Here is a 72,089-nt window from a genome sequence, read left to right as displayed (position 1 = left end):
TCCTAGGTGCACCTTTACACCTTTCGCCATGCACCATGTGAGGTAGAGGTCGGTAGTTGTGAGAGCTGAATTCGTGGTACCCATCAAGTAGTAACTGACAAACGTCTGAGCAAAACGGAGAATCTGGTCTTCAATGTAGGAGGCCTTGGAGTAGCTGGACTTAAACGTACCCGCCTTGGGGTGCGTAATCAGTTCCCATGCCGTCTGCACCTTGAAACCGGGTGTGTTCTTTGGCACTCCAGCCATCCTATCATTCCACGCCCCCTCTTCATCCTCGGCTTGGGTAAACAACCCCATCCGCAAAGACCACTCCCGAATGCTCATCTCATACTCTTCATTAAAAAGCCTGAACGTTATAGAATCCGCGTCGAGATCAGTGGTATTCTTCAAACGAAAGGTGGAGAAAAACTCCCTTGCTAGATCCACTGGCACCCTCTCCTGACTGTGCTGTAATAACCATTCAAATCCTATCGATTGGATACAAGCGCGGAATTCCTTATCACATGCAATCATTTTCAGCTCCCTCGAGCTGTACTGCTTCCCTGACCTGGCCATCTTCCCGGCGCTACATCTTTCCTTATACACTATGATCCTCTTTTGGTCGTCGAACTGCCTCATCTCTTCTAACAACTCTTTAGTCAGCCAGACTTCCAGACGTCCTGGAATTGGCTCTTCTTCAGCTTCTTCAGAGTCATAGATGGGTTCAGGGATGGGCTCATCTTGTTCCTCGACAGAGGGTTCCTCGGTTATAGGGGAAAGGGTCTCCTCGACCTCCTGGACGGAGGGAGCTTTCCTAGACCGGGTAGATGAGGTCGCAGCCGCCTTTCCTTTCCTCGCCCTTTCCTTGGCCAAGCGCTGCTCCTCTGCCTCTGCTACGTCAGGAACTAAGTCATCGACTTCATCGAGGAGGCTCCACCTGGTGCGCCTCCTTTCTGCCCTCTCATCAATCTTCGGTTCATCTTCATCCTGGTCGCCTACCAGGTCCACAATCAATTTCAGCCCTCCCTCGGGCTCCGGTACTCCAGTCGTGAGTAGATCTGCTTCTTCCAATAGCTTTTCCGGGGTTTCCCCCTCGCCAACCAACATCGGGGTTGCCCCCTTAATATAAATGGGGTTCTCCCCCCTGACATCTCCTGGGGTTGCCCTCTCTTCCATAGGTTCAGGGGTTGCGCCCCTGAAATCGGTTGGGGTCTCGTCCCCAGTTTCCAAAGGGGTTTCCCCCTCAGCAACATTCTCTAACACAGGGGTTTCCCCCTCAATCACACTATCCACAATAGGGGTTACCCCCTCCACCACTTCATCGAAAACAGGGGTTTCCCCCTCACAAACTTCCCTACCTTCAAGATTAGGGTTCTCAGGTTCTTGCCTTTCTGTCTCCACCATGGTTTCGTCGTTAGTCGGTCCGTCACCCTCCGGTCGTTCGTGTACTGCCTCCTCTTCCTCCGCCTTCTGTGAAGCGGTTTCTGCATGTTGAGATGTAGAATCTTGCGGTCCTTCTTCATGAAGATTTGCCGGTTGTGCAGTCGAGTCTGCCGGAATCGTCAGTGGTGGTACGACCGGCGCAGACTGCATCAGGCTAGCGGCGAACATGGCATACACTTCTTTTGCTTTCTCGACGCTCCCCAATTTCTGCGTCAATTCCGCCAACAGGGCTGGGTCGTATACCGTGCTTTGTGAACTTCCAGTGCGTTGGGTAAAATCCATCGGTGCAGATCTGAAAAATGAGAGAAAAAACTAGTCGAATTTGGTTAGGGTTTAGTTTCTAGAGAGAGAGAGCGAAAGTAGAGAGAATGGAGAGTAAATCAGATTTCGTCAATTTGGGATTATTGGAGAGAGAAAGACGACGGTTGCTTTTCTGATGAAAAGATGGTGCAGTTGCAGGCATGATGCAAGCAACCGTACAACTTCCATAAATATCGGCCAGATTTTGAATTTCAAAATATCTTTTTCCCTCCTTGACCCCTTCCTCCAGGCTTCCCTTGACTTCTCCCTTCAGATTCTTCTCTAGCTGATTCCCTTGACCATGTCCTACATAAAAAAGAAATGAAGGTTCCAGACTCCTAGGTCAAGGTTAGAGTATAAAATATCGGTTCCCTTCGGAGTCTGGTGCTTCGAAAATATTTTTGGATTTTCTAAGTTTGAAAAGCAATTAAACTATTTACACACTTTTTTTTTTAAAAAGTATTCCCGAGATTCCCTGGTTCAGTTTGTATTTTCAAAATTGTTAACTTATTCCTTGACCCAGGAATTCATCGGGAATTACCCCCCCCCCCCCCGTCCGTTTAGGCGATAGTAGCGAGTGTATGTAGTGGAACTTCGTCCATAATACACAACTCGCAATTATCCCTATAGACTTTCACTCTATGACCATTGACAAGGAAAGAAACAGAGTTCGGAGCACTTCCCTGGATCTCCACTGCTCCGTTTGCTCGGATGCCGATGATGGTATATGGGCCGATCCATTTAGACTTCAGTTTTCCTGGCATTAGCTTGAGCCAGGACTGAAAAAGGAGCACCTTCTGTCCCACATGAAGTTCCTTGACCCGGAGATTCTTATCATGCCATAACTTCTTTCTTTCTTTGTACCACATGGCAGACTCAAATGACTCGAGCCGAAGTTCCTCCAATTCTTGCAATTGTAACTTCCTCTCTTCTTCGCAAGCTATCGGCTTCATATTCAGTTCTTTCACTGCCCTGTACGCCTTGTGCTCAATACCAACAGGTAAGTGGCACATCTTGCCAAACACAAGTCTGTAAGGCGACATTCCAATAGGCGTTTTAAAAGCAGTTCTGTAAGCCCACAATGCGTCTCCGAGCCTCTTGCTCTAGTCCTTCCTTGACGGATTAACTGTTTTCTCCAATATCTCCTTGATCTCGCGATTAGAAATCTCTGCCTGGCCATTAGACTGAGGATGGTATGGAGTCGATACTCTATGGTGAACACCATATTTCTTCATCAAAACCTCGATGGTGCGATTATAGAAATGAGTCCCTTGATCCGAGACGATGGCCCGAGGAACTCCATATCTGTTGAAAATATTGGCCTTCAAAATTTTTGCCACCTCCTTCGATTCGCATGTTATGGTGGCCTTAGCTTCTATCCACTTAGACACATAGTCCACTGCAACCAATATATATATATATTCCCACAAGACGATGAGAACGGTCCCATGAAGTCCATTCCCCACACATCAAAAATTTCGCACACTATCACCGGGACCTGAGGCATCTCGTCTCTCCTTGAAATCCCCCCCGTCTGCTGGCACCTCTCGCAACATTGGCAGAAATCAAAAGCATCCCTATTTAGCGTCGGCCAATAAAAACCGCTGTCCAAGACTTTCCTCGCTGTCTTCCTTGGTCCAAAGTGGCCTCCACATGCTAACGTGTGGCAATGAATTAACACATCTCTTTGTTCCCATTCGGGATTGCAGCGTCTAATCACTTGATCTGAGCACATTTTCCACAGGTAAGGATCGTCTTAAAAGTAATATTTAGCTTCACTTCTAATCTTCATCCTCTGGGTCCGGGAAACTTCGTCTGAACTTGGCATCTCTCCCGTGACCAAGTAGTTGGCTAAATCAGCAAACCATGGTTCTGCATTTAGTGTGCGCTTCCCCTTATCCGATTCCCCTAGACTGGTCAGAGCCAAAACTGCTTCCCAGTTAGGTGGTCTAGGAAATTTCTCCAGAAGGTACAAATTCTCCTCGGGGAAGGTATCGGGTATGGCCTCTTCTGTTTCCCCCTGATGTATTCTGCTCAAGTGGTCAGCTACTCTATTTTCCGTTCCTTTCTTGTCTCTTACTTCCCAATCAAACTCCTGCAAGAGTAACACCCAACGGATTAATCTCGGCTTAGACTCTTTCTTAGCCAGCAAGTACTTAATCGCCGCGTTGTCCGTGAAGACTATAACCCTTGACCCAAGGAGATAGGGTCGGAATTTTTCAAACGAGTATACGACAGCCAACATTTCCTTCTCCGTGGTGTCATAATTTTTCTGAGCCTGATTCAGCGTCTTGGAAGCATAGAAAATCACATAGCTTTTTCCATCAATTTTCTGTCCTAGGACAGCTCCCACAGCAAAATCGCTCGCATCACACATTATCTCGAAAGGATGGCTCCAGTCTGGTGCCCTGATAATTGGTGCTGATACTAACCTGTCCTTAAGCAACTGGAACGCCCTTTCGCATCCTTCGTCAAAGAAGAATTCCACATCATTATGTAACAACCGAGTGAGTGGTTGCGCGATTTTTGCAAAATCCTTGATAAACCTCCTATAGAACCCTGCATGGCCTAGGAAGCCTCTCAACTCTTTTTGGTTCGTAGGGTATGGTAATTTTGATATCACATCCACCTTTGCTTTGTCTACTTGAATACCCCTCTCAGAAACCACGTGACCCAGGACAATGCCTTCAGTCACCATGAAGTGGCATTTCTCGAAATTCAACACTAAATGCTTCTCTTGGCATCTCTGTAACACTAGATCAAGGCTGGCTAAACAAGTATCAAATGAGTTTCCATATACAGTGAAATCGTCCATGAATATCTCAATGCATACTTCCAACAGATCCGAGAAAATGCTCATCATACACCGTTGGAAAGTTCCCGGTGCATTACACAATCCAAACGGCATTCTTCGGTATGCATATGTACCAAAGGGGCACGTGAATGTAGTTTTCCCTTGGTCCTCTGGATTAACGTAGATTTGGAAATAGCCGCTGTATCCATCAAGGAAACAAAAGTACTGTTTGCAAGCTAGTCTTTCCAGCATCTGATCAATGAAAGGTAAGGGAAAATGATCCTTCTTTGTGGCTTCGTTCAACTTCCTGTAGTCGATGCACATCCTCCATCCTGTCACTAGTCTGGTGGGTACCAACTCATTCTTTTCATTCTTAACAACCTGTATTCCAGATTTTTTTGGTACCATATGGACAGGACTGACCCACTCGCTGTCAGGAATGGAGTAGATAATCCTTAGAGCAAGCAACTTTAACACCTCCTTTAGGACCTCCTCTCGCATGTTCGGGTTCAGTTTCCGTTGTGCATCTCGATGAGCCTTCGCACCTTCTTCTAAACGAATGTGGTGCATACAAAGGTCCAGACTTATTCCCACCAAATCTGAGAGAGTCCATCCTATTGCTTTCTTGTTTCTTTTGATGACTTCCAATAACTCCTTCTCTTGCTCCTTGGTCAGGTTGCTGTTGACTATTACCGGAAATGTCTCATCCTCCTCCAAGTAAGCGTACTTGAGGCCCGGTGGAAGTGTCTTCAGCTCCTTTTTTGTTCCATTCGTCTCCTGGGGCAAGGGATTTTTGTCCGTAATTTCTGGTAACGTCTCCTTCCCAGACCCAGGAGAATTTTCCAGACTAGCCACATGAGCCGATCCCTTAGATCTAGCTAACTCAGGGCTTTTGCAGAATTCCATAATGGCCTCCGTGAGTTCTTCATCTGTCAATTCTGCTGTGTTCATTGCTGCACACCATCCTACAACTTCTCTGTCAATCGAATGACTCAACTCCGAGTTGTCGATTTGTTCCTGTATCAATTCCGTCTCAAGATACTCTTGGACTAAAGGGTTAATAACATCAATGGCATAGAGATTCTCAACATCTAAAGGCCTTTTCATCCCCTCATCTATGCTAAAGGTATACTTTTCCCCGTTATAGTCCAAACAAATTGTTCCATCAAAAACATCGATAATGGTCTTAGCTGTACGCAAAAATGGTCTCCCTAAAAGTACCCCACTGGACTCAGCAGACTTATTATCAATCATCTTGATCACATAAAAATCAGCAGGATATAGAAAATCATGCACCTTGACTATAACATTTTCCAACACTCCTTCAGGGCAGATGCAAGTTCTATCTGCTAACTGGATCACTACCTTGGTAGCAACCATTCTCACCCCAGTCAACTTCTTATAGATCGAAAGTGGTAAAACATTTATTGAAGCCCCTAGATCACACATAGCATGCTCGACCTTGATATCCCCTAGAGAGATGGGTAATGTGAACATACCTGGGTCGGTGCATTTTGAGGGCATCCTTCTCTTTTGTATCACAGCAGACACAGTCTCCCCGATCACAATCTTCCCATCTGGCTTGGTCTTCCCTGCAATAAACTCCTTGATAAACTTACTGAAGGCAGACCTTTTTAAGGCTTGCAAGAATGGCAGGTTGATTTCCAACTTGCTAAAAATCTCCATGAGATCCTCTGTATCATCCTTTTTCTTCTTCGCCTCCCCGCGATATGGAAATGGTTTTGCTCGCTTTACTGCATTTGTGGAAGTCCCAGCCTGGGTTTCATCAACTCCCTTATTTCCTTCCTTACTCACTTCTTCAGGTTCGGGGTCTAGGAAGAACGGGTCCCTTGGTCGAGGTAGGGATCCCCCTAAATCTCCCTTCTGGAGGTCTTCCTGAACAAGGATTTCCCTGGGTCTAGCGCCTTCCTCTTGATGTAGCTGACTCTCTTTCCCTTCGCTAGCCTGCATAGGTACTTTCTCATCAATTTCCAACGTCGGCCCTTCATAACCCCGCCCAGATCTCAAGGTGATTTGACTAATGTTTGCTCGGTCTGGCGGTTTGACGGTGGCAGGAAGTTTCCCTTCATTCCCTCGCATCTCATTCAAGGAAACTGCGATCTGAGAAAGTTGCTTTGCCATCATGTCCATGGCAGCTTTATGTTCAGACTGAGCATCTTGTAACTTGTGCACCATGTCATTGTTGGAGTGTAGGTTACCCTGCATGAACTGCTGTGAATTCACTAGATCATGGACCATGTCATCCAAACTCCTCTGTGGCTGGAGTTGAATTGACCAGAATTTGGTCCTTGACCTTGGTTCTACGATAGTTTCCATGATGATTGTTGTATTGGTTGTTAGACCCTTGATTTCCCTGATGGTTATTGTACTGGCTACCAGACCCTTGATTCCCTTGATGATTTGGTTGGGAATTCTGGTAGTTTCCTTGGTTATTTCTCTGATGAGGTGGCACATAGGAACTCCCTGGATTGTTCTGATTTCTGTTTCCCCAATTAATTTGATCTTGATTCCTGTACCCCAGCTGCAATTGCCCCTCTTGACCTTTCCCTGACCAGTTGGACTGCCTCTCCGGAGGTTGTGCATAATTCGTGAGCTGAAGTGGGGGTGGCTAGCCTTGATCATGGTCAGTCCATCTGAAGTTTGGGTGAGTCATCCATGGAGCGTCCCTCTGTCTTCCTTGGTTCCAACTTCCGTCGGGATTCCAACTTCCCATCGAGTTTACCTGAGCTTGACACTCCCCTTCGCAGGGCTGACTGTAGTATGGTTGAAGTTGCCTTTCCTCCTGACCAGGGGGTTTCTCAATTTCCACTGGAGCATGCGGATTGTATTTCTCAATTGCATTTAGCAAGGCCTTTTCCAGTTTATCGATCCTATCTTCCACCTTCTTGTCTTCTTGTTCCATCACTGCATTAGCTGATCCTCTCCTCAATATGCTTCGCGGGTTATCATAGGCCTTCTTCGCCTTGATCAGCCTTCCCAAGGTTTCCCGAGATTCACTTGCCTTATTCTTGGTAAAATTTCCCCCGCTCGAGGAGTTCATCAAGTCCTTTGATTCAGGGTTTGCACCTTCGTAGAACAGATAGTAAGTCTCCGCTTCTATCATCCTGTGGTTCGGACAAGCGTCCAGCAGCCCCTTGAAACGGGACCAATAAGAACTCAGAGACTCATCGTATTCTTGTTTGCACTCCTGAATCTCCTTCTTCAAGGCATTCGTCTTGTTGGATGGAAAAAAGTAATCCAGAAATTCTAGTTTAAAATCCTTCCACGTGTTGATCGAGTCCGGTGGGAGCCTTAGCAGCCAAGTGTTCACCTCCCCTTTGAGAGCAAACGGAATTGCTCGAAGACGGTAGTCCTCCTCTGTTGCCTCGCTGGGTCGCTTTTGAATGCTGCATAGTTTACTGAACTCGTTCAAAAATTCATAGGGGCATTCGTTCCTACGCCCAGAGAAAGTGGGTAGAACTCCAAGTACATTCGTCTTGATATCGATCGACCTTCATCGTGGGTTCGAGACTATAGCATGAGCGGGTTCATCGACAAGATGTGCGGTGAGCGACCCTATTTCCGGATCGGGATCTAGCAGATGAGCCATATTCGGGTCCTCCTCCTCCTCCTCGGTCTCGGAATGCACTGGTTCTGTTGACAACCCCGGGTTCTCCTCCGTCGACGAATTCCACTCCTTTTCACTTTCTGACTCGAAAGGGAATGGATCCTCTGTCCTCAATCCTGATCTGGTGGTGATGGTAGATGTAGATTCCTTGACTCGCCACTTGTATTGGCCACTCCCTGATCCAAATGAGCTTGCCCAACTTCCAGAATGGAAGCCTGCTTTCATAAACTGTCAAGGAGAAAGAAAATAACAGAAATTAAAATATTTACACAAAATCCTTAAACGAAATAACAATAAACGCCATCCACCATCCCCGGCAACGGCGCCATTTGAAAGTAGGTTTTTTCTTAGTGCGTTCAGAAGGAAATAAACAGGTTCCCTCGGTCCAGCAAATCCACTAGATCACGCGGTCTAGGAACTCGTTGGTCGCAGGAAATCCTGGTCGTCGGACACACAGAGCACTTCTTTCAAAAACCCTCAACCACTTTACTAAACCTAGTATAGGGAAGTAGGGATCGATCCCACAGAGAAGGATGCGTAATACTCATGTTCAAGGATTTGGACTTGTTTTTGGTGTTGGCTGCTGCCACGCATTTTTTCTGGACTTGTGAATCTTAAAACTCCTATGCTAATCGCTAGACCTAGGCGAAATAACAAGAGAGCGTTGTGAGAAAGTTAACTGCTCAATCACCAGATCTAAGAAAACTACTCCAATTACCTAGACCTAGGAAATAAACTGACTGTGGGGACCATGACTGAAAAAGCAGAGTACGGACGAAAAGCTGGCAGAATAACTAACTCGAGTACTAACTAGCAGCGACATCATCTTCTACAACCAAATTGCGTAAAAACTCATAAGAAAATCAACATGAACGAAATCAGAGCAGAGCAAACTAAATCTAAGTCAAATTTATGCATAACAACGAAGAACTAAACAGATCTGCAGACGTTAGACGAAGTAAAGCATAAAACAAGAAGAAAACTCAAATCCATCTAACAATTTCCTTTTCTCGCTTCGGATCCAACCTCAGACGCTAAATCCACTCCGGATCCAAGCGTCCGACACAAACTCCAATCAACAAAAACACTTCATCACTTCAGATTCGAACAACAACCTCCAATCAGTCAATAAACCAGAGATTTATCACCGAATTCCCATATCAAATACCACAACATCAAAATAAAATAGAGATCGACATAATACTTGTTAAAATAAACTCTCAGCAGCGAGATCTACGTAAATCAACTCAAAATATCACAACTAAACGCAAATCAACAAAAGCGAAAAGATAACAAGTATCATCAACAGCCAAGTCGACTCCCAAAAGTGAAGTTCGACCGCAAAATGCGAAACAACTGAAATTAAAAGAGATTGTATCTTCGTCCACACGCGGACGGTGTTGCAACTGAGAAACTTCTAAAGAAAGGAACCCTCCGTAACCCGAACTACCCCAGATCTCCCATTCCCAAGTGTGTGTTATGTGTGTGAGCTAAAAGAGAGTGAAAAAGTGATCTGATGTGCGTTGCATGCTCTTCTATATATAGGCATTGGAGTGGGGCCCAGCGAGGTATAGATAGACCTTGTTGCCCTCAGCTATTGACTCCCTCCGTCACGCCTTCTTTTCTTTTGAATTCTGCTCACTTTACTGCATTCCTTTGCTAGACCATCTCCTTCAGCATTTCCTCGCTCTAGCGATTTTTCTCACACACCTGGATTAGGAAACGTGTTAGACCCAGCAAATTATAACGCTTTTCACCACATAACCGATGCATGAAATTAGCCTTATCACCAGGGTTTCATTTAAAGAGTGTTGACCAAAAGATTAGAAAGAACTATTAGAGTATTTAAAACAACAACTTCACCTAGGAACTGGAATAAGAAAAAGGAAGGTATAATAAATGACGTTCAAGAATCTCAAGAGTATGACATAGTTTCCAAGATAAAAACCACAAGATCTCCTAAGGCCTCTAAACCGAAAGGAGAGTGCAAAATATTCAAAATAAACATAAGTGTATCAAAAACTCAGCGGAAAGCGACCAAGAGAAAAAGTAGCTATGTATGAAGACACAACTACGCTTGAAGTTCAAAACAACCATCTTAATTAATTATCATGCTCAACACCTGCCACCGCTCGCCATCGTTCAACCTGCACATAAGAAAAACACATGCAGGGCTGAGTATTTTGAAATACTCAGTGAGCTCGTCGCCAAAACATTTTATAAGTTATGCCACCCTTACCAAGTGAACTCGAGTTTTAAGCAGTTATAAGAGAATATCACGAGTATCACAAAATATATTTTCCATAGACTGGCCAGTCAAAATAATTCCTCACTTTTCTCATCAAATTCCACAATCACAATCCTTCCATGGTGCGAAGAAAGTGTGGCCACACTTTTCGCCCACGAGACCGGCCGACTAGCAAGGACGGCTCCCGATCCCCTCGTGTACACAGCCTGGTAGGGTTTGCGGCCCATACTCAGATCCGAATTCGTTAAACATATCCATAGCCATATAGCCCAATGGAGCGAACTCTCAAACTGGGCATCAGGCGCACAATATCACAACAAAACAGACATAGGCATGGCATAACAGTTAAACCACCCTTATTTCTCCACATTCATATATTTGCACATTAAAGAGTTTAAGAGTAAAGCCCACCTCGACTGCTTAGGTTTCACGTATGTTCTTTCCTTTGTTATCCGGCTTCGCAACTGAGGTTTCACCTTTTTAATCACATAGGCACATATCACAAATCAGATTCAATACAACTCCTAATTCATGCATGTCCCAACTCTTTTTCCCTTTTCCCATCGATTCATCTTATTATCACTAATCAAGCTTAAGTCATGATCATCATATAAATTCCATTCGCATCTCAACTCTAGATCTAACACCAACATAAGTTACACAAGAGTATTTAGCCATCAAGCACACACCACACAACACAACACACACACACGACACGCACACACACGCACACACACACCACGCACACGCCACACACACACCACATGCATACATATTTACATATCCCTTTTATCCCACTTTCACTCAAACATGATGCATGAGGGTTCAAGAATACCGATTAATCGGTTAGAAAGAAGAGGAATCGTGTAGAAAGAAGAAGATTAACATAAGAATACCTTTTGGAGAAAAACGAACGGTAGAAACGAAGTAAAGACTTGGTTCTTCAAGATTCTTGAGGTTCAAACTCTATTTCTTCACAAAGGAGGGAGGATTATTGGAGAAAAGTAGAAGAAAATTGAGAGAGAGTGGAGAGATGAGAGGGGGCGAAAATTTGGGTAGGGGCGAAAATTATGTGATGGCTAGGGTTAGGTTTTTGGCTCCCCTTATTTATAGAGTTCAATAAAATCTTTAGGTAAATAAATAGAATATTTCGTAAGATCTTATTCTCCACAATTAAATAAATAAATATTGTGAAGTAGGGAAGAAGAATTAACAAAAATAGACTCTAGGGCAAAATCCCATGATTTTCGAAAACTAGGCTCTTAATTAGCCAATATTTCGTTTTGAATATTTTACGGAGTAGAATAAAATATCACAGAGCAAAATAAAATAAAATCCTCCAAGTATATTGGGTAGTAGGCGTGTATTTTGGGGTTCTCCCATAAGGAACATATTTTGAATATTAACTAAAATAAGATAAGGCAAAATCTCTTGGGGTATGAAAAGATTTGGTAGAATATTTAAATTCTAGGTATGGAAGGAAATCAAATAAGGGATTAACTAAAATAAAATAATTCTTTCCTTCCCACAATAGGTGATTTTCGAAAATCACCCAGACACAAGGGGGCTCAATTTTTCTCCATAAAAATAAGGAATAATTGGGTTTTGGATTTAATTTGGATAAATATCACAAGAATTAAATTAAATTCGGAAAAAATAGAATTCCTCCCTCAAAGGGTTAAGGGTTCGAAAATCACAAGACTTGGGTGGCAAGTATTTATGGAAATTTTCTCTAATATTCTCACTCAGCCTTAAACAAATAATTCATCTCATAAATTAATAAATCACATGCCACATCATATAATCAACAAGTTTGACTTTTCAAACTTCCAATGCAAACCCTAGACTCGACTCGGCCATAGCATCTCATGCAATAAATGCATTCATAAATATTTCACGTCTCCACGTCATCAAAATAAATTCTAGGGCTCCAAAATTAGGGTTTGGGAAATCGAGATGTTACATCCTACCACACTTAAAAGAAATTTCATCCCGAAATTTGGTACCTTTAGGGAAAGAGTTCCGGGTATAGTTCCATCATCTTATCCTCAAGCTCCCACGTGGCTTCTTCGGGCCCGTGGTTTCTCCATTGTATTTTCACGAAGGCAGTGGATTTATTTCTCGAGGTTTGGACCTTTCGATCCAAGATCATCTGGGGTTGCTCCTCGTAGCTCAGATCCGGGTTTACGGTAACTTCCTCGTAGCGAATCACGTGCTTTGGATTGAATACGTATTTTCGCAACTGCGACACATGAAAGACGTTGTGCACATTCCCAAGGCTGGGCGGCAGCGCTAAACGATAAGCTACGAGTCCTACTCGTACGGCCCGATGAAACGCGGTTTCAGTTTCCCTTTAACCCCAAAACGTGTTATCCCTTTTGACGGGGATACCTTGAGGAAAACTTTATCGCCAGCGTGGAACTGTAAGTTCGTCCATCGGTCGTCGGCATACGACTTCTGTCTGTCCTGGGCTTCCTTCATTCGTGCACGGATTTGTCGAACGATTTCGACCATCTCCTCGACTGCATCGAGTCCAAGTGCCCTTTGTTCGCCAACTTCATCCCAATAGAGCGGAGATCTACACTTTCTTCCATAAAGTGCTTCATTTGGCGCCATGCCGATCGTTACTTGGAAGCTGTTGTTGTAAGCGAACTCGATCAGAGGGAGTGCGGTCTCCCAACTTTCGCCTCGGTCTAGCACCACAACTCTTAGCATATCCTCGAGAGTTTGTATCATTCTTTTGGATTGTCCGTCGGACTGTGGGTGAAAAGTCGTGCTAAAGTTTATTCGGATTCCAAGCTCACGCTGTAGGCTAATCCAAAATTTCGAGGTGAACTTCGGGTTACGATCAGACGTAATCATCACTGGGACTCCATGAAATCGTACGATCTCTCGAATGTAGATCCGAGCTAGCCTATCCGATCCATGGGTCACGGGGATCGATATGAAGTGTGTACTCTTGGTAAGTCGATCTACGATCACCCAGATCGCGGTGTTCCCTTTTAGGGTCCTCGGCAGCGCCGTCACGAAGTCCATGGCGATGTGCTCCCATTTCCACTCGGGTATCTCAAGCGGTTGTAGCTTCCCGTACGGTCGTTGATGTAAGGCTTTCACTTGTTGGCAGGCTAAGCAGCGCTCCACAAAAGCTGCGACGTCCCTCTTCATACCGTTCCACCAAAAGGACTTCTTCAGATCCTGGTACATCTTTGTGCTCCCGGGGTGAGCAGTGTATGGGGTTTCATGGGCTTCGCTCATGATCTCGTTCTTGAGTCCCTCGTCGTTCGGCACGCACAATCTCCCTTCAAAGGTGAGAGCGTTGTCGGAAGCCTCGCTAAAATTTCCGGATTCACCGGTTCTTACATCGACTAGAATCTCCTCAAATTTCGCATCCATCCGTTGTGCTGCAACGATCCTCGTCCTTAGATCAGGTTCTACTACTAAGGCGGCGATTCGGCCCTCCACGATTTCAGGTGTCTTTACTACTTCTATTCGCAACTTACTCAACTCCCGTACTAAACTTTCCTCTTCTGTCAGAAAAGTAGCGAGTTGCGAATGGTCTCTACGGCTTAAAGCATCTGCCACTACGTTTGCCTTGCCAGGGTGGTAGTTGATGCCACAATCGTAGTCCTTCACCAGCTCGAGCCATCTCCTTTGTCGCATGTTCAGGTCCTTCTCCTCGAAAAAGTACTTCAAACTCTTGTGATCCGTAAAGATTTCACACCTAACTCCATAGAGATGGTGCCTCCAAATCTTTAGGGCATGCACTACTGCGGCTAGTTCTAAATCGTGGGTGGGGTAGTTCAACTCGTGCGGTTTCAATTGTCGTGACGCGTAGGCGATCACCTTGTTGTTCTGCATCAACACGCATTCTAATCCGACTTTCGAAGCGTCGGTGTAAACTACGTAGTTTGCTCCAAGCTCTGGCATAGCTAACACTGGTGCGGTGGTCAATTTCTCCTTCAAAAGTTGAAAGCTTGCCTCACACTCCGGCGTCCAGTTCACCTTGATCCCTTTCTTGAGCTGCTGGGTCATCGGTCTCGCTATCTTGGACAACCCTTCTATGAACCTTTGGTAGTATCCTGCCAAACCTAGGAAACTCCGAATATCGTTCGGTGTGGATGGCGACTTCCATTGTTGTACCGCCTCAACCTTGGTGGGGTCCACTCGAATTCCCTCTGCTGACACGATGTGTCCTAAAAAGTTGACTTCCTTCAGCCAGAATTCGCACTTGCTAAATTTGGCGTACAACTTTTCCGTCCTCAGCGTCTCCAGCGCGATTCGTAGGTGCCCCGCGTGCTCCTTATCGTCCTTCGAGTAGACTAAGATATCATCTATGAACACTAAGACGAACGTATCTAGGTACGGGTGGAAAACTCGGTTCATCAAGTCCATAAACACTGCTGGGGTATTCGTCAGACCGAACGACATCACAACGAACTCATAGTGACCATATCTGGTACGGAATGCGGTCTTAGGTATATCCTCTTTTCGCACTTTCAGCTGGTGGTATCCGGACTTCAGATCCATCTTAGAGAACACGCCGGCTCCTCGGAGTTGGTCGAACAGGTCGCCTATCCTTGGCAATGGGTACTTGTTCTTGAGTGTCAATTTGTTCAACTCTCTGTAGTCGATACACATTCTCATTGACCCGTCTTTCTTCTTAACGAAGAGCACCGGTGCGCCCCATGGCGAAACACTGGGCCTAACGAAACCTAAGTCCATGAGCTCTTGTAGCTGTATCTTTAGTTCCTCCAATTCCTTAGGCGTCATTCGGTACGGTGCCTTTGATACGGGTGCGGCTCCAGGTTCAAGGTCGATCGTAAATTCTAACTGCCTATCTGGCGGCGGTCCAGGTAATTCCTCGGGAAAAACGTCGGGAAAATCTCGTACGACGGTGACGTCTTCGAGCCTCCTTTCCTCCTTCTCTTCTCCGTGGAGATAGACAAGGTAGGCTAGGCGTCCTTTCTTTATCATGGCGGTGGCTTGTAACGCGGAGATTATGGCTGTTCGCCGGTTCATCGAGATTCTGTGGTACACGATGGGTTCCATACCCGGAGCTTGTGGGGATATCTGTCGCTCCTTACAACTAATCGTCGCAAAGTTCGCGGTTAACCAGTCCATTCCTAAGATTACGTCGACATCTCTCATCGCCATAACTCACAGGTCGTAAGCAACTATCTTAAGTTCTCCTAGTACGATTTTTACGTTCAAGCAAAATCGGGAAATCTCTACTATCCCTCCTACTGGTGAGGACACCATCATCCTATGTTCAGATTTTCTATCAGGCAAGCTCAAGGTATGCACACACAACTCAGATATGAACGAATGCGATGCGCCCGCGTCAAACAAAACAACAATAGGGGTATCGAGGATTTCGCCCATACCTGCCAAATTTCCCCTTTCGTGGTTTCCTTGCTCAATCCGAGGCTGCTTCTGGCTAATGGAGTACGCTCTAGCCTGGGCGGGAAGTCTTGGGCGGACAGGCTGCTGCAGCCGCGGTGGTTGATCCCGGTTCACTCCCGAGCCCGTCGGTGGTGCCCTCGGCTGCTGACGGAAACCCGGATGATTCTGCCTCGACCCGGTTCCCATATTCTTGCTCGGACACTCCCTTGAGAAATGACCGTTCCCTCAGTTGAAGCACCTTGTCGGGTTCGGTCCCCTACACTCCCCAAAATGGTACTTGGCGCAAACGTTACATTGGGGTGGCCTGGCCCGGGGGTCGCTCCTTAGGTTGAACGAAGTCTGCCCTCCTCCGTACGGCGGTCGGTTCTGGGTGGGGCGGTATCGCTTGCTATCGTAGTGGGTCCTACTTTTGTCCCATCTCCTCTTATCGTGGTTAGGGCGTGGCGGGGGTAGGGCTAGCGTAGTGTTTCCCGCGCTCCTCTCTTTGGGCATTGCTGCCTCAACATCTAGTGCGAGGGCTAGCGCCTCGGCGTACGTAAGGGTCCCACGGACTGCCAGTGCCATCCTAATCCCGTGCCTTAGGCCCTCACGAAACTTATCAGCCAACTTCTCATCGGTATCCGTCTGTTCCGGCGCATAACGGGTCATGTCACAAAGCGCGCGGTCGTATTCGGTCACGGACAGACGTCCCTGAGTGAGGTTGTGGAACTCGACTGCCTTTGCCTTGCGGTAGCTCTTAGGTATGTACTTGTCGTACACCTCGGTCTTGAAGTCTTCCCACGTCATCTCGTCCACACGATCCTGGGGCATGGTCTTCAGCTTGGTGTCCCACCAAAAGTCGGCGGACCCGGTCAGTTGATGCTTCACGCAGATCATCTTCTCCGCATCGTTGCACACTAAGGTTCTGAAAATGCGTTCCAGCGCGCGTACCCAAGTTTCGGCCTTTGCGGGTTCACCCATCCCGTCGAAGGTAGGAGGCTTTTGGTCTAGGAATAGCTTTACGACTTCCCTATCTACTCGTGGAGGTGGTGGTGGCGGCCTTGGTTGCGTCACGCTTTCTTCTTCTGAAGCCTGGGAAGAAGGCTCCTCGTTCGCACGTCTTACGTTGCGTCTAGGCGGCATTCTAATTCATTTTTACTCGAGTCGTTAGCGTACTTATTCAAATCCAATAATAGTGATGTGGTATATTTGAAAGAAAAGTTTGATTCTTTCTACAAGCAGGGTCCAAGGAATGACCACTCAATCGCATTGTAGGAAAACAGTTGCGCAAGAAAAGAGACAATAAGGTTGCACCACAAGATGAAAGATGATTGGGAGAAAAAAAAATAGAACGGACAAGTATATTCACGCAATAAGGATGGAAAAGAGTGAAGACGACTCATTGCAAGATGATAAAATAAAAGGTGCGAATTCCCCATTATATCTCAAAAGTGGTCTCAAAAGGTCTTGGTACAATGAATGAAAATGAGCAAAACAATTGCGAAAGAAAATGACAACGTGAAAAGAGGTTCTAGAATTCAAAAGACACGGGGAAAGGAAAAACAAAAAAAATCACTATTCGAGCACTAGACATCTCCGCCCTCGTCCTCTTTCGGTTCTTCCGACTCTCCAACATTTTCCTCGTTTGAGCTCTCTCCCTTCTCTGCGGGTCCCATCTCCCCGTCTCCCTTCCCGTCGCTTAGGGGCGATGAGATCGAGGTAAGCATCTCTTCGGCCTCTCTTATGATCCTTCGAGGGGCCGAAACGCGCATCCTAAGGGTCCTTCTACGGGGACGCGGGCAACGTGTGGCTCCTCATCATCGCGATACTTCATTCGACGTGCTGCTCCTGGCGAGTACCTTTGCGTTGGCGGATGGAGTGGAGGTCCGTCAACGGTGGCAGACATGGCCGGAAGTAAGACTCCTATTAGGCCGAAGAAGTCTCCTCGAGGCGTATATTTGGGCAGGCTAAATCAGGTGTAGGATACTGAGGCTTGAGCGGTCCACTCGCTCCAAGGGGAAGGTAGTATATGGATAAGTCGCATGATTCCCTCGTGATGGGTAATTCCATATGCGTAGGCGTCCAGCCAATGACCGTAGAAATCGGTGACGAAGTTTAAGAGGAACTGTTTTCCGTCCCATTCCAGCTCTCTATAGCGTTCCACCGGAAAGTTCCTATTCTTGGCATAGCGGTGACGCATAAGGGCGTGATAGGGTTGAACCATCTACATAAAGGGGAAAGGAATAAGTCAGCACCGCTACAAAGGGTAAAAAGAAATAACAAGTTTGTATGGTTCCAAGTGGTGCTGCGAAAATGGATAGATATGCGTAGAGCAAAAGACGGCGGTACGAAGATAATATCGTCGGACGTTCGCGTTCCTAAGGCAGCTATTCGCGCGTTTCCTCTCATGATTCATCGAGTTCCATGTACACTAACGGCCCTATACTAGTCATTCCACGTTTCTATTGTTGGTACAAGCGCTGTGATCGTATAGCTAAAGCATGCTAGGTTCAAAAGTCCAGGTCTAAGCATCGCAACATTTCAACATAATCTCACGTAATCACATTCGCATTTCACAATTTTTCACAAGTTCCCATTGATGGGGTTTGGTGCCCCTTGCACAGCGGAAGACTTGTACAAAACAAATAAATCAGATACGGATCTATTTGACCGATTATGCGATTAATCAATTCACATGTTAAACAGGTAATTGCATGCTAGAACGCAAATAATTCATGCTCAAGGAAAGTAAATCCTAAAACATGAATTCTACGGTTTAGGGTTACCGATTTTGATTCTCCAGAGAATCGTCGATTGCTCGCGCCTTCTCCACGTGATGATCTTCAATACTAGACCACGGATCTTCTCTCTGGTTCCCGAACTGTATCTCGATATCAGGGTGGACTGATCTTATCAAAATACTAGGACTCGAATAAAGAAGACAGAAGAAATCCTTTTGGGAAAAGGAGTAGAAATCGAAATCTCCTTCAGCTGGGGGGGGAGCCAAAAATTTCGAAAATTTCAAGTATGAAAATTGTGATTCTTCTGTCTCCTTTATTCTCCTATTTATATTAAGTTCCTTATGGGCCCAGACAGGGATCTATGGAAGGTTTTGGATATGGGCTTGCCCAATTAGCTTTTTACTAATTAAATTGAACCCACAATTTAATACAAGCTTATATTGGAATATTACGAGCAGCCACTACAGAAGTAATATTGAACTCTCCCCATCCAAATCCGAAATTACAAGTAATCCGGGTTTCCGTTATTTATTATTTATTTCCTGTGCTTAAGATATAAATGTCCATTAATTAATGTCTGCTATGGACTTAATTAATTAATATCTTATTAATTCCAAGAGTGGACTTAGCAAGAAACACTTATTTATTATTCATAGAGTAATAAAACTCCAACTGACCAGTTTTCCGAATAATAAAACCTTGTTCGAGCTCCTCTTGAAGACATTATCAAACGAGACTCACCTCGTGCACGTTTCAACATAATAGCAATCCTAGCACCGCTAGATATTAATCACCACTACCCAATATATCAGGATTATTGGGTTGCGAAAAACCCGCACCATTTGATAAGTCAAAGTAGTGCATAATCAATACCGTATGCTCAATGCTAACATATGTAGATTAAGAAATAGTGTTTTATCAAGACCTAGTCTTTTAGTAGATAGCATAAATGCACGTCTTGCTGTTAGATCCGTTCAGTGCTATACCACACCAATGTCATCTTATTTCAGTAAGGCTTAGAAATATGCGGACTGACATTGCAACCTTTCACGATAGGTAGCCAAAGCCTGTCTAGGTTGTGAAATTCTTCTTTTTCTTTTGCAAAGCATTGCATAGATCTGACCGTGTTACCTTAAAGTGGACGACGCCCACAACCGGTCTACTAAGCAAAAGACTTAGACTTTGTTTGCTTCTTATACATTTAAATGTTTATAAAACATCTTATAAATGGACAAGCAAACACAATGTAATAATAATAGTGATTCTATTCGTGCGAGACTGCTCGAATAATACTGAATCGGGTTAAAAGTGGATTGTAGAGTTTTACGTATACAAGCAAGATTCTATTCGCGCGAAACGTGCTCGAAACATGCTTTTCAGTATACCAAACCTAACAGTCTCCCACTTATACTCAAAACATGACTTTAAATGGGCATTTATATCATTATTTTGGATGTTTTTGAGACAATTTTTTTTATGTTTAGACAATTTTTGCTTCAATTTTTAAGTACCTTTTGGTTTTGGTTTAATTTTGTGCTTTGAAAAATTTTTCGCAGGTTTTGACCTCTACGTGGCGACCGCCGCACGTGCTGCGGCAGTCCGCCACCTGCTCGCTGGAAGAATCTGTTGACGTGCGGCGACCAACAAACGGCCGCGGCGGACCGCCACCTGAGCACAGTCTCCAGCGCGAATTTTTCGAAATTCTTTTTCGAATTTTCGCCCCGTCAAGCCTCTACGAAAATTTTTTCAAGGTATGTTTTCTTTTTAGTAATTTTCTCACATACCAACCGACTCTATAAACTTATTTTACACTTTGTTGTAAATAAGTTTGAGGGGATGAAGTGGTGGACTGTGAGTTTAGGTTTTTGTTTTAGGGTTTTCATTTTTGTTTTAAGTTTTTACTTTTGTTTTTCAAAACCCTGTAAGAGAATTTTGTTTTCTAAAAATGTTTTCTTGAATCCATGTCGTGAACTTAACATGAAGAACTTAGAAACATGCATGCTTAGGGACACACTTTAGACTGAGTTGTCGATGATATTACATTCCATCTATGTTTAAGTATGACTTGACGTTTTGATTTGATGGTTTGGTGAAAAGGTGCATAATTAGTGAATTGCTTGTTCGCCTTGATTCATGCTTATACCTTGTGAGATTTGAGCCATAATTTCTTTCTTGTGTGATTTATCTGTATTCATGTATATGTTTCTAGAACTTGCTCTTAGTCTTGCCTTTAGGTTTACATAGTGTTTAAGTTGATTTAGGAGGATGATTGGCCATCTTTTCTAGCCTACTTTTATCCAAAATTTTCGACCCTCTCAAAATTTCAAATTTTTTCTCTTTGGAGCCAATTTTGAGCCTTTAAACCTATTCTTTGGAAGCCAAAATAATGAGGAAAATTCCTTGGGTTAGTATAGTTTTTGTTATCTTTTGTAAAAGAATTGGAGAGATAAGGAGGAAAGTATAAAAAGTAGTGTGCTTAATGTAAAAAAAAAATAGAAAAATTAAAAACATGTGCTTGATTCTAGAAAGGATGCTTATGAAAAAGAAAGAAAAGAAAAAGAAAAAGTATGAAAGGTTGTGAAAAGAAAAGAAAAATATCGAAGGATTGAAAAGTGAGTTGAAGGAGAAAAATAAAGTGTAAAAAGTGTCTTGGGGTTTAAAAAGTGGAGTCAATTTAACTCTACTTGGGATTTTTATTCTTAGTCACTTTTTATCCAAGTATTCCTTACCTACCAAAGAGCCTACGTTACAACAAAAAAAAAGACCTTTCGGACTTTTGATGCTTAATCACATCTAGTAGAGGAGGGATTTGACTTTGAGCAAACATATGGTAAACTTTGCATGATGCATGATTTGAGTGCTATACACTTAACCTTTATACACTTTGAGAGTGAGAGAAAGAACACTTACCATCTTTGGAAGTTTGCCACATGTGAGTGCTTGAATTCAAGGTGTTCCACAAGTTAGTAATGAAAGTGCACTAATAAGCCTTGCTTGATTTGATTGTGTTAATTCATGCTTAATCTGCTCTTTGATCTTTTGAGGCAATTATGACGTCTAGTCTTTGTACATTCCGTGCGTATATTCTTGTGTCTTTATTGTTTTGTTTGAGGACAAACAAAAATGTAATTTTGGGGGAGTTGATACGCTCGGATTTTGCACAGTTTTAAGACCATTATTTGGTCCGTTTTTTTATGTCAAAATCAGTATACATGTCCAATAATTTTATATTTTATACATTTTGGTATTTTGACGTGTTTTGTGAGAATTGTGCATATTTGAGCCGAAAAAGGGAGTCAAAATGCAAAGTTTGGAAAGCTGGAGTTCAGACGGCGACCGGCGACCGCCGGCGCCCGATGGTCAGTGTTATGTAGCGGCCCGCCTCGGAAATTTACGCTTGTAAACGATTCACGCTCGGAGACCACCGGAGGTCATGCGGCGGCCCGCTGCCGAAGGTACCGGGACTCCGGCCAAGGTGCGGTGGCCCGCCGGAGAAAGGCGGCGAATCCGAATTTCTCTAGATCTGCTCCAAGATTTACCATATTTTGAAGATTTTTTCCTTCTACAATGAGGATTGACTTTCCCCTATAAATAGGATCTCAAGCTTCATCAAATTAGAGCTTCTTTTTGCAACATAAATTCCCAGAGATCAAAAGATAGAGTACGTCATGGTGCAAGGAGTTGAAGAATGATTTCAAGAACATCAAGAACGACAAAGATTGTGAAAATTTCGAAAATTTCAAGTATGAAGATTGTGATTCTTCTGTCTCCTTTATTCTCCTATTTATATTAAGTTCCTTATGGGCCCAGACAGGGATCTATGGAAGGTTTTGGATATGGGCTCGCCCAATTAGCTTTTTACTAATTAAATTGAACTCACAATTTAATACAAGCTTATATTGGAATATTACGAGCAGCCACTACAGAAGTAATATTGAACTCTCCCCATCCAAATCCGAAATTACAAGTAATCCGGGTTTCCGTTATTTATTATTTATTTCCTGTGCTTAAGATATAAATATCCATTAATTAATTAATGTCTGCTATGGACTTAATTAATTAATATCTTATTAATTCCAAGAGTGGACTTAGCAAGAAACACTTATTTATTATTTATAGAGTAATAAAACTCCAACTGGCCAGTTTTCCGAATAATAAAACCTTGTTCGAGCTCCTCTTGAGGACATTATCAAACGAGACTCACCTCGTGCACGTTTCAACATAATAGCAATCCTAGCACCGCTAGATATTAATCACCACTACCCAATATATAAGGATTATTGGGTTGCGAAAAACCCGCACCATTTGATAAGTCAAAGTAGTGCATAATCAATACCGTATGCTCAATGCTAACATATGTAGATTAAGAAATAACATTTTATCAAGACCTAGTCTTTCAGTAGATAGCATAAAGACACGTCTTGCTGTTAGATCCGTTCAGTGCTATACCACACCAATGTCAAATTATTTCAGTAAGGCTTAGAAATATGCGGACTGACATTGCAACCTTTCACGATAGGTAGCCAAAGCCTATCTAGGTTGTGAAATTCTTCTTTTTCTTTTGCAAAGCATTGCATAGATCTGACCGTGTTACCTTAAAATGAACGACGCCCACAACCGGTCTATTAAGCACAAGACTTAGACTTTGTTTACTTCTTATGCATTTAAATGTTTGTAAAACATCTTATAAATGCACAAGCAAACACAATGTAATAATAATAGTGATTCTGTTCGTGCGAGACTGCTCGAATAATACTGAATCGGGTTAAAAGTGGATTGTAGAGTTTTACGTATACAAGCAAGATTCTATTCGCGCGAAACTTGCTCGAAACATACTTTTCAGTATACCAAACCTAACAATCTCCCACTTATACTCAAAACATGATTTTGAGTATACCCACTGCCAAAAACTCTCCCACTTATACTCAAAGTAGGTCTTTGTACTAGATATATCGAACTACCATTCATTTCACTAAGTGAAAGAAAAATCTGCTTGGTTGTTCTCTGATAATATCTTTTTCACCATAATGTCTTTGCTACGTACTTGATCTTTAATTAATTTCATCCCCATATGTGATTGCTTAGCTTAATAAACTCGTGTGTCCCTTGAGTTAGCCTTTACTAGAGTAATCCAAAAATAATACTCGTAGGCGTACTCAAACTTACGATTAAAGCTATTAGGAAGATATTCCTAAGGAAAACACATATACAGAGGATGACTTACTCGATCACTGATTAGTCATAAAACTAAGACAGTGTAACCCCAAGGACATTACATGAATGACTGGTAAACTAGAATATAGTTACTAGTCTTTCTCAAGCACTAGGGTATATTCATTACCTCAATCAAAATCCTTTGCCATGGTTAATATGATATATACTTGCAATGCATAAGCACAACTAATATCAAACTTAATACACATTATAGCATACATGAGACATCTATCTCCAACACTAGTCTCATTATTCTTAATCTCACTAAGCATCAAACGACACTTGACTAGAGACAAGACAATTCCATCTTGAGAGGTATAAACCTTTTCATGGAATTTCTAATGCTTAAATGTTCCAAGCAATGTGTAGATATAGGATTCCTAAGAGAATCTCAATATTCTTTCTAGCATCTTAAAAGGACTTAGATGCTAAGAATGTAATTAGTTTCTCTTAAATCATTTATCTTAAACTGGGTAGACAACCAGTTTCCTACGCTAGATGCCAATCTTAGTTGTTTGCAACTTTTGTAGATTTCATCATCGTAGAGTACCAATAATACCACATTTAATGCACTTTCAACTTCCTAGTGCTTACAGCACTGCAATGGGCAAAAGTCAAATTCTAGACATTTGACAATTTTGATAAAACACATATACTCTGATTTAGATGCTTGCCTAAGACCACGAAGGTCTTTATAAGCTTCCAATCATGCGTTTCTTGCCCTTAATTACATATCCATTAGAATGTTCTAGTAGATGATTTCCTCAAGACTTCTATTTATAGAAGGCTGTCTTGACAATCATAATACATACATTCTAATTTATGTAAGTTCTAATAGACAATAGGATCAAATAAATCCTGGCACGATGATAGCGAGAAGATAGTTCTCTTTGGGCATAACCCATTGTCATTGTCTAGCCTTTTGAGATCCATATTTACACTTGCAAATATACTAGCTTCCACTGACTGACACAGCCTATAGGTAGTTTTGCAAGTCTTGTAAAACATGTTGTCTATCTTAGATTGTAGTTTGAAATCTATCACCTTTTCAAGGATGAATATCCAAATGAACCAATACTACATTGTAGTTAAATGGATTATGTTCAAGTTAATCTAACACTGAGTCTTACGACACTCTTAGACCCATGAACTTGTTGTGTTCCAGTGGAACGCTCCCACTACCATATGGTTCTTACAATCTTAGGTACTGAAGTTGATTTTATTAGTGCAATAGTTTCTAATGGTATGACTTCTTGGTAATGTGGAAAATTCGATATCTCTCTCTTTATTTTGACAGTTATCATGTTGTTAGGCTTGTAGTTCATCTCTTGATCTTCATACAAGAATTATATCTTTGAAGATTACAGAACTTATAACCTTATATCATTTGGGACAAACCTTAAAACATGCCTCAGTACTCAACTCCAATTTCTTGGACACTTTTCCAACACGTGTTGGAAAAACATTACACCTTGAGATGTGCTAGACTAGAGACGCTCTAGTCCACAACTCGTGTTTTGTAGAAGGTACTGATGTTGGTAGTTTCTTTAATGTTTATCCCATCAATGATAAGATTTTAATGAGTACAACTCATCACATAATCAAACTTGTCTTAGAAAGATTTCGATTCCTTCTTACATAACTATCTCATTCATTAGATGAATGTTTGGATTCGTTAATGGAGATTAGACTCCCACTACTGATCATAACCCTTTGCTCGTCTTCTTATGGTATAAACCATTAAGACTAGCTAGTCTTTCTATATTGCACTTTGAAGTACGGGGAAGAAGCAAGTGTGTGCAGTGCGTGTTGCGATATTCAGATAAGGAAATAACAGGTTCCCTAGATCCAGCAAGTCCACTAGATCACTCGGTCTAGGAACTCGTGGGTCGTACAGAATCCCGGTCGTCGGACACACAAGCACTTTCCCTTTTCAAAAACCCTCAACCACTTTACTAAACCTAGTATAGGGAAGTAGGGATCGATCCCACAAAGAAGGATGCGTAAGACTCATAATCAAGGACTTGGGAGTATTTTTGGTGTTGGCTGCTGCCACGCATTTCCTAGGGTTGAGGAAAATTAAAATTAACTTGACTTGGGAACCTTAGAAAGAAACTTAACCTAACAGCTAGACCTAGGAGATAATTCTATGGTGGGACCACATCTAGAAAGCAGAGTACGACTGAAAGGTGGCAGACTAACTAACTCTCGTACTAACTGACAGTGACATCGTCTTCTACAACCAAATTCGCATAAAACTTCTTAAGAAAAACACATAAGCAAATAAAAAACAGAGCTACTAACTTGAAGTCTAATCTATGCGTAATAAACGAAGAACTTAACAGATCTGCATACCCTAGACGAAGTAAAATAGAAACCAAGAGGAAATAAAGCAAATCTATCAACTACTGTCTTTCCACACGCCAAATCGACTTCAGACGCTAAATCCACACCGGATCCAAGCGTCCGACATGAACTCAAAACAGAAGAAATTCTCCATCACGTCAGATTTTACAAATAAGAGCTCTGAATACTCAAACAACCATAGATCTGTCACCAAATTCCACATCAAACACCTCAATAACGAAATAAACAGAGATCAGCATAGCAATTGAAGAATTACGCTAACAGCAGAAAGATCTATTTAAAATAACTTGAAATTAAACAGCTAAACGCAGATCCATGAACGGTAAAGCATTTAAACATCATCAACATCAAAGTCGACTCCCAAAAGTGAAGTTCGACGGTGGAAATTAGCAAAAACAGCTGAAATTAAAAGTAATTGTATCTTCGCCCTTACTAGGACGGTGTTGCCAAGCATGAAATCTTTAGAAAATACCCCCCCTATCACAATTACCCCAGAACCATTCCCAAGTGTGTGTAAAAAAAAGTATGAGCTAAGAAGAGTGGAAGACTATTCCTTTTGCGCTGCATGCTCTTCTCTATTTATAGGCGTTTTAGTGGGCCCAGCGAGGTATAGATAATGACTTTGTTGCCCTCAGCTGTAGACTTCCTTTATCACGCCAATTTCCTCGTAATTCCTGCTCATTTCGTTCCATTCTCCCGCTAGACCATCTCCTTCATAACTTCCTTGATCTAGCAATTTTCTTCACACACCTGGCTTAGGAAACGTGTTAGACCCAGCAAATAATAACATTTTTTCGCACATTACCGATGCATGAAATTAGCCTTATCAAACTGCTCAGACTTAAACCATACTTGTCCTCAAGTATAAAGACAAGAAAAGAAAAAGAATAAGGCGAATTTCAAGCGATGTTATCTCTTGACCGACTCCTAGACCTAGACTCAAGAAAAACTAAGAAAATATAAGAAAATCATACAATCATGCAAAACACACATACATGAGCTAGTTTCAATTTTAGGCATCTGTCCCCACAAGATTAAGGTCATTCCAATAGATTGCACTCCTCCAAATAGGCCCTTTCCCTTCCTTTACCTAGCCAATCTGTCAGCTTGTCAAGATAGCTTTCTACTTACCCAATTGTTAGATTCACTCGATCACTCATTCTTCACCAGGGATGTTAGGATCAATTCTCTCTTAAGTTAATGCTGCACCACTGAAGCGTTGGGTTATGAGAGTTTCTCCTTCCTGGGTCAGGCTATTATTATTCCTGTTTTGGACCATTCCCCTCTCTGGACTTCGTCCAGCTTATTCCTCCTCTCTCTTTTTTTTTTTTTTTTTCATTATCAACATCTGGACTTTGTTCAGCTTATTCCTCCATTTTCCTTTCTTCTGGACTTCGTCCAGCTTATAACGCCCTTCCCTGGACTTCGTCCAGCTTATACCTTCATAACCCAATTCCCAATTTTTTTTCCTTCATAGCTCTTCTTCCCTAAGCATTCAGTGGTGGCCCTTAAACATGTGTTAGCTCAAAGTTATCTGAGGTTTATAACTCACTATATAGTAGGGCTTCACAACTAAGTAGGTAGAGGCATTCTCCGTCATTCTTGCTTCATTCAAATTAACAAGGCTCATTTAAGGAAAAAGCTTCTAAGTTGAAATGCCTCCTATCTTCAATTACTTTCACTAAGAGAATCATGCCGTATTAAATCCACTGGCTCATGTGACAATACTTAAAACTAACAGACTCTTAATATGCAACACGGGTAATGCATTGACTCCTCTCCCCCTCCCACTTCACTCAAGCTTGTCCCTAAGCCATCGTCGTGAAGGGGGGAACAGAGAGATCAATGCAAAACCAAAATCATAAAACTTCTCACACTTAGACCAAGCAATGGGCTAAGTGGGAGAAGGACATAGAAAAACATAGGAAAACAAATAAAACAACAGAAAACACAAACTTCTCACACTTAGGCCACGCAGTGGGCTAAGTGTGAGAAGATATAACAAATGTTAAACACATATATAACAGGTAGACAATAAAAAAAACGAAAAGAATGACAAATAAAAGTTACTTGGTCAAGAGATGATTGATGATTTCTGGGGCTGGCTCCCTCGAGAGCCAGACTGGGGTGGGATTCCGGGGCGGGTCACTTTCACCTTCTTCTTAGCTAGCTGCTCCAGCTCTTCCTCCTTCTGCTTTGGGATTTCCGGTACTGACTTTCTCACGATAGACTTTGATTTTGGTGGGGCTGGAACTTGCACGGGAATGGTCGGGGAGATCAACTGCAGCGACTGCTGTGGTCGCTTGACGGAGGGACTGCTCTGAGTGGGCTGCCTGACTTCACTGCTGGACCCAGGAGTTGTCCTCGACTAGGTCAAGGGGAGCGTCTGCTGCATCCACTTCAACATCTTCAATGAAAGCTCCACCGCTTCCGTCATCCTGTCATTCTGTTTGGCACATTTCACTGCCAAATCAGCAATATTTCCCCTCAGGGTCTGTACTTCCTCCCGATTTCCCATCAATTCCTTCCTTATCCCACCGAGTTCTTTTATCATGTCCTTCCTCATCATCTGCATCTCCTTTTTCACGTCCTGGACTTCCTTGCGCAGCTCCTCCACCTCTTCACTCGGCATGGCTTCCTTGGCTTCCTTCGGCTCTGCTTTCACCTTGTCTCCTAATGAATAGAAGAGAGTTTTGGTGTCTTGAGTCTGCAGCAACCCCTTGTTGAAGAAATAATCAACACTAAACACCTGTGGGGGGTCGCACATGACTACTAGTGGAGCGGCCTTGGCAATTCTCATTTCTATATTCCTCTGGAGGTAAGCGCCGATGAGGTGGCAGGTGTACATATGACGCCCTGGGTTGCTCGTCATCTGGTGGCACGCCTGCGCCATCCAATATCCGAGGTGCACCTTAACACCCTCCGCCATGCACCATGTGAAGTAGAGATCGGTAGTAGTGAGAGCTGAATTCGCACTGCCCATCAAATTGTAACTGATAAATGTTTGAGCAAAACGGAGGATCCGGTCTTCAATGTGGGAAGCCTTGGAGTAGCTGGATTTAAACGCCCCTGATTTAGAGTGCGTGACCAGTTCCCATGCTGTCTGGACTTTGAAACCAGGCGTGTTATTTGGCATCCCCACCATCCTATCGTTCCATGCCCCTTCTTCATCTTCTTCCTTGGTGAACAACCCATTTCCATATCTAGTCTTTTGTTCAAATGAACCGAGACTCAAGAAAAATGCAGCCTTTATGAATTTGTCATCTATCATGTTACTTTCCTCTAATAGTAACACAACGACTATTATTCTGAAGATTTTCTACTTTTCAGTTAAACCTTCTTATAGTCATTTCTTGTTACTTTAGGCGATGACTTGTGTCAGAAACTATTTGAGTGATCAAAAGATCCTCAAAACATTCTGTCACTCTAGGATATTCCAATCGAATCATCTTGACAGATTCTATTGATATCCATCTTTCATCGTCATTAACCAAGACTTGTCGAACCACTTAAAGGAAAATAGCTTGACCTTATTCCTCAAAGAGCTTGTCAAGTACATGCATAATGCATTCTCGAACATTCTTCGTGGAATTATGTCGAGGAAATGGAGGACATGAATCATTGAGTATAAACTCCAAGCTTTCAGCGATGAGAATTTTATCCATTTTCGTTTCCGGTCTACATAATTTAGGCATTCGAGTTTTCTTTCTTTAAGGATCGCAGACAAATATTAAATGACATAATGAAGATTTGACAAAGAAACTTATTATCACATACTCATGCTCAATACATAATCACAAATAACCACAAAACAATTATGTATCTTACAACTGCAAAATTAATAAATTGTATCCTCCTCTGGAGGTTAATACGCATTAAAATTTTGACAATTTTACTGGTCACAACACCGACGCATCAATTGTTTCCTCCTCTGGAGGTTGATACGCCTAATGTTGCCTAAGCACGACCATCAGATTTAGCATTGCAGAATTTTATTTCTACAACACACTCCCATAACAATGTTCATGTGCTGACAACAAAACCAAGCTATCTCATAAATTCTGATTGAACTCTGAAACTCGCAGTTCCTTAGGATTATTGTCCCCACTCTGCAGGTGGCAATAATATTGGGAACCACTTTCTAGTTCATTCTATTTATTATGTAAGAAGTTCGCCCTTATGAAGTTGTTGTTTTCGTAGGATTATTGTCCCTACTCTGTAGGTGGCGATAATATTAGAAAATCAGCTTCACAAAATTTGGCAGACCAACCGATGGAGACCGTATACAACACACTTGTTGTAATCATCACTTAAACATTTTGTATGGTTTTTGCATAATTATCACATAAGCAGATAAATCAGATAATCCACTTAAAATAGATAAACACCAAATAAACAGATAAATCTATTTAATGCATGGCATTTTAAACACTCAGGATAATTAACGACAATTATTTAATCTAGTCAAGGGAGAATCAATTAAATAATTAAGTTTTATATTGGATAAAAATTATCCAAATTTATTTAGGATTTATCAAGATAGAGTAGACTATCTAAATCCATTTAGGATTATTCAAGATTTTATTTCGATAAAATCAAATCCTACAATTCAAGATAACGTTGATCTAGGATTATCATTATTTAAATCGTACTAGGATATTACTAGCTAGAAACATTTCCATCATAATCCATAAGATAAAAATAAAATCCTATCAACCAAGATTTATACAAATCTTAATTCTATTTAGAATAGACATCCAGAATATATCAAACATTTCTTAGGATTTCTTAGATAAATAAATTTATCTAAATCCAATTAAATAAGGATTTCTTATATATCATCTTTATCCTAATCTATCTAGGATATAAATTCATAAGATAAGGATAAATTGGATTAATACTTATTTTAATCCATCTAAGATTTGTCTTAATAGAATTAAATCTATTCAAATCTATAGGAATAAATAAATTAATATAAATGTTTATCCTAATTCATCTAGGATTTATCTTTGAATAAATCCATATAAATCCATAGAATTAGATAATATTATATTATCATTATTCAATTCTATCCAAGATTTATCTAGGAATAAATCCATATAAATATATAAGATGAGAATAAGATATTATATTATCACTATCCAAATCCATCTAGAATTTATCTATGAATAAATTCATATAAACTAATAGGATAAGAATAAAATAATATTATCATTATTTAAATCCAACTAGGATTTGTCAAGGGATATATCCACATTAATCCATAAGATATAAATAAAAATTAAATTCTCATTATCCAAATTTAACAAGGATTCATCTAGGAATTAAATCCCTACAAATCCATAAAATAAGGATAAAATCTATAATTAATCCATGATTTAATACAAAATCAAATCTTATATAATATATAAAATCCACAAGATATATTCAAATCTTTTTTTTTTTCAAATTAATCTCGAATACTTTCCAAAATTAATGCAAGGGTTAGGAAACCCTAATCAAATTTGGAAAGCGAAGTCACGGAACGAGGTAATGCGACGTCAAACTCGAGTCCGGGAAACTGCCCGTGAAGAGCTCCCACTCGAATCACAGCCACTGCGCTACGTAGCCGCTTAACCTGATGCCTCTGACGCTTCTGACGCTGCTGCGTCAGACGTCGCTCTGCCTGCGCTGCTGCGACGTCGCCTTCGCAGCGGCTACAACAACAACTTCCTCCGAGCCCGGAAACTGCCCAAGAAGGGCTCCCACTCGAAAAGCCGTCGCCACCGGCATTCTGCTGTCTTAATAGCTGCTCCTGCCTTCCCGTGAACATCACCGGCAGCCCGCTGAATCATCTCCGGCGTCGCTCTTCTAGCCTCCAAACTTGGGCAGACGACGCCTAGATTTCAGTCCGCATGCTTGGACTGCCGACAAAGTGATCAATTCGCATGGAGTAAAATCCCACGTTGCAAGCGATTTTACTCCAAATTGAAAACAAAAACAATCAATTTGATTCTTGATGGAATAACTAAGAATTGAGAATTCTCTTCCACCGATAGTAGAAGTCAAAAATTGCGGCCCAAGAAATTGACTCCACCAATAAAATTAGATTGTAAGAATTGAGTCTGGAGAATTAGTTCTCCCAATTCGTCTTCTTCGCACACACGTTATGATCATATATACAAAAATAATGACAACCACGTATTCGAAGAAAATCATGCATTCAATCAATTCACGTAACATGAAATTAATCCACATAATCAGAGCCAAAAATTGGCTCTGATACCAATTGATGGGGTTTGGCGCCCCTTGCATAGTGGAAGACTTATACAAAACAAATAAATCAGATACGGATCTATTTGACCGATTATGCGATTAATCAATTCACATGTTAAACAGGTAATTGCATGCTAGAACGCAAATAATTCATGCTCAAGGAAAGTAAATCCTAAAACATGAATTCTACGGTTTAGGGTTACCGATTTTGATTCTCCAGAGAATCGTCGATTGCTCGCGCCTTCTCCACGTGATGATCTTCAATACTAGACCACGGATCTTCTCTCTGGTTCTCGAACTGTATCTCGATATCAGGGTGGGCTGATCTTATCAAAATACTAGGACTCGAATAAAGAAGACAGAAGAAATCCTTTTGGGAAAAGAAGTAGAAATCGAAATCTCCTTCAGCTGGGGGGCCGAAAATTTCGAAAATTTCAAGTATGAAAATTGTGATTCTTCTGTCTCATTTATTCTCCTATTTATATTAAGTTCCTTATGGGCCCAGACAGGGATCTATGGAAGGTTTTGGATATGGGCTCGCCCAATTAGCTTTTTACTAATTAAATTGAACCCACAATTTAATACAAGCTTATATTGGAATATTACGAGCAGCCACTACAGAAGTAATATTGAACTCTCCCCATCCAAATCCGAAATTACAAGTAATCCGGGTTTCCGTTATTTATTATTTATTTCATGTGCTTAAGATATAAATGTCCATTAATTAATTAATGTCTGCTATGGACTTAATTAATTAATATCTTATTAATTCCAAGAGTGGACTTAGCAAGAAACACTTATTTATTATTCATAGAGTAATAAAACTTCAACTGACCAGTTTTCCGAATAATAAAACTTTGTTCGAGCTCCTCTTGAGGACATTATCAAACGAGACTCACCTCGTGCACGTTTCAACATAATAGCAATCCTAGCACCGCTAAATATTAATCACCACTACCCAATATATCAGGATTATTGGGTTGCGAAAAACCGCACCATTTGATAAGTCAAAGTAGTGCATAATCAATACCGTATGCTCAATGCTAACATATGTAGATTAAGAAATAACATTTTATCAAGACCTAGTCTTTCAGTAGATAGCATAAAGACACGTCTTGCTGTTAGATCCGTTCAGTGCTATACCACACCAATGTCAAATTATTTCAGTAAGGCTTAGAAATATGCGGACTGACATTGCAACCTTTCACGATAGGTAGCCAAAGCCTATCTAGGTTGTGAAATTCTTCTTTTTCTTTTGCAAAGCATTGCATAGATCTGACCATGTTACCTTAAAATGAACGACGCCCACAACCGGTCTACTAAGCAAAAGACTTAGACTTTGTTTACTTCTTATGCATTTAAATGTTTGTAAAACATCTTATAAATGCACAAGCAAACACAATGTAATAATAATAGTGATTCTGTTCGTGCGAGACTGCTCGAATAATACTGAATCGGGTTAAAAGTGGATTGTAGAGTTTTACGTATACAAGCAAGATTCTATTCGCGTGAAACTTTCTCGAAACATGCTTTTCAGTATACCAAACCTAACACCCATATACATTCGACAAGTCATTATTCGAGAAGCATCGCTTCACAGTCACAATATTTCCAATACTTAAGGCATGCTTTTCACAAAAAGACATTTTCCACCAAAACTTCCAAGAGCATAAAGTTTCAATCATAGAAATATTCCGTACCTCTTTTTTCGTGGTTGAACGAGACGAGTTGCGGTGTTGAGCCTTCCATATTCAGTTTATTATAAAATGATTACAAGGACAACTTAAATTTTTGAAAAGACTCTTGGGTCCAGAGCGGAAAGAAACTGAGGCTCTGATACCAACTGTAACAGCCCGCCCTCCTAGGGTACAATAAATGCGGCAACTGCTACCAAACGGACTCGAAGAAATGAACAAAGGCTAGGGTTTCATTTAAAGAGTGTTGACCAAAAGATTAGAAAGAACTATCAGAGTATTTAAAACAACAACTTCACCTAGGAACTGGAATAAGAAAAAGGAAGGTATAATAAATGACGTTCAAGAATCTCAAGAGTATGACATAGTTTCCAAGATAAAAACCACAAGATCGTCTAAGGCCTCTAAACCGAAAGGAGAGTGCAAAATATTCAAAATAAACATAAGTGTATCAAAAATTCAGCGGAAAGCGACCAAGAGAAAGAGTAGCTATGTATGAAGACACAACTACGCTTGAAGTTCAAAACAACCATCTTAATTAATTATCATGCTCAACACCCGCCACCGCTCGTCATCGTTCAACCTGCACATAAGAAAAACACATGCAGGGCTGAGTATTTTGAAATACTCAGTGAGCTCGTCGCCAAAACATTTTATAAGTTATGCCACCCTTACCAAGTGAACTCGAGTTTTAAGCAGTTATAAGAGAATATCACGAGTATCACAAAATATATTTTCCATACACTGGCCAGTCAAAATAATTCCCCACTTTTCTCATCAAATTCCACAATCACAATCCTTCCATGGTGCGATGAAAGTGTGGCCACACTTTTTACCCACGAGACCGGCCGACTAGCAAGGACGGCTCCCGATCCCCTCGTGTACACAGCTTGGTAGGGTTTGCGGCCCATACTCAGACCCGAATTCGTTAAACATATCCATAGCCCTATAGCCCAATGGAGCGAACTCTCAAACTGGGCATCAGGCGCACAATATCACAACAAAACAGACATAGGCATGGCATAACAGTTAAACCACCCTTATTTCTCCACATTCATATATTTGCACATTAAAGAGTTTAAGAGTAAAGCCCACCTCGACTGCTTAGGTTTCAAGTATGTTCTTTCCTTTGTTATCCGGCTTCGCAACTGAGGTTTCACCTTTTTAATCACATAGGCACATATCACAAATCAGATTCAATACAACTCCTAATTCATGCATGTCCCAACGCTTTTTCCCTTTTCCCATCGATTCATCTTATTATCACTAATCAAGCTTAAGTCATGATCATCATATAAATTCCATTCGCATCTCAACTCTAGATCTAACACCAACATAAGTTACACAAGAGTATTTAGCCATCAAGCACACACCACACAACACAACACACACACACACGACACGCGCACACACACGCATACACTCACTACGCACACGCCACACACACACCACATGCATACATATTTACATATTCCTTTTATCCCACTTTCACTCAAACAAGATGCATGAGGGTTCAAGAATACCGATTAATCGGTTAGAAAGAAGAGGAATCGTGTAGAAAGAAGAAGATTAACATAAGAATACCTTTTGGAGAAAAACGAACGGTAGAAACGAAGTAAAGACTTGGTTCTTCAAGATTCTTGAGGTTCAAACTCTATTTCTTCACAAAGGAGGGAGGATTATTGGAGAAAAGTAGAAGAAAATTGAGAGAGAGTGGAGAGATGAGAGGGGGCGAAAATTTGGGTAGGGGCGAAAATTATGTGATGGCTATGGTTAGGTTTTTGGCTCCTTATTTATAGAGTTCAATAAAATCTTTAGGTAAATAAATAGAATATTTCGTACGATCTTATTCTCCACAATTAAATAAATAAATATTGTGAAGTAGGGAAGAAGAATTAACAAAAATAGACTCTAGGGCAAATCCCATGATTTTTGAAAATTAGGCTCTTAATTAGCCAAGATTTTGTTTTGAATATTTTACATAGTAGAATAAAATATCACGGAGCAAAATAAAATAAAATCCTCCAAGTATATTGGGTAGTAGGCGTGTATTTTGGGGTTCTCCCATAAGGAACATATTTTGAATATTAACTAAAATAAGATAAGGCAAAATCTCTTGAGGTAAGGAAAGATTTGGTAGAATATTTAAATTCTAGGTATGGAAGGAATCACGTCTCCACATCATCAAAATAAATTCTAGGGCTCTAAAATTAGGGTTTGGGAAATCTCGATGTTACAACTTATTTGCTCTCAAGTTAAATTTTCCTTATACAAGGCCATATACATGAAATATGGCAGCAATTTGGGGTCCAATTTTTGATAAAACGGTTCCAATAACTCCAATGTTGAACCAAAATCAATAGACTCAAGAAGTTGTTCCCATTCACTTCCAGTAGAGGCTTTCCTTTGAGCTAGCTGATTTGCCACCTCTTTAATAGCTAATGGCAGACCACCATATTTTCTCAACATTAGTTTTACTTGATACTCCAACTCCTTTGGGAATTTCTGCTCACTCCTCAATTTATTCCCACTGTTTATTGTTGTATAAAACGATTGCTAACTCATAATAGGATCCCACGGTTCCATCTTATGAACATCATGGGAATTTGTCTTTAAATCCTTATGCGTCATGTGACTTGTGACCACCAATTTACTCTTGCCATAACCTTCATGAGATAAGAACAAACACAAAAGGAAATTTCAGAAGGGAAATTTTATCTGTTGCATTAAAATTTTTAAAGATATAAAAAGTCCTACTAATTAATGTTTGTAGTTTATTAAAAGTCTGATTAGTTTCTCAACCTATTTAGAGACTTTGAAAAAATTGCCAAACAAAGTTTAACATAATTAAATAAACTAGCGAAATATTCATTGAAATCTAAGTTGGCGTAACAAGATTAATAACAAAAATAAGACACATAACTCTCATAAGCATTAAGCATTAATAAATAATAATATATATATGCATACCTTGTGCTTTAAGTGCTAACAAGAAAGATCTCAACTGAATGTGTTTGGGCAGGTCGTCAAGAACTATGAAATAGCGCAGTTCTTCCAGATGATCGCCAAGGAAACCTTGGAGGAGTTGGTTGTTCACTCTCTCAAAATATGAAGATGATTGCATACTCTTACCATTAACTGATGATAGTCGATCCAATAGTTTGATAACTATCTCTTTCATTGTTAAGACATTAGAAACACACACCCAAGCACGATACTCGAATCGCTTAACGACGTTTGGGTGGTTGTATATCTCTCTAGCCAGAGTCGTCTTTCCAATACCAAACATGCCTTTGATAACAACCACTGAAGGTTGTTCGTCCGAATAAAAAATCATCGTGCGGATCACCATTTCTATGTCTTTATCCAAGCCGACCACAACATGATCTTGATCAACATTTTATGAGTTGGGCTGTGTCTCCGGCCCATCAACTTCCAGTTTAACTATCCGCATTTTGATCTCTCCAATCCAACTTAGGATGGACCGCATCTCACTAGATTGGCGCTCTTCGTAGATGTCGAGGGCCTCGTCAGCCATATGGGCCAGATCAGATACCAAAAAGTTGAGTCTTCTTCCCTCTCTAAATTCCTTATCTCTTACTATATCCACAATCTCTTTATCTCTTTAATTATCCTTTCCATTTCTTCATTCTTATATGGTTTTCCCTCTCGATATTTTTCCAACTTCTGTATCAGCGATAAAATATCTGCCTCCGCCATGCCTTAATTGGCAAACTGCATAAGAAAAAATTATTTTGAATTTAACATCATAATCACGTGAATTTAAAAACCTTTCAATCTTGCCTGCGTGTGTGATTTGATCAGACAACTATGATATCAAACTCAAAGCAGATGTAATTAAAAAACCTTCAATATAAGACAATAAACTTGCCAAAATTTAGATGAGGAAGTTGGCGTTTATATCATGATTCCCATAAGAATATTAAAACCTTTTGTAGCTACTAGCTAGTAAAACCAATACACTTTGTGTAGCTGTCAATAATATGCTCGTATTGATTTGGCCTCCCCTGTCTATAAAATACTCCCTCCGTTTTCAATTAAGAGTCACACTTTGACCGGACATGGGTTTTTAAGAAAGTATTTGAATGTGTAAAATAAATGGAATTAAATAGTGGAATGTGGGACCTCTTTGACTTTTTGTGTGTAACAAATATACTCCACCCGTCCCGCTTAAGATGACACGTTTTCCTTTTTAGTTTGTCCCAACTAAGATGACACGTTTCCTTTTATGGTAACTTTCTCTCTCCAATTAATACACTCAACCACTTTTTCTCACTCTTATTAAAATATCCATATTTCTTTATCTCTCTACTTTAATGCTTATACCCATCTTTTCTCTCTCCAATTAAACACTTTAACCAATAACTCCTAAAATCTCGTGCCGGCTAAGCAATGTGTCATCTTAGCCGGAACGGAGGGAGTAGTAAGTAGGAAGTGTGACTTTTAATGGGGGACGGATCGAAATGGAAAAGTGTGACTCTTAATGGGGGACGGACCGAAATAGAAAAGTGTGACTCTTAATCGGAGACGGATGGAGTATAAATCAATTCGTAAACAGTACGTGTTTTAATGCGCAACTAATAAAATAAGAATAAGATGGAAAAGAAGTGGTAGAATTAGTAGTGTTACAGAATTATGAGGTCTATATTATTTGGAATGTTTAGCTGTGTTTGTTTTTATTTAAATTACATAAGTTATAAATAAAATGATGTGTAGAAATAATATGTTGTCTAAAATTTTTTATATTTAAAATTGGTCTAATTTTGGTGGACGGCTCAAAACCCTAAAACTAGTCTATTTTCTGTGCATGAAATTGTTGAAAGTAGACTAGAAAAGTTAGTGTAAGATATGTGAAGATTTAGCAAGGGCGTATAGTAGGGGCATTTGCCTCAAAATATCAATATACAAAGAAGCCAAAAATGGTAAATATGGTAAACCCCAGATATCTAATACTTTCTCCGTCTCCTAAAAATAGAAACTTTTGAAATGACAAAGGTTTTAATGTAAAATTGGTAAAGTAAGAGAGATAGAAAGAAAAGTGTGTTAGTGGAAAATGAGTCTCATCTCAATAGAGGGAAATAAATTTCCTAAAATAGAAAGTTTCTATTCCCTTTGTTCCTAAAGAGTATGCACTATTTCCTTTTTCATCCGTCCCCAAAGAGTATAAACTTTCAATTTTGGAAACTCTCTTCTATCTAATGAGGTGAGACTCATTCTCCACTAACAATACTTAAAAAACTTTACCAATAATGCATTAAAACCCGTGCCGAACCCAAAGTTTATACTCTTTGGGGACGGAGAGAGTATTTTTTAGGGGACGAATAAAAATAAAAAATAGTCCCTCCGTCCCCCAAATTTTGTCACAGTTTGACTGGCACGAGTTTTAAAAAATGTAATTGAAAGTGAGTTGAAAAAGTTGGTAGGATGTTAGTCCTACTTTTAAAATATTAGTTTTATAATAAAATGTGAGTAAGAATAAGTGGAATGAGGGGACCACTACGAAATATAGTAAAAAGTTAAATGTGACAAATTTTGTGGTGCGGACGGTAGGGAAAAAATGTGACAAAATTTCAGGGACGGAGAGAGTATTTAATTTTTAGGGGACGGTGGGAGTAGAATATTATCGTAAGGAGGCTCGAAATCTCGAATCATAAACATATACTCTCTCCGTCCACAAAAAATAGAGTACATTTACCATTTTTAACCGTCTACAAAAAATAGATCACATTTATTTATGGAATGTTTTCAACAAATAATAACCTCACACATCATTCAACTAATACTTTTTCTCACTTACCTTTTCTCCTTCTGTCTTACTTTTTTCCCTTCTTTCTTACTTTACCAATTTTATATTAAAACTCGTGCCATAGACCAATTGCTCTATTTTTTTTTGACGGAGGGCGTATATTTGTGAAAATAATCGATCAAAATAAACATTTATTACAAAGTTAGACGTTAAAGAAATTAACTATCATAATATGTCCACTCCAATAATTTATACTGGTAATTAGTATTATTAAAGTTCAAATTAAAATTTTTGACTAGTAATTTATTTAGTCTCTGAAATGATTTTAGACTTGCAAAGTTATGAAGGCAAAAAGATACAAAAAAATTTGAATTTTCGATTTAAAAAACAAACATATAACCATGCGAGTTTTCACAGTATTATTGAAAATGAAATCTAAGGAAAAGAAAAGATACATTTAGTTTTATGAATTTTCTTCCTATCTTTCTTTTGGTTGACTTTCCACCAGTTCAATTCCCCTATGCTGCTATGCATGCTACACTTATAGTGAAATTCAAAAAGAGGAAAATTCGAAAACAAAAGATAAACATATATTCATGGATCAACGGATCTTGAAAATCAACTTTCTGATAATAACCTGACAGTAGCATGAATTAAATTTATTTAACATGAAAATACCTTTTTTTGCTGTTTTGCTGTTTGTCTTGGGCGATCTGATGATTTAATTCAATTCTCGGCAGGCTCAAACATGAAACATCAGTATACAAAGAAAGAAGCCAAAAATGGTGATGAAGTTGGCCTTCATTAAATTAGTTTTTCATTGTTCAGATCTTGCAATCCTTTCTCTACCACTATGTTTTATTTAATATTCTAAATCTGTTGACTTATTTCTATTCTATGTGGTTGGATCCTCTGCAACCCACATAGCATAGGCTGCCGCGTCGCTTTACTTCATATTCCATACTCTTAAGTTCTTAATTAATTATTTTACTTAGTTAGTTTATCTCTCATTTCTTTGATGTATAGTAAATATGATATGGATAGTCTAGCCAAGTGAGTGCCAGCAGGATAGCTCCACAAATCTAGCTGATTGGTTACTTTGTTCAAGCTAACTGATGGAGAAGATACGAGGAGAAGAAATAGGCAATCTTGTTAAGCTTGTTATTTTTGATTTGTTTAGCTGCATTAATCTTCTATAAATATTCAGATTCTTAGGAGATAGAAATTATCTTGGGAAGAAGATCAGTTTAGCCGTAGGCCTCTGCGGAGGATTTATATTTCAGTACTTGTTCTCTTTCTCTTCAATAAAAGTGCCGAGAGTTATTTCCCATTTTAAATTGACAGTTCATTTGAGTAAGTTATTTTCTCCAAGCACCTCTCGTGCTTATATATTTTCGAGGGCTAGCCTTTTACTCCTATCAAAATATTATTCTTTTTTTCTCTCTTTTGCTTTCCTCCTCAATTTTATTTCTTGTTCTCGTCAGTCGTCGCACATCATTTAATCAATTTGGCGCAACAAATTAAATTTATTACCCTCTTTTCTTACATAGATGCAACGTACAAACTCACACTCAACAATTTTTAAAACGCATACTAGTGTATTACGAATCTTGTAACATGTGATCAAATCATTTTATATACTCCATAATTAATAATTCACTTGCATGTAAATCATATAAATTCACCAGAAAAATCAATTTGTTTTGATTTATAATTTATAGTACCATTGTTTTTTTATTGTCATGGAGTATGAAAGTCTTTATGCATCTGAATGTCAAAAGTTTAATGTGATGTTTAAAACTCTATATTATAAATCACAATGTAAAATAATTTTCCATCAAATTACAGTTACATACTAGTAAATTATTAAATATATAAAAAAAATAGAGATTCCGGCTTGAACGTGTTAATTCGGAGGGGAAGAATTACCAAGACAATCTTGTCTAATAAAAATAGTACTCCCTCCGTCTCACAAAAGATGTTACACTTCTCTTTTTAGTTTGTCCCACCACATTTTCCTGTTCGGAAAAAGTTCTCTCTCACATGAATATAAAAATTATATTTTCTCTCTCCATTTAACGCACAAAACAAAACCTCCTAAAATCCTATGCCGTCCCACAAATGTGACATCTTTTGTGGCACGGAGGAAGTACTATTTTTTTATTTTGATTGAGACAAATTTATCTATGTGGCTGTGTTTCTGACTTTATGTATGATTGTTGTATTTGCTTTATCGCTTTACAATGTTCTGTCACTGATATATCGATTTATACATGATTTTTCGCCATGATTGTATTCAGATATTCATCTAGCTATTAGCATATTACTACTGCATGGAGAATCCGATGACTATATAACCGTGATGGTCTCATGAAAGAAATTTTAGGAGATTATATATATAGAATTCTAAACTAATTAACTGTCTTAATAACAAATACTAGCATATAGCAAGTTACGAAATTAAACAAGCTAATAAACCTAGCACCACAACATTTTATGCTCGGAAAATGTTTAATTAGTTATTCTGTTTCACCTAGCAAATTCTCCAAAATTTTTGTTAATCGGCGTTTTTTAGTGTTTTACATAAAAATATGTCCCATGTTGTACTTTATAAACAATCTTAATTATCGTGACGTGATTAAAGAATAATCTTGAATTATTTATCAATTATCCTTCTAACATTATTATGGTAGCTGGGTAATGTGACACTAATCCGCTTGCTTTCATAATCAATTTACCTTGTGGACTGGATAAAGGGAGTTCATGACAAATTAATGCCCAAAGCAGGTAAAACTAGCAAGCATGGAGGAGGGAGAATAAGTTGGCTGGTTTGAATATGATGAAAATGCAATTCAAGATAAACACCATTTGCAGCTACAAAATTACGTGATACTACACAACAAGAATAGAGCCAACTATTATGGATTGATATTCACAAAGCTTATAACCGGAGATGGAGTATGAATTCCTGATGTTGGTTGAAATGGCTTTGGTTGTCACCATCTTTAACTCCTTCAGAAAATACTTTGAACAGAGATTTTCTGGGAGGGTGTCCAGATATGGACAATTGCGAATTTCTAATTTCCTAAGAAATTGTAGTGCACCTTTTCTAATTTGTAGATTCCTCAGATTCAATAAATTTTCGATGCACAAGACTTTAAGACCTTTAAAACCGAATTTACAAATACCCATTTGTTGACCTGTGTAGGCATTCTGCAATATGAGCTTATGTAGCTGAGTTAGCTTCCCTAGTAGTGGCATGGGATCTTCATTAAGACAGCTGTTAGCCAACATCAAGGAAGTAAGCCAGAAAGGGAAACTATTTGGCAACCTATCTAGGCATCCATCCAATTTGAGTGTTTTGACATATTCTAGAGTACCAAGCTCATCCAAACAAGGCATGCTTCTATAACGGTACCCTCTTAAGACTAGGTGGTGAAAATATTTTAAGTTGGACAATAACCCAAAGAGCTTGCTTAAATGTGTTTTTCCATCCAAATATTGTACAACCAATTTCTCCAGCGAAGTCAACTTTTTCAATCCTAAGAGCTCATCATATATCAGATCATCAAATGAGACCGAGGTTAAGGTCTTCAGCCATGGTAGCTGAAAGGAAGGGTTTTTTGCACGCGTGTCGTAGGCGCGTGGTCCTTCCTATTCAACAAGATTTATAAGTTCCCACTTTCCAAAATACTAGTATTAATTAACATATGGTAAGTTAGGTGTCGAACCCACGAGGAACGGTAGCATCCGTTATGCATTTCCACACTTAGAAAGGTTTTGGCGATGCAGCCACGCTCTTAATTGGGGGTGAGAACTGAACTACAAAATATAAACAAGAATTAAACTAATGTGGGAACTAGAATGCAAATAAAACAAAAGTAAGCAAGCAATTAAACTGGAACGCAGACTGGGCAAGTTGATAAAGTGGGTAATTTAGCGGGAAAATAAAAGCAGTAGCGAGAAATTTTTGCACTTGGCGAAAATAATAAATTGTCGAAAATAAAAACAAAGCAACAACTTGCATGTACATTCCTAAGATTAAGGAAGATAAACTAAGTGTTAACTACTAAAGAAATCTAGAAACTAGGATAGTGACATGCTAAAGGTTTTCTAAAGCTAGCTAAACTAAACTAGATGTAAATGGAAGGTGGAGTGCAGAACTTAACTAAGCTAAAAGGGCTGCCAAAAGTGAAAAGGAATCATGTACTTGTTGTCTCCTAAACCTTATTACTCAAGGTGTAAAACTATTGGATAAAAGATTACAACTAATGGTTATTTCACTTACTTCTAAAAGCTGATTTTAACTACTAATCCTACACTAAAGGCACATAAATTAAGGAGGAGAAAGAGAGTAGATGACTGCTAGATAATTAAAAATGCTAGAGGAATACAATATCAACAATTAAACTACCTAAACATGCATTGAAAACACCAAGCTAAAAGCTGAAACATAAAGACTCATTGAAGAAGATAAAGACAGCTTAAGAACACTTAAACATGGTGGAAGAACACTCAAGAACCGAGCTCATCAAACTCATGCCAAATCATACTAAAATGACACTCGACGGGGCGCCAAAAACACACAACACCATGACTGATTTTTTTGGGGGACTTTTCTAACTCCTTCTCCACGTTTTTTTAACCACAAACTAACTAAGAAAATGCTTGAGAAACTGATTTTAAAAGCTTGAAAGAAGTTTTAACTAAACAAGAAAGGGCAAACACTAGAGCTAAACAACAAGCTAAATCGAAAATTAAAAAGAGCTAAACTTAAAGCATATTAAATACACAAATACTTAGAGAAATTAGTACTTGAAATAAGCTTTAAAAGCAAGAACTATAACAACAACTAAGATTAAGAAAGGTGCAAAAGAACTCCACAAGTTAAGAACAAGCAACTAGAGAAAATAAACACTACTACTAAATTACTACTACTTCAACCCATGATGAACAAAGATCTTGGCGGCCTTGAAGGTGAAATCTCTCCTCTTAAGGAAGAGAGAAAAGTTTCCTAGAGTGAGAAATAAACTAAAACTAAAGTAAAGTAAAGTGATAAAGTGGCCAAGTTGATCTTGGAAAGTTGAGTACTTTTAATACATATATCCAATAAAAGATACTTTTTCTTCTTTTTTACTCTCCAAGGGCTGATATGGGCGTGTGTACCAAGTGGGAGTTGTCCTTGATAAGTGTGTGGAAGTGGCTTTAATCATTTTCCCGTTAGGTTCAAACTGGCCAGTCCAACAGTTTGGGAAGTTTGGGTCTTCTTTGCCTTAGCTTCTTCTTTCACTTTCTTCCATTTCTTGTCATTTTGCCCTCTTTCTTGCATGTATTTCCTTTTCGTGCCTTCATTAAGCAGCTTCCGAACATAATGATCCATTCCCTGCCACAAAGCATCTTTTTTCATGCAAATATTCAACAAATAATGCCAATAGTGACCAATTCCGAGTGACGAAAACTAGCCTATCAGTAGCACATGTATTTTGTAAGGCTTCTTAGAAATAACATCAGACATGTAGAAGTGGCGAAGGCTACCCATTTCCCATATAATATCTGGTACTATGTCAAGAACCTTAAGCTTTTCCAAGCACCTTAAGCTTTTCCAAGCACCCCACCGATTTTGGAAGCTCTTTTATATATGTAATTATTTCTCAATCCCAAGTATCTTAGTTTCGTCAATGTGCTGATCGTTTCAGGCAAAATCTTCAGCCCAAAATCTTCCAAGTCAAGTATCTTTAAGTTTTTCAAAGCCTTTCCAATAAGATGGACTAACATTGAAATAACCACCTCCATGGAAGAAGAGAGAAACAAGATATTTATCTTGATTCGTTGAGTAGCTAAATTGTCTCTGCTACACATGATAACACGATGACATGGATTTCCATTGAGTCGAGTACTTCCAAGGATCTCAAATCCAATTCCCTCCTCTGCTTTTTAATGGATAGTCCGTGTAGCACTGGATTCATGAGAAACCGTGTGCTCTTATCGTTGACTTCATCAATAAACTAAATCATCTACATTCCAGTAACTCGTTTCTCCTGCTGCATTCCAAATCTGCAACAACTTATTTGCCCTCAAAGTTGTATTTTCTTTAAAAAAGGCCATATACATGAAATATGGCAGCAATTCGGGGTCCAAGTTTTGATAAGGTTCCAATAACTCCAGTGTTGAACCAAAATCAACAGTTTCAAGAAGTTGTTCCCATTCATTTCCAGTAGAGGCTTTCCTTTGAGCTAGCTATTTGCCACCTCTTTAATAGCTAATGGCGAACCGCCGCATTTTCTCAACATTAGTTTTCCATGGTACTCTAACTATTTTGGGAATTTCTGCCCACTCCTCAATTTATTCCCACTGTTTATTGCTTTATAAAACAACCGCCAGCTCATAATAGGGTCCAAAGGTTTATAAAACAATTGCCAGCTCACAATAGGGTCCAAAGATTCCATTTTATGAACATCATGCCATTCTGTTTTCATAAATTGAGGCGTCATGTGACTTGTGACCACCAATTTACTTCCATAGTATTCTTACATGAGAACAAACACAAAAAGAAAAATCAGGAGGGAAATTCTAATTGTTACATGATGTGGCTATGTATATCTTTTAAAGTAATACTACTAACTATGTAGTGTTTGTAATTTATTAAAAATCCGAATACTTTTTAAACCTCTTTATAAACTTTAAAAATTTAATAACAAATTTCACATTTAAAAAAGATTACCAAATAAATCATGAAGTCCATTTAAATTTTAGTCTATTCCAGCCTTTTTAAAAAATGTAAATATTAACAAATTGAAAAAAAAAAAATTAATCATTTGCGGTAGGACATTGGAATTCTATACTAGAAAATTGATCATTGCAATGAGATGGGAAAGTACTTATTTATGGGAGAGAAGCACGTGGTGGCCAACGAGGGCAACTCTCAAATCAGCTCTTCTCTCTACTCTCAAACTAGTATAGGCATCGGTGATAGAGGATTAAAGAGGTATTTTAGTAACGGATGATGATGTAATTGAGAAGCAGATGAAGTTAGGTTAGGATGGAGTTGAAACCTGCACCTGGATTAGTATTGGGAATTGGATTAGTGGACATATTTAATTTGGTCCTCTGAAAAGGTTGAGGATTTTAATGTCGTTTCATGCTTAGTCCGATTTTTGTTTTTTATTTATTTTTGTTAAAAAAAATAAAAACATCATTTAGTGAAGAGTGAGCTTAACAAAAATTTGAGAAAAGTAATACTTTCTCCGTTCTTTAATAGTTGAATCATTTTTTCATTTCGGGAAGTTCCCCTATAGTTGAGGCATTTCCATATATAGCAACTTTTTCCTCTTTCTTACTTTATTCTCTCTTACTTTATGCTCTCTATTTTATTCACTTTTTACTTTATTCTCTCTACCTTTTTCTCTTTCTTACTTTTTTATCTATTTATTTAACACACTCAACATTCATTTCTTAAACTCCGTACCGAAAAGTTCCGCCTCAACTATGAGGAAACGGAGGGAGTATTTGTTTGGCAATTTGCTTCATTTAGAATTATCACAATATTCATTTATATATGCTAAAACCTAAGTTACCATCATAATAAGAATATGCATACCTTGTTTTTCAAGAGCTTCCCAGAGAGGTTCTAAGGGCATTTGTTTGGGCAAGTCGTCGAGAACTATCAAATATGGCAGTCCTTGCAGGGGCTAGCGAAGCATATCTAGGAGGCTTTGGTTGTTCATTTCCTCCAATGATGAAGATGTATGAAGATTTTCACCATCCATAATGGGGCGGACGATGCCGCGGACGATATGGTTTCGTGGACGATGGCTTAACCATCGTCCGCGCTCGATCGATCGTCCGCCACTGTGGCATCGCGGATGATGCGACGGACGATGGCGACACGTTTTCGGTTTCTAATTTAATTTTATTTAATTTCAAAACCTATATATACCTCTCACTTTTCACTTCATTTTTCACTCCTTTCACTCTCAAATTCACACTACATTTTCTACATTTCAAATAAAATGAATTCCGGAGATTACCCAAGTCCGAATAGTCCGATGATCGGTGGTGCACGATGGCCGGGTACAGAACCCGATAAATACCGGCCATTCGACACCAACACGCAGTACAATCCCGATTTCAGCACGGACTCGTACGGGCTATCCGACATGGAGCCTTCTCCCACCCGCACACCTGCCCAATCTCGCGGTCGCGCCTCTGCCGCCGCCGACGCCTCGGGTTCCGCGACCAAGAAGAGGCTGCCCAAGGCAAGGAAATTGCCGCTTACAACGGTGAATGAAGAGTACGCCCCGGGTACGACGAACTACCAGCCGGAAGAATCCATCGTCTTGACGAGGTGTTGGATTGAAATTTCAGAGGATCCGGTGTTTGCCAACAACCAGAAGGTTACTGTGTATTGGGAGCGCATCGCCGAAAAATACAACATGGCCAAGCCACCGACCGCCTACAAGCGCCAACAGGAGCCGTTCCGCAAGCACTGGAACCAAATAAAGAAGCATATCAATTTGTTCGCGGGGGAGTAAGATAAGTGCGAGTGGGAGCAGACCAGCAGCGAGTGTCTCGCAGATGTTCGCGACAAAGCAATCCAGTCGTATACGTCATTGTACGACGATTTCAAGCACTACCAGTCCTGGGCGCTCTTGAAGGAGAAGCAGAAATTCGTTGGAGGTATGCTGCCCGAGTCGACGACGGCGAAGAAGAGGGCGTCGAAGCGCACCTTCACTGATTATACAAGCAGCGGAGGCGGCGCATCTCCAATGGACCTCAACAATCCGGTGTTTGAGGATGAGAGTTTCGGCACACCGATGTCCTGGCGTCCCCTTGGCATCAAGGCTGCCAAGGCGACCTCCTCCGCCGCGGCGCCGCCTAACCAGCCCCAAGCCCGACCCCGAGCGCGACTTCGGCTGCGTCACATGCCTACCTGGATTTGGTGGCCTCCTCCAACTACTCCAACTACAGGTCGTTGTTGGACGCGCACAACGCCCTGATGCAGGCGACCAACCCGGCTAAAATCGAAGGCATCCAGCGGATGATCGATGGCCTCAGCCGCAGGTTGGTGCAGCTTGGGACTACTCTAGACTAGCCGGGGTTTTTTTATATGTAGTGCACTTTTTTTTTAATTTCATATTTTTTAACTTTTTTTTATTTCTTATTTTGTAATTTTTTTTTAATTAAGTAAATGTAGGATTTGCCATAATTGTGTTGTTTTTATTTTTTTATTTTGCTTGATATATTTGCATAAATTATATAAATACAAAATAGAAGTAAAATGCTAAGGGCGGGCTATAGTCCGCCCCATTGCAGGTGGAAGGGGTGGAGGATAAAATGCTGACGTGGCGGTGCATAGGGCGGGGCTTAGTTCGCCCCATTTTGGATGCTCTAAGGGCATCCACAATGGGACGCCCTATGCGACGCCTTATGCACCGCCACGTTAGCATTTTATCCTCCTCCTATTCCACCTGCAGTGGGGCGGACTATAGCCCGCCCTAAGCATTTTATCTATTATTTGAATATTTAAATACTTTAAAATTTGGAAAAATAACATCATTTCATTAAAATTCAAACATTACAATACGAAATAAAAAAAACTATAATTTCTCAACGGCGGCAGTTGCGGTTTCAAACTTCTTCAATCATGTCGGTCATGAGCTGAGTATGGTCTTGTTTAGGGGTGGTTCGGTACGGTATACTGTACCGGGAGTGTCATACCGTATACCGTACCGAAAGTTACGGTATGACAAAAACCATACCGATACCGTACCGTAAGTTTCGGTATACCGGAGTTCGGTATACCGGAAATTCGGTATGACAGTTTTCCATACCGTTACCATACCGTATTATCGGTATACCGTACCGCATTTCGGTATACCGTACTTTTGCGGTATACCGAACTGCGATATGGCATTCCGATATACCGTTATACCGTGTTTTGCGGTACGGCATACCGTTATACCATGATACCGTGAAAAAATCTATTATATCCATAATATAAAAAAAAAATCTAGTTTTCAACTACTTCAAAAAATAGGGTTCCCAATTTTGATTCTTTTATTTTTTGTATAATAAAAATTCTTATTTTTAAAATTTAGTTTAAATATAACATATATATTTATATATTATATATATCAATCGGTATACCGGTATACCGCGGTATGGAAAATCTTATACCGTTACCGTACCGATCTCTATCGGTAAGGTATCATACCGTACCGAAAACTACGGTATACCGAAAAAACGGTATTTTCGGTATTTTTTCGGTACGGTAAGTCCGGTATTCCGGTATAATTCCCCAGCCCTAGTCTTGTTGGTTGCGCTTTGAGGCCTGTCGCAGTAGAACCGCACCGAAGCCAATCAGTAATCCTCGAGGGTCAGTCGAGGTCGCCGTGCTGGAGCTAGATCCGGCTTCATCATCCACCCAATTGGTGACATGTCCACGTTCTTGTTCAACTATCATGTTATGCATGATGATGCAGGCATACATGACGTCGACGATGACTTCTTTGTACCAGAAACGCGCCAGACCTTTCACGATTGCCACTGCGATTGGAGCACCCCAAAAGCCCGCTCCACATCCTTCCGTGCGGACTCCTGCTTTGCCGCAAACAAGACTCTCCTCTCACCTATTGGGCAGCTGATCGTCTTCAAAAAAATAGGCCACCTTGGGTATATGCCATCGGCCAAGAAGTACCCCATATGATGTGTGCGGCCGTTGGCAGTGAACTGAATGGCCGGACCGCGACCCCTGCATTGATCGGCGAATAGGATGGACGAGTTGAGGACGTTGATTTCGTTGTTCGACCCAACTACACCAAAGTAGGCATGCCAGATCCAGAGGCGGTGGTCAGTGACGGCTTCTAGGATCATCGTCGGGTGGCTGCCCTTGTAGCCGCTAGTAAATTGGCCTCTCCAGGCCGTCGGGCAGTTCTTCCACTGCCGGTGCATACAGTCGATGCTCCCTAGCATCCCAGGGGAGCCGTGCACCATCTCGTGCATCCGCATCAGGCTCTGGCAATCATCAGCAGTCGGGCGTCGCAAATATGTGTCGCCAAAAGCCTCCACAACTAACTTACAAAATTTCTTGAGACATTCGCGGCCAGTTGTATCCCCGACGTGAAGGTACTCGTCGAACATATCCGTTGTTGTGCCATAGGCCAACTGGCGGATCGCAACCATGCACTTCTACAACGGTGTAAGTCTGGGTCTGCCGATCCCGTCTTCCCGATACTGGAAGTACTCATCACGTCCCTCCAACGTGTGCACAATGCGGAGAAAGAGATCTCAGCTCATTCTAAAACACTGGTGAAAAACATTCGGGCCCCACCTTAGATTCTCGACAAAATAATCTGCGACATAAGTCTGACGTCGTATCGGGCGAGCGACCCGCGCCTCCGCCGCCGCCGCCTGCTCCCGCTGCATTTGTGCCAAGCATTCCGCCTTGGCTTCATTAACGACATCGAACAAGACTCGAGTCAAGGCCGGTCTGCGCCTTCCGATGTACTCAAATCGTAGTCGCCGAGATTCATTTTTGAGACGATGAGAGAGAATAATTGAAGAGAAATTGAAGAGATGTGAAATTGGAGTGTGTGAAATGGTAGAGAATTGTAGTGTTTATGTAACATCCCACTTTTTCGAACCCTAATTTTTGAAACGTGAAAATTTTTGCATTAAATGCTTTTAATGCTATGATATATGTGGATTAAATGATGAGTGATTTATTGCAATATTATTTGTGACCTAATTGCGATATGGAGTTGAGTTTGAGTTGAATAGTCAAACTTGTTGAATATGTGACGTGGCTATTGAATAGTCAATATTGTGACAAATATGACGTGGCCGTGGAATGGTCAAGGTCGTTGGAAAATGTGAAGTGGAGGTGAAATTCGAATATGTGAATATTTTGATGCGGGGGAAATAATATCGTGGTTAATTATTTTCCTAAGGGATGAGTGAGAATTTAATAGGAGCATTATTTAATTAAGTGGGATTTTCCACCCCTCCTATTTATTGGAAGGAAATCCTATTTTTCTTGGATTTAATTATTGCTTGGGATAATTATCCAAATTAAATCCAAAGTCCGATCATCCCTTATATAATTGATGAAATTTTCGGCCCTTATGTTGTTTCTAAAGGAGATTTTCGAAATCTCCTATATTATGGGAGAGGGGATTATTTTATTTTATTACTTGATCCCTTGTTTATTCTTTTCCATAAATAAATTAAAATATCCTAGCATATCTTGCCAAATCTAAGAAGATATCGCCATATCCTATTTAAACTAGGATTTTAATTAATTCCTTGTAGAGGGAATTGAAATTCACGCCTATTTCATGTAATTGGGGAGATTTATTATTTTTATTCTACTCCATGATATTTTATTCTATTCCGTAAAATATCAAATTAAATCATAGGCTAATTAAATAGCCTAGAAATTCGAAACCCCCTTTTTTCTCCCCTAATTCACGCCACTTCAACCACCAAACCTTTTCAAAATCCTTATTTATTTAATTATTGGATTATATCACGCACTCTATAAATATAAGAGTGAAAACCTAACCCTAGATCACAGCAGAAATCGACCCCCCTACTTCACGTCGCTCTCTCCCTCTCCCCACCCTCTCAAATTTTTCTTCTACTTTTCTCCATTTATTCATCATCTTTTGGAGAAGAATTGAAGTTGCAATTCAAGAAAACTTGAAGAACCAAGGCTACTACTTGTTTCCTACCGATTGTTCTATTGAAAAGGTATTTTTATTTTGATCTTTTCTTCTTCTACCGATCAATCGGTGTTCTTCAGTCCACATGCATTTAGAATGTGTGAAGGGGAAATTAATTGATGAATTTGGGATGCATATGTGTGTGTGTGTGTGTGACCGTGTATGTGTGTGCACGCCTCGGTATGCGTGCACATGTGTTGTGTGCGTGTGCGTGTGTTGTGTGTGGGAAACACTCACGCGTGACACAATTTGATGATAAATCTGGAGTAGTTGTGCGAATAAAAACGATATGTTAATCGTACTTTGATTTTGGATGATGATATTGAAAATAATTGATGGGAAGAAGGGAAACGTTGGGAACATGCATGATTTTGATCAATGATTGAGACTTACTTGTGATATACATAAATTAAAGGTGATAGCTCGCGTTCTCGGTCTGATAACAAGAAGAAGAATGTGCTTGAAATCTAGGAATCGAGGTGGATTAAACTGTTATGCCATGCCTATGATTATTTTGGTTATTGTGTGTGCCTGATACCTAGTTTGCGAGTTCGCTTCATTAGGCCATAGAGCTATATAAACGAATTCGGGCTGAGTAGGGCCGCAAACCCTATCAGGCTAGTGTACACGGGAGATCGGGAGCCGTCCTTGCTTAGTCGGCCGGTCTCGTGGGCGACCATGATATTGTTGATTGATGAGAAAATAGGAGGTACTGTTTGACTGGCCAGTCCATGAAATATTTTGTGATACTCGATGCTATCTTTTAAATTAAATGCTAAACCTCGAGTTCACTATGGTAAGGGTGGCATAACTAATAAAACGTTTTGGCATGAGTCTACTGGGTATGTTTAAAATACTCAGCCCTGCATGTGTTTTCCCTATGTGCAGGTTGAGCGGCGACGGGCGGTCGGTGGTGTTGAGATAGTTGAACCGAATAAAATGGATGTTTGGAACGTTAAGTGTAGTCGTGTCTTCATACATGGCTCCGCTTTCTCTTGGATTGCTTCCGCTGAATATTTTTTTGAAACTTATTATCTTTGGTTGATTCAAACTTATTTCTTTGAATTGGAACACAGTGAAATATTGCGTTTTGTTGAATTTACAATAAACCTTTGACTTTTGAGCTTAGCCTATGATTATATTAAATCTTGATTTTCGTGATTAAGTCGTTGACTTATTGCCTTGATACTTCATTAAACACTTGGTCAAATCTCTCTAAATGAAACCCTAGTCTACGTTCTTGTTGCTTTTTAAGTTCGCCTAAGTAGCAGTTGTTGTATTTATTATACCCTAGAAATCCGGGCTGTTGCAGTTGGTATCAGAGCCTCAGTTCTTTCCGCTCTGGACCTAAGAGTCTTGATGAATTAAAATCTGAAATTGTGTAAATTGATTAAGTTATAATCGTCGAAGGCTCAACACCACGACTCGTCTACGCTCAACCACGAAGAATGAGGTAACCCATATCTTTGAATATTGAGTTGAATTATGAAATGTTGGAAATTGAAGCGAATGGAAATTGTTGTGATATTTTGAGATTTGTGTTGGAGTATGAAATGACGATTATGCATGCATGTGAAATTTGCTAATTGCGACTATGCAAAAATGATGAATGATGTTATGCAAGTGATTTTGCAATTAAGATATCTACGAATCGAATAAATGAAATTCTATATGATTGTGATTGCTTGATTGAGTGATGAACGACACTTATGAGAATGAATATGAGCATACTGCTATACATAGTTGTAAATCGTGTTGTGAATAAAAATTTGTATTACAATATCGAAATTGGAGGCATAAAAACGCCGAATGCGAGGCGAACGAGGAACGAGGAACCTTACGAGGACCCCGAGGAGGCATAACCCCTCTGCCCCTGGATGTTGGTGGATGAAGCGAGGACGAGGAACCTTACGAGGAAGGACACGATTTGGACATGAGAAATGTTGATGAGGATGAGGACCCCGAGGAGGATATGAATGATATTGACTAGGAGTGTTGGTCGTGGAAAACGTTGTTTTGCTTCTCCCATATTTTTGATTGTTTTGCTAAACTCTTGCCGTACCTTTCTACTTTGCTCTTTTGATTTCCGTTGATACTAAGACCTCATTGAGGCAATGTTTTTGATTAATATGCTATGGGGAGAATTTTTTTATTACTCACTAACTTATGATGCAATGGATTTCCACATTGTTTTCCCATGCCATTGTGGAAAATTATCTATCACTATGTTATCATCACACCACTATCTCTGAATACCTTATTGCGCCCTATACTTGCCACTTAAATTGCATAATTGCCTCTTGATTACAATTACCTTGATGATAAGGACCAATGATTCTTTTGATACCATATGGCGTAACCGATGTTGTGATAATAATGCTTTGACACTACATGTGAAATCCATCTATGTGACGAACTTTTGATATCTTATGCTTGGCCATATACACCAAAACAATTGTCCCATGCACCTTGTTATACCACGCGACTGTTGCTAAAATTTTGAGAATAATCCGTGTATTGATAAATCAGAATGCCGTCGAGACGCAATAATCGTCAGCCGACAACTCAGCCTTCGAGCGAGGAGAGTGTGACGCAAGTCAATTCCGACACCGCCGCCTCCCCCACCCCCGATTAATCGGGAAATAGTGAAACTGTTCTTGGAGCAGAAACCACTTGTGTTTGATGGACTCGGAGAACCGGCCTTGGCCGAATCATGGATCCGCGCGATAGAGCGTATCTTCACAATTTTGGGATGCAATGATAGGGAACGAATGAGTTTTGTTACCCACCAACTAACTGAGGCAGCCGACTTTTGGTGGGATACTAGAACAAAGACCCTGACACGAGACAAACTAGAAGCAATGACATGGGAAGGTTTCAAGACAGAATTGTACAACAAGTATGTGCCGAAGAGCTACCGGAAAGCGAAGGCATCTGAGTTCCACAATCTGACTCAAGGACGCATGACTGTGACCGAATATGATCGAGCGCTCAATAGTATGACCCGATACGCCCTTGATCAAGTCGATACTGACGAGAAGCTGTCCGACAAGTTCCGTGAGGGACTAAGTCCGAGATAAAGATGTCGTTGGCCAGTCGAGAGAGACTCTCCTACGCTAAGGCATTGGCACTCGCGTTGGATATTGAAGCCGCAATGCCTAGAGAGGGAGCCAAGGAGAACTCTACACCGTCCCTGCCCCCATCGCATCACTCCCGGGAGAAGAGGAAGTGGGAGGATACTAGGACTTCCTGCGATGGGAAACGGTACCAAGGAAATCAACATCGGTCCCAACATGGAGGAGGACAACATGCATCTAGCCAGAAAGGAGACTACCGGACTAGGGCACCACAATGCAACGTGTGCTCTAAGTATCATTTCGGAGAATGCCGGCAACAGAATGTTGTCAAGTGCTACACATGTGGAGGGAACGGTCACTACTCTAGGGAGTGCCCAAGTAAAGTAGGAGGATCGGGATCGAGGCGGAATGACCAGGGATTCCGTCAGCATTCAAGGGGACCGCAAAGTGAATCCCGAGGGAATCACGAACCACCGTCGCGACAGCAACAACCTCCTCGCCAAAGAATTCCTCCACAAGCGAGAGCTTATGCGTTGGAGCAGAAGAAACCGAAGACTGAGGAAGATGAGCGCGAAAAGAGAAATTTGACAGGTCTGGGCGAAATTCTCAACACCCCTGTTGTTGTGTTGTTTGATACAGGCGCGTCGCATTCGTTTATATCTGAATTATGTGTCCACTCTTTGAGCTTGCCTGTTAGAAAATCTGAACGTAAGATGATAGTGTCTTCACCAGTGGGTTGGACAGTAGAAATATCTCGAATATGCTCGAACATAGAACTTGTGTTAGGAGAACTTAAGTTAGTCGCTCACGACCTGCAAGTTATGGTGATGAGAGATACCGACGTAATCCAAGGAATGGACTGGTTGGCCGCAAATTTCGCGACGATTCGTTCTAAGGAGAGGCAAATATCCCTACAAGCTCCGGGAAAAGAACCTATCGTGTATCATGGAATCCCGATGAACCGGCGAACCGCGATAATCTCTGCACTGCAAGCTACCGCGATGATGAGAAAGGGGCGACCTGCCTATCTCGTCTATCTTCACGGCAATGAGAATGATGAAAGAAAAGTGGAAGATGTCGCTGTTGTACGGGAATTTCTAGACGTTTTTCCCGAAGTGTTACCTGGACCGCCGCTGGATCGAAATTGGAGTTCACCATCGATCTCGAGCCGGGAGCCGCACCCGTATCTAAAGCACCATATTGAATGGCGCCTAAGGAGTTGTAGGAACTCAAGATACAACTCCAAGAGCTCATGGATCTAGGTTTCGTTAGGCCTAGTGTCTCGCCGTGGGGCGCACCGGTACTTTTCGTGAAGAAGAAGGATGGGTCGATGAGAATGTGCATCGACTATAGGGAATTGAACAAATTGACCCTTAAGAACAAGTATCCACTGCCGAGAATAGATGACTTGTTCGATCAACTTAGAGGAGCCGACGTCTTTTCAAAGATGGACTTGAGGTCCGGATATCACCAGCTAAGAGTTCTAAGGGAGGACATCCCGAAAACTGCGTTTCACACAAGATATGGACACTACGAGTTTGTTGTGATGCCGTTCGGTCTAACGAATGCCCCAGCGGTATTCATGGATTTGATGAATCGAATATTCCACCCGTACTTGGATAAATTCGTCCTAGTATTCATTGATGACGTTTTAGTCTACTCGAGGAACGAGAAGGAGCACGAGGAGCATCTGCGAATCGCTTTGGAGACATTGAGGACCGAGAAGCTATATGCCAAATTCAGCAAGTGTGAATTTTGGCTGAAAGAAGTAAACTTTCTTGGACACATTGTATCGGCGGAAGGAATCAGAGTAGACCCCGCCAAAGTAGAAGTCGTGCAACAATGGAAATCACCATCAACCCCAAATGAGATTCGGAGTTTCCTAGGCTTGATAGGATACTACCGAAGGTTTATAGAAGGGTTCTCTAAGATAGCGAGACCAAATGACGCAACAACTTAAGAAGGGAGTCAAGGTGAATTGGACCCCAGAGTGTGAAGTAAGCTTTCAACTCCTAAAGGAGAAATTGACCACCGCGCCAGTTTTAGCTGTGCCAGAGTCTGGAGTGAACTACGTAGTGATTCGAAGGTTGGACTAGGATGCGTGATGATGCAAAACAACAAGGTGATCGCCTACACATCACGACAGTTGAGACCACACGAGTTGAACTACCCAACACACGATTTGGAGTTAGTAGCAGTAGTTCATGCCCTAAAGATTTGGAGGCATCATCTCTACGGAGTTCGATGTGAAATCTTTACGGACCACAAGAGCTTGAAATATTTCTTCGAGCAGAAGGACTTGAACATGAGACAACGAAGATGGCTCGAACTAGTGAAGGACTACGATTGTGGTATCAATTACCATCCCGGCAAAACAAATGTGGTGGCAGATGCTTTGAGCCGAAAGGACCATTCGCAACTAGCTTTCCTGACGGAAGAGGAAAGTTTGATACAAGAGTTTAGTAAATTGCGATTGGAAGTGATAAGGGCACCTGAAACGGTGGAAGGACGAATCGCCACCTTAGTGGTGGAGCCAGACTTGAAAACAAGAATCGTTGCAGCGCAACGAGTGGATGCAAAACTCGAAGAGATTCGAGTGGAAGTGAGAACGGGCAAATCAGGAAATTTTAGCGAGGAGTCCGATAATGCCCTCATCTTTGAAGGAAAACTGTGCGTGCCGAATAACGAGGGACTCAAGAATGAGATCATGAGCGAAGCTCATGAGACTCCATACACTGCTCACCCTGGAAGTACAAAGATGTACCAAGACTTTAAGAAGTCATTTTGGTGGAATGGCATGAAGAGGGATATTGCGACATTTGTGGAGCGTTGCTTAGCCTGCCAACAGGTGAAGGCCTTACCTCAACGACCGTACGAAAAATTACAACCGTTGGAAGTACCAGAGTGGAAGTGGGAGCACATCACCATGGATTTCGTGACGGCCTTGCCGAAGACCCTCAAAGGAAACACCGCCATCTCGGTGATTGTAGACCGACTCACCAAATGTGCGCACTTCAAACCGATTCCAATAACTCATAGATCGGACATACTAGCTCGTATCTACATAAAAGAAACTGTGCGGTTGCATGGAGTCCCAGTGACGATTACGTTTGATCGTGACCCGAAGTTCACTTCAAAATTTTGGATTAGTCTACAGCGCGAGCTTGGAACACGATTGAACTTTAGCACGGCGTTTCACCCGCAGTCTGATGGGCAAACTCTCGAGGATATGCTAAGAGCCGTGGTGCTCGACCAAGGCGGAAGTTGGGAGACCGCACTACCGTTGATCGAATTCGCTTACAACAACAGTTTCCAAGCAACGATTAACATGGCACCGTATGAGGCACTATACGGAAGAAAATGTAGATCACCGCTCTACTGGGATGAAGTTGGCGAACGAAGGGTACTCAGACCCGATGCAGTCGAGAAGATGATTGAAATTGTTCGACGAATTCGTGTGAGAATGAAGGAAGCCCAGGACAGACAAAAGTCATACCCTGACGTCCGACGGACTGACTTACAATTTCAAGTCGGTGATAAAGTATTTCTCAAGGTATCCCCGTCGAAAGGGATAATGCGTTTTATTGGACCTTATGAAATTCTCGAAGGAGTAGGACCCGTAGCCTATCGATTAGCGATACCGCCAAACCTTGGGAACGTACATAACGTCTTTCACGTGTCGCAGTTGCAAAAGTATGTGTTCGACCCGAAACACGTGATTAACTACGAAGAAGTTGCTTTGAATCCGGATTTGAGTTACGAGGAGCGACCTCAGATGATTTTGGACTGTAAAGTTCAAACCTTGAGGAAAAAATCTATTGCTAGTGTAAAAGTGCTTTGGAGAAACCCTGAATACGAGGAAGCCACGTGGGAGCTCGAGGATAAGATGATGGAACTGTACCCGGAACTTTTCCCATGAAGGTACCAAATTTCGGGACGAAATTTCTGTAAGAGTGGTAGGATGTAACATCCCACTTTTTCGAACCCTAATTTTTGAGACGTGAAAATTTTTGCATTAAATGCTTTTAATGCTATGATATATGTGGATTAAATGATGAGTGATTTATTGCAATATTATTTGTGACCTAATTGCGATATGGAGTTGAGTTTGAGTTGAATAGTCAAACTTGTTGAATATGTGACGTGGCTATTGAATAGTCAATATTGTGAAAAATATGACGTGGCCGTGGAATGGTCAAAGTCGTTGGAAAATGTGAAGTGGAGGTGAAATTCGAATATGTGAATATTTTGATGCGAGGGAAATAATATTGTGGTGAATTATTTTCCTAAGGGATGAGTGAGAATTTAATAGGAGCATTATTTAATTAAGTGGAATTTTCGACTCCTCCTATTTATTGGAACGAAATCCTATCTTTCTTGGATTTAATTATTGCTTGGGATAATTATCCAAATTAAATCCAAAGTCCGATCATCCCTTATATAATTGATGAAATTTTCGGCCCTTATGTTGTTTATAAAGGAGATTTTCGAAATCTCCTATATTATGGGAAAAGGGATTATTTTATTTTATTACTTGATCCCTTGTTTTTTCTCTTCCATAAATAAATTAAAATATCCTAGCATATCTTGCCAAATCTAAGAAGATCTTGCCATATCCTATTTAAACTAGGATTTTAATTAATTCCTTGTAGAGGGAATTGAAATTCACGCCTATTTCATGTAATTGGGGAGATTTATTATTTTTATTCTACTCCGTGATATTTTATTCTACTCCGTAAAATATCAAATTAAATCATAGGCTAATTAAATAGCCTAAAAATTCAAAATCCCCTTATTTCTCCCCTAATTCACGCCACTTCAACCACCAAATCTTTTCCAAATCTTTATTTATTTAATTATTGGATTATATCTTTGATATGTCGTATTCTAAGCCTTGGTTACTGGTCAGTATGTCGTGAAATGCATGTATTATCTGCAAAACAGTTGCTTAAGTGTGCAGGATTAAAGGATCCAAGTCAGTAGGAGACGATTCAGGTGGCGCAAGTGAAAAGGGCGCCAGAAGGGTGCGATACTGACCAGGATGCATGCCAGAGAAAAGGCTCGAGATGGAGAAGGAGGATAGCTGGGATGATCATTGACAAGGGCAAAAAGGTTAAAACGCTGGAGAAGTCTACCCTAAAAGCAAGGGCAAGCCTCCCTATAAAAGAAGCCACTTGGAGAGAGAAAAAGGCGGACAATCACACTTAGAGTTGGTTCCTTAGAGTTCGGTTAGAAGTTCTCGGTTCTCAACACACTTAGTAGAATTCTCTCTAGAAGATCAGTCCTTCAGCATTATCCTACCTCTCGTTCCTCGCCACAGCCATGGTCACTTGACGTCCAAGAGTTTGCTGGAGAAGTCATCAGTCCGCCGTTTCAGCCAGTTATCGTAGCAGTGTAGTAGTATGATCGCCCGGAGTGGCACAAACAATCTTAATCGCTTTCTTAGTTTAAAGTTTACTTGTTTTCGTCGTTAGTTATTTGCAAACACTCATCGCTGTTGCTCTTTTGAAGTACTTTGTTATTTTCCAACATTTACATTATGAAGTTTCTATTTCGCATGTCACTTTGGTTCGAGTTTGCTTCATTCTGCCTAGGGAAGTTAGATTTAGTTATTGCTTTCAATTTCTAAATGTTTTCTTATCGGGAGTTGTTGATTCAAAGTGGTAGCTATGTTTAGTCAAGTTTTCGTGCATGAGTTTCTTTTCTGCGCCGTGATTACCACCTTGCATGTCAGTCAGTAGAAGTAAAGTTGCAGTTTCACTGTTTTTTAAGTTTGAGCATTTAAATCGATGGATCTTGAGTTTGAATTTGTGAATCTGAAGTTCAGTCATGGTGTCTTTGTTTATTTGAATTCTGTTAATACTTGGTGAAGAAGAAAACGTCAAAATCAACTTTAGTTTGAACCACTTTACTTTTAAGTTACTTTTGCTTTTATTCCTTACTTTTCAGATGTACTGCCCAAACCTGTCAGAGAACCACCCAGCCACCAAATATGCCTTATAGTCTAAATTTCCCCTTTTAGTAACTGTCTACTTTTCATATGCCACTGAGACACATTGTCCCCTATTTTCACGAACACTCCCACATGTCTGTTATTTTCACGCCTACTAGTCGGTAGAGTACCACCTTTATTTCCTGTCTAGGTAAAATCTCAACCCAAGCGTGGTAGCTAACCAAAACACCCAGGAAAGTCACCGCAGTTATCAAAACGTGTCCATCCTCGTGGGAATCGACCCTTACCTCCATTATACTAATCAGTAGAAGTGGGTTGAGGAAACTTGTTTGAAGCCAGGTCTCGGTTATCATACCAACGACTCAGTTGGGTCAGGAATCTCTTCCTGATCAGTTAGATACACTCCAAATTACATACGAAAACCATCACAACACTCGAGAGAGTGAAGGGAGACCTCCGGGCTGTCAATCTTGCACTCTATATATACAAGAGTGAAAACCTAACCTTAGATCACAGCAGAAATCGCCCCCCCCCCCCCCCCCCCCCGCCCCTCCACCTCACGTCGCTCTCTCCCTCTCCCCACCCTCTCATTTATTCATCATCTTTTTGAGAAGAATTGAAGTTGCAATTCAAGAAAACTTGAAGAACCAAGGCTACTACTTGTTTCCTACCGATTGTTCTATTGAAAAGGTATTTTTATTTTGATCTTTTCTTCTTCTACCGATCAATCGGTGTTCTTGAGTCCACATGCATTTAGAATGAGTGAAGGGAAAATTAATTGATGAATTTGGGATGCATGTGTGTGTGTGTGTGTGTGTGTGTGTGTGACCGTGTATGTGTGTGCACGCCTCGGTATGCATGCACATGTGTTGTGTGTGTGCGTGTGTTGTGTGTGGGAAACACTCATGCGTGTCACGATTTGATGATAAATCTGGAGTAGTTGTGCGAATAAAAACGATATGTTAATCGTACTTTGATTTTGGATGATGATATTGAAAATAATCGATGGGAAGAAGGGAAACGTTGGGAACATGCATGATTTTGATCAATGATTGAGACTTACTTGTGATATTCATAAATTAAAGGTGATAGCTTGCGTTCTCGGTCTGATACGGACCGACTTACAATTTCAAGTCGGAGATAAAGTATTTCTCAAGGTATCCCCGTCAAAAGGGATAACGCGTTTTGGTGTCAAAGGAAAGTTGAAACCGCGTTTTACTGGACCTTATGAAATTCTCGAAGGAGTAGGACCCGTAGCCTATCGATTAGCGCTACCGCCAAACCTTGGGAACGTACACAACGTCTTTCATGTGTCGCAGTTGCGAAAGTACGTGTTCGACCCGAAACACGTGATTCACTACGAAGAAGTTGCTTTGAATCCGGATTTAACTTACGAGGAGCGACCTCAGATGATTTTGGACTGTAAAGTTCAAACCTTGAGGAACAAATCTATTGCTAGTGTAAAAGTGCTTTGGAGAAACCACGAATACGATGAAGTCACGTGGGAGCTCGAGGATAAGATGATGGAACTGTACCCGGAACTTTTCCCATGAAGGAACCAAATTTCGGGACGAAATTTCTCTAAGAGTGGTAGGATGTAACATCCCACTTTTTCGAACCCTAATTTTTGAGACGTGAAAATTTTTGCATTAAATGCTTTTAATGCTATGATATATGTGGATTAAATGATGAGTGATTTATTGCAATATTATTTGTGACCTAAATGCGATATGGAGTTGAGTTTGAGTTGAAGAGTCAAACTTGTTGAATATGTGACGTGGCTATTGAATAGTCAATATTGTGGAAAATATGACGTGGCCGTGGAATGGTCAAAGTCGTTGGAAAATGTGAAGTGGAGGTGAAATTCGAATATGTGAATATTTTGATGCGGGGGAAATAATATTGTGGTGAATTATTTTCCTAAGGGATGAGTGAGAATTTAATAGGAGCCTTATTTAATTAAGTGGGATTTTCCACCCCTCCTATTTATTGGAAGGAAATCCTATTTTTCTTGGATTTAATTATTGCTTGGGATAATTATCCAAATTAAATCCAAAGTCCGATCATCCCTTATATAATTGATGAAATTTTCGGCCCTTATGTTGTTTATAAAGGAGATTTTCGAAATCTCCTATATTATGGGAAAAGGGATTATTTTATTTTATTACTTGATCCCTTGTTTTTTCTCTTCCATAAATAAATTAAAATATCCTAGCATATCTTGCCAAATCTAAGAAGATCTTGCCATATCCTATTTAAACTAGGATTTTAATTAATTCCTTGTAGAGGGAATTGAAATTCACGCCTATTTCATGTAATTGGGGAGATTTATTATTTTTATTCTACTCCGTGATATTTTATTCTACTCCGTAAAATATCAAATTAAATCATAGGCTAATTAAATAGCCTAAAAATTCAAAATCCCCTTATTTCTCCCCTAATTCACGCCACTTCAACCACCAAATCTTTTCCAAATCTTTATTTATTTGATTATTGGATTATATCTTGCACTCTATAAATATAAGAGTGAAAACCTAACCCTAGATCACAGCAGAAATCGCCCCCCCCCCCCTACCTCACGTCGCTCTCTCCCTCTCCCCACCCTCTCAAATTTTTCTTCTACTTTTCTCCATTTATTCATCATCTTTTGGAGAAGAATTGAAGTTGCAATTCAAGAAAACTTGAAGAACCAAGGCTACTACTTGTTTCCTACCGATTGTTCTATTGAAAAGGTATTTTTATTTTGATCTTTTCTTCTTCTACCGATCAATCGGTGTTCTTGAGTCCACATGCATTTAGAATGAGTGAAGGGGAAATTAATTGATGAATTTGGGATGCATATGTGTGTGTGTGTGTGACTGTGTATGTGTGTGCACGGCTCGGTATGCATGCACATCTGTTGTGTGTGTGTGCGTGTGTTGTGTGTGGGAAACACTCATGCGTGACACGATTTGATGATAAATCTGGAGTAGTTGTGCGAATAAAAACGATATGTTAATCGTACTTTGATTTTGGATGATAATATTGAAAATAATCGATGGGAAGAAGGGAAACGTTGGGAACATGCATGATTTTGATCAATGATTGAGACTTACTTGTGATATACATAAATTAAAGGTGATAGCTCGCGTTCTCGGTCTGATAACAAGAAAAAGAACGTGCTTGAAATGTAGGAATCGAGGTGGGCTTTATTCTTAACTCTCTCTTATGTTGCAAAATATATGAAAGTGGAGCGATAAGGGTGGATTAAACTGTTATGTCATGCCTATGATTATTTTGGTTATTGTGTGTGCCTGATGCCTAGTTTGCGACTGCGCTCCATTAGGCTATAGGGCTATATATCGTCCTTGCTAGTCGGCCGGTCTCGTGGGCGAAAGTGTGGCCACACTTCGTCGCACCATGATATTGTTGATTGATGAGAAAATGGGAGGTATTGTTTGACTGGCCAGTCCATGAAATATTTTGTGATACTCGATGCTATCTTTTAAATTAAATGCTAAACCTCGAGTTCGCTATGGTAAGGGTGGCATAACTACTAAAACGTTTTGGCATGAGTCCACTGAGTATGTTTAAAATACTCAGCCCTGCATGTGTTTTCCCTATGTGCAGGTTGAGCGGCGACGGGCGGTCGGTGGTGTTGAGACAGTTGAACCGAATAAAATGGATGTTTGGAACGTTAAGTGTAGTCGTGTCTTCATACATGGCTCCGCTTTCTCTTGGATTGCTTCCGCTGAATATTTTTTTAAAACTTATTATCTTTGGTTGATTCAAACTTATTTCTTTGAATTGGAATACGGTGAAATATTGCGTTTTGTTGGATTTACAATAAACCCTTGACTTTTGAGCTTAGCCTATGATTCTATTAAATCTTGATTTTCGTGATTAAGCCGTTGACTTATTGCCTTGATACTTCATTAAACACTTGGCCAGATCTCTTTAAATGAAACCGTAGTCTACGTTCTTGTTGCCTTTAAGTTCTCCTAAGTAGCAGTGGCTATATTTATTATACCCTAGAAATTCGGGCTGTTACAGTTTAAATAAGAAAAAAATTTAGAAAAAAATCAAAAAAGAAAAACAAAACTCGTGAGCATAGTCCGCGTCGTCCACAGTGGCGGACGATGGGTATCCTCCGCGCATCGTCCGCGGACGATGTATCGGGCGCGAATGATGGTTAACCCATCGTTCGCGATGCTGCAGTGGTGGACGATGAGACGAACGATGCGTCGTCCGCACCATTGCGGATGCCCTAAGAGTTAAGACATTAGATACACATACCCAAGCACGATACTCAAATCGATCAATGACATTTGCATGGTTGTATATCTCTCTAGCTAGATTCGTCTTTCCAATACCAGACATGCCTTTGATAACTACCCATGAACGATATTTTATTTTATGAAAAATCATTGCGCGGGGCACCATTTCTATGTGTTTATCCAAGCCTACAACCACATGATCTTCATCAACATTTTCTAAGTTGGACTCTGTCTCAGCCCCATCAGCTCCCAGTTTCAGCATCCGCATTTTGATCTCTCGAATCCAACTTAGTACTAATAAGACACATGACCATCATATGCATTATCATACGTACCATGTTTTTCAAGAGGTTTGTAGATAGGTCTGAAGTGTATTTGTTTGGGCAAGTCGTCAATAACTATGAAATATGGCAGTCCTTGCAGGTGCTGGTGAAGCATATCTAGGAGGCTTCGATTGTCCATTTCCTCCAATGCACAAATATTCTCACCATCCACATCCACTACTACATGTTGCAGTAGTTTGATAACTATCTATTTAATTGTTAAGACATTAGAAACACAGACCCAAGCACAATACTTGAATCGATCAATGACATCCGCATGGTTGTATATCTCTCTAGCAAGAGTCGTCTTTACAATGCCAGACATGCCTTTGATAACAACCAATGAAGGATATTGGTTCGTATGAATAATCATTATTCTGAGCACCATTTCAATGTGTTTGTCCAAACCCACCACTACACGATCTTTATCATCATTTTTTGAGTTGGACTCTGTCTCAGCCACATCCATCAGCTGCCGGTTTAAGCATCCGCATTTTGATCTCTCCAATCCTAACTTATGCTGAAATGCTCCTTACCGAATTTGCCATTTTTGTAGGGGTCAAGGGCTTCATGGGCCATGTGGACCAGATCAGATACCAAAAAGTTGAGTCTTCTACCCTTTCCAAATTTCTCATCTCTAATTATATCCACAGTCTCTCTCATCTCTTTAATCACCCTTTCCATTATTTCATTATCATATGGGTTGATCTCATATCATATGTTCTTTCCTCTTCATATTTGTTGAGCTTTTGCATCAACGATAAAATAGCTGCTTCTGCCATATTTCTACTTGCTTAATCAGCAAACCGCACTCGTTGCTAAAAAATAACAATGATCACCTAAATAAATTCAATACATTATTAGTAAAGAAAAGCTGATTTGGAATTGAAATCATAACCACGTAAATTTAAGAACTATTCAAATCTACGAAGGAGGAGCTGAAACTATTGTTTTGAAATTTTTCTATCGGTGCATGTGATTTGATCAGATGAGCGTGATATCATTCAAACTCAAAGCAAAGTTAAACAAGACTATAAAACTTGACGTATATAATATATATATAAGGTAGTGATAAAATGCAAACTCTTCCTGTTATTCTATATTTCCTTGAAAAAGGGGCTCAACCCACAGGAACTGTCCAGAATCTTTTAAAGAAGGCGTGAGTTTTTAAATAACTTCCGTCTAATTAAATGAAATTCAATTAAGGAAATACCAAGGGGGGTAGCGACTTGTATAACACTTTGTCTAATTTTTCTTTACTTGTTTTTTTTTATCCCCCCTTTTCTTTTTCCCTTTTTCACTCTATTCTTTTATCAATATTTATTTTATATTGACAAGAGTGTATTGAACAAATATAATTCTTCGTGGGGGGTCTATTTCTGTATGTTGTGTAGTTTTTTACTTTATCTTATGATCTTATGGACATGATGCTTTTTTTGATACAAAAGGGTGCTCTTTTGATTGAAAAAGGGATAGGAGATTTATCAATTTTGAAAATTCTGTCTATTTTTTTTTTATCTGATAATTTCTTGTATTTGGGCATCCCATTAGTAAGCCGATTCAGGCTGATTTATCAGATTCTAATATTATTAAACGATTTGCGCGTATATGCAGAAATATTTCTCATTATCATAGCGGATCTTCCAAAAAAAAAGAGTTTGTATCGAATAAAGTATATACTTCGACTTTCTTGTGCTAGAACTTTGGCGCGGAAACACAAAAGTACTGTACGTGCTTTTTTAAAAAGATTAGACTCGGGAATTATTGGAAGAATTTCTTATAAGATAAAAATAAAGATCAAAACGAGATTTCCACCATCACTATTCTGAAATGTTGATGTAGTATGTAATAAGGGTTAAATCCACTGAGTATTCAACTTTGAAAGTATTTATAAGAAAGGAAACGGTGTATACATAGGGAAAGCCGTGTGCGATGAAAAATGCAAGCACGACTTGAGGAGGGGTTTTTCTTTATTTAGTAAACGTAACAAAATAACAAAGAAATTATCTACTCCATCCGACTAGTTCCGGGTTCGAATCCCGGGCAACCCACTGTCGTATCGAAATTCTATGTATAGAAATACATATTTTCTTTTTGTAATCCACATCATTTAGTTAGAATATAATAAATGCGAATGGATCTAGATAGTTATTGGCATTGGTTGACACGAACATATAGGTCATGTTATACTATTGAATAACAAGCCTTCAATTTTCTATTTATAGTTGATTCACTTGATTTAACATGACTTTAGAGGGTAGTTTTACTTGGTTTTGATCATATATTGTGTACTTTGAGACATGGTTATAGCTACATCTCTATTATGTTGATATTTTGACCATTTTGTGAAGAATGTGTAGAAAAATGTACAAAATATGTGGATGTGCAGTTGCTCAATGTTCGAGACAGCTTATCTGGAGATTTTGAAGTCCGATTCGCATGTAATGCATACCATTCTCTTCGTCTTCAAATCGCGTGGATATCTAAAAAGTCTCAATCGGAGTTCGGTAGAAGAAGTTATGGCCGTTTTACCAAGACTGCGCAGAGCAGTGACATAGCTGGCGACCCGCCAGGTTCGCATGCAAACGAACCTGGCGACCCTCCAGCAAAAGACGAGAAAAATGCCGTAAGCAGCTGGCGACTCGCCAGCTTCAACGCACACCCAACCTGGCGACCCGCCAGCTTCGTTCAACAGTTTGTTTCGGGCCCAAAGTCAACCCTAGGTATATATATGCCTAGGAAAAGCCTCCAAACACAACTTACACGCCTCCTACCCCAAAAATACTACTTTTTCACCTAGGAAGAAGAGAAGAACAAGCAGAGGATGAGTATTCATTGCAAGATTGAAGACGAGACCTCCAATCCGCCCAATCCAATTCTAGGAGTTTCTACTTTTAGTTTAATTCTTGTTCAAACAATGTTTTTGAATATTTCTTTGAATATTTCTTTGACTTTTGTATTGAACATGAGTAGCTAAATCCTTCGTAGAGTTCTACGTAGGAGATACAATGATTCTTATGTTTAATTGATTTCCTTTTTCTATGCTTTGGCTCATGTGGTTATTTTGATTTCTTCTGTGCTTATACATTTATTTGATTGATCACCTTATAAATGCATGTGGATTTTACTACAAGAACTAAGAAGTGAGTAGTTTAATTTGAAAGAGAAGAAATTGACGTCTTTGCCAATATAATCGAGAGATTTGAGCCGTTGAATGAAGCTAAGTATCTTAGGAGCTATTAGGATTTGTTGCCTTAGTTCTAGGAAGGAGACTTCAGTTCTGGGTAGCAATCTACAAATTATATGCTTTGAGAAACGATATAGTTTTACCTTAGTGATAGCTTAATAACCCTTGAGACCCTTTGTTGGCATAGTTTGGAAATTAGTTGAGCATAGGATACCATGCTTTTAAATAGATTTAGAAAAACCAAAATTCCGATTCATCTAGATAGTAGTTCAGGTTGGTTCGTGGTAATTAGGTTGACACTCATTGTCTCTGTGGATACGATACTCTTTGCTTACTATTTGCTACATTAGCCCCGTACACTTGCGGGTATACTTGTGTTAAAAATAAGTTGAGTCAAGTTTTTGGCGCCGTTGCCGGGTACAATTTTGTGTTACTATAGCCTAATATCGTGATAAAAATTAAGATTACTAATCTAGATTTTACTTGCTTTATTTTTATTTTTTTTTCTTTTTGAATTATTCTCACTTTTGTGTTTTTCTTTTCAGGTTGTATGCTCACTCGCTCTAACGGGCAACCATTAGAGTTATTTGATCCTGAGATCGAAGCATCCAACCGAAGGAGGAACATTAAGAGAAGGCTCAACCAAGGGCGATCACTTTCGCCTCTTAAGAGAGAACCGCCTACTCCTGTTGAAATAACAATGGCGGACAACGAAGAGAACAATGCACCACATCCAGATCCGGTAGTCCAACAGCTCCAATTACAACTTGCAAATGTGGTGAAACAACTGAAAGAAAAAGAGGAACAACAAGCCACAGTGCCAGTGCAAAACATGTACGCTTACAGATAGGTAGAGAACCCACCAATTGGCAACGATGGGATCGATGCCAATCATTTTGAGCTCAAGCCAGGATTGCTTAATATGGCTGAGGCTAATGCTTTTGCGGGGAAGGCCAATGAAGATCCCAACAAGCATCTCACTAAGTTTATTCGAATCAATAACACGGTGAAGCTTAATGGGGTGAGAGATGAACAAATCAGAATAAGGCTATTCCCATTTTCCTTGAGAGATGATGCTAGAGACTGGTACGACGGCATGGGGTCAGGATCTGTTAAAACATGGGATGTCATGGTAGACTTATTTTTGGAGAAGTACTTCCCACCCAGCGAAGTTCTAAAGAGGCAAGCAGAGATAATTCAATTCCAGATGAAACCTCATGAGACAATCCGAGAAGCATGGGCTAGATTCAAGACACTGCTGTAAAAGATGCCCCAAGCATGGTCTAAGTCCGGGACACCAAGTCATAACATTTTACAGGGGGTGTACTCCTGATGCAATGCGTGAACTGAATTGGAGCGCAGGAGGAGCACTCCTTCAATTAGGGGAGAATGATGCCATGCAAGTGATTGAGAGAGTAGCTTCCACTAATGAAGGATGTAATAATGAAAGAAACAAGTCATACAGGGTGGCCTCTGCTACAGAAGATGATAGGATAGACAGAATGTCAAAGCAGCTAGATCTTTTGACCACTCAACTGAGGATCATGGAGATGAGACAACCTGGACCAGAACTGCAAGGAGGAGTTGAAAGTGTCAACTATGTGCACCAAGGAGGGAATAACATGAACTTCAACAACTATCGCCCCAACCAAGGTGGTGGTAACTATAACAACTATGGTAACAAAGTGCATCCCAATCTCTCATATGGGAATCCAAACAATGGTCTGCAACCACCGCCAGGATTCACAGTGTCTAATGGGTTAGTAGAACAACAGAAAAAGCCTACTACTGAAGATATCTTGGCAGCATTCAAGAATCAGACTACCAAGTACATGGAGAAAACTGACAAGTACATGGAGAGCACTAGTCAAAGGTTGGGGAAGGTTGAAAACGACGTGCAAAGCTTAAATGTGCATATGAAGAGCATTGATACTCAGATTAGTCAAATTTCTCAAGCTGTAGGTGTCCAACATCAGCCAGGGCAATTTCCAGCACAGACCATAAACAATCCCAAAGACTGCAAGGCCATACATTTGAGAGGTGGTAAAAGCTATGAAGGACCTTCCATGCCTGTAGAGGAAAAGAAGAGTACTCCAGAGGAAGATGTTAGAGCAGAAGAGAATTCCAAGGGAAAGAATAAGGTGGACATTCTGACCAAGAAAGACGCAATGCCAGAAAAGCTGCCCCCTCCCTCCATTCCTACGATAGTTAGAGTGCCCTTCCCATTTGCGGTGAAGAAGAAGAAGTTGGATGAGCAATTCTCCAAATTTCTCGATATTTTTAGGAAGGTGCACATTAATATACCATTGGTGGAAGCTCTGCGAGAGATGCCTACGTATGCAAAGTTCCTAAAAGATGTGCTCTCCAAGAAGAAGAAGTGGATTGATTATGAGACGGTGAACATATCTGAAAACTGTAGTGCGATAATTCAAAAGAAGCTACCTGCCAAGCTTAAAGATCCTGGGAGTTTCAGAAAGATGAAGATCGGCACTCTCAAGCCGACTACAATCACACTGCAGATGGCAGATAGATCAGTCACCTATCCTAAAGGAATTGTTGAGGATGTTCTGGTGAAGGTACATGACTTCATATTTCCCGTCGATTTTGTAGTGTTGGATATGGAGGAAGACATGAATGTGCCGCTTATCCTAGGGCGCCCATTCCTAGCAACGGGAAAAACATTGATAGATATAGCAAAGGGAGAGCTCACTCTTCGTATGGGCAACAAACGACACATTTTGTCTATCTATAATGCTATG

General features: G+C 40.4%; 2 pseudogenes; both read right to left on the bottom strand.

Moving 5' to 3' along the window:
• Nucleotides 1-37,765, bottom strand: part of LOC125202201 (putative disease resistance RPP13-like protein 3) — a 42,425-nt pseudogene extending 4,660 nt beyond the window's left edge.
• Nucleotides 37,766-42,704: 4,939 nt separating this feature from the next.
• On the bottom strand, nucleotides 42,705-66,827 carry LOC148932750 (putative disease resistance protein RF9; annotated as a pseudogene).
• Between the last annotated feature and the right edge of the window lie 5,262 nt (nucleotides 66,828-72,089).

The sequence above is a fragment of the Salvia hispanica genome, chromosome 2 (genome assembly GCF_029641045.1).
Source record: "Salvia hispanica isolate PSC_SH4W2 chromosome 2, Shi_PSC_v1, whole genome shotgun sequence".
NCBI lineage: Eukaryota > Viridiplantae > Streptophyta > Magnoliopsida > Lamiales > Lamiaceae > Salvia > Salvia hispanica.
The sequence above is the reverse complement of the archived record's forward strand: the minus strand, read 5'-3'. Positions and strand labels throughout refer to the sequence as shown.